Source organism: Hyperolius riggenbachi, chromosome 7, assembly GCF_040937935.1.
Source record: "Hyperolius riggenbachi isolate aHypRig1 chromosome 7, aHypRig1.pri, whole genome shotgun sequence".
In the NCBI taxonomy this organism is placed as follows: Eukaryota; Metazoa; Chordata; class Amphibia; order Anura; family Hyperoliidae; genus Hyperolius; species Hyperolius riggenbachi.
Genome location: NC_090652.1, coordinates 27,040,242 through 27,112,330, shown reverse-complemented (window position 1 = coordinate 27,112,330; position 72,089 = coordinate 27,040,242). Strand labels below are relative to the sequence as shown.

Below are 72,089 nucleotides of genomic sequence, written 5' to 3'. Positions count from 1 at the left end.
CACACTGCCCATAGATATTCAATAGGTTTCAGCAAATCTATCGAGAAAATCGATCGAATCACAGCATTGCATGGCTCGATGCATTGCGACCCTACGGGCTCGTCTGATCTATCGCCGCTCCTGCCCCGCCCCCATTCCATCCGGCCAGTGAAAAGCTACGAAATTCCGATTGATCTCACATCTTGGCGCATACATTTTTGGCAGAGCCAATTACAGCGATCGAATCTGCTGGGAATCGACAGGGGAAATCTGTAGGTGTATTGGCACCTTTACTGATGCAAGAATGTTGCAGGATTGATCAGGGCCTCATTTAAACCTTATTTTTTTTTCCGAATCACACTTGAGGTGGCCATACAGCATACAATTTTTGTTACTTTTACGTTTAGATCTTTTAAATTCAATCAGGTTTTTTTTTTTCTTGATCATAAAAAAAAAAAATATCAAACCAATCCACCATACCAGATCAGATCAGATTTTTCTCCCACAATTTATAGATCAAAAGATAGGGAACTATTGATTTTTTTTTTCTTGATCAATAAAAAAATTAGTTTTTTTATTGGAAAACTGACTGTTATGGTTGAATCGTATATGGCCACCTTTCAGCCTCTTTGGTATGGACCGCTGAACTGCCGCACGCCACATAGTTTCGCCTCCTGTCGGCTGGCCAACGAGCTCCTTCGGGCGGCAGGTGTAACGCAGGCTACATGTTTCACCGCACGTGTGTTAGCGATTTATACACTGTACCGTTACAGAGCGGGAAACCACCTGACGTCACATCGGAGCGTGGCTGCTTCTGTGGCCTGCTCCCGTGGCCTCTCCACTGCCTGTACTGAGCACTTACAAGCGTCCGCCACATCCACGGAACTGCTAATCGATTATGACTGCACTGCCCGCAGCGGGTTACCTTGCCTATGCCGCCACCTGCGACGCGTTCCAATCAGTCCACATAACACCACTACTTCCTCCTTCCGGTTTGAAGGAGGAAGTAGTGTAGTTATGTGGACCACGAGTGGAAAGCATCAGCTAGAGGTGGCGGCATAGGCAAGTCGACCCTCCCTCTGCTGCGGGCTGCGTTATCTAATTTTAATTTTTTTTTTTATTCCGAGTAGCTACGTACTCATAGCTATTCGTAGCTACCCACACTACTTATGATGTTGCATGAGACTGCAGTCGCTCAGCTACTAATTTTACCAAACTTTCTCCAGCCCACACAATGTTCTGATATGACCCAGTTATGCGTTTTATCAGGAATAGCTGGCTGGCTGTAATTAATGCTTTCCAGGGTTGACGGATCACATCTGATTATGTCGGGAGTTTTCCGGAGACACTTTAGTAAATCCAGTGAAGGGGGGGGGGATCCCTGTTCATCTCAGGAGGAGGGATGGTCAATGAGATGTAAATAATTTATCCAGCTTGGAATCGCACCAATGAAATGCTTCCATTTCTGAGCTGCGTACCTTTTCGTAACATTTGCATCTACTCACAATGATCAGCACCTCACCGGCCATCCCTGATAAAGACTTTTCCGATAATGAAAAAGTTAATGCCAGAATACTCCCACAAGTAGTGGTCCTTTGTTTGTCGACATTCAGTATCTCTGTTTTTTTTTGCCTATAGATTTCTGAGTAGCAATTTCGCCAAGATTCCCTCCAATGTCTCATCTGTTTCCTGGGCCAGACTTTGGACACTGCAAAGCATGATGGGAGCTGAATATATGGAGAGTGGTGGGTAGGTCCTCATGAGCCAGTGCTCAGCTGCTCTGCCCAGAAGCCAGCGTTGGTGGTGGATAGAGATGATCTGTGAAATGCTATGCTTTTTTTGGGAACTAGACAGTGGGCCAGTCGGAATTGTGCAGCTGTCACATTTGACTAGCCAGTGACTTTTGCAGCCAAATTAGCTTTTCATCGATCATCTGTAATGATTTATGATATGTAGGAGCTTGAAAGGCCCTGCCCCATTCCCAGCCTGAAACCGATGCAGGACCTGTCTGTTGTCTGCATACACAGTCCCTCTTACTAGATGGTGTCATTAAAATAAAACTGAAGACACCTAAAATAAAAAAATAGTAGACATGGGTAACTCTTTTTTTAAACTTGCTTCAGCTTTGCTTTAAAGAGAACCCAAGGTGGGTTTTAAGAATGCCATTAGAACACAGGGGCTTGTTATGCATACTATCATCAGCCTCTGTGTCTGTACTGTCCCCCCCCCCCCCCCCCCCCCCCCCCCCCCCGCGCTCTGCTGTCCCCTATAAGTAAAACCTCCATGCTAGCGACATGCACCTTGTCACTAGCAGGCTGTTTACCTCTGAGTGTCTGTCACCGTGGCTCCCCCACTTTCTCTATAGCGCCGCTCCCAGCCTGCGTCCCTTCCCTCCTCGCCTCCGTAAGCTGATTGGAGGAAAGGGATGCAGGCTGGGAGTGGCGGTGACTAAGACACTCAGAGGTAAACAGCCTGCTAGCGACAAGGTGCATGTCGCTAGCACTGCAGTTTTATTTATGGGGGACAGCAGAGCGCAGGTGGGGGGAACAGTACAGACAGAGGCTGGCAATAGTATGCAGAACCAGCCTCTGTGTCCTAATGGCATTCTTAAAACCCACCTCGGGTTCTCTTTAAGATCATGTGACCAGATAACTGATCAGGCTAGACCTTTTCCTGCTTTATAGCAAATGGATTGCGCTGCAATAAGTTAAAGAACAACGGTCGTGAAAAGAATATGGAGGCGGTCGTATTTATTTCCTTTTAAACAATACCAGTTGCCTGGCTGTCCTGCTAATCTATTTGGCTGCAGTAGTGTCTGAATAACACCTGAAACAAGCATGCAGCTAATCTTGTCAGGTCTGACAATGTCAGAAACACCTGATCTGCCACGTCTGTTCAGGGTCTATTACTAAAAGTATTAGAGGTAGAGGATCAGCTGGATAGCCAGGCAATTGGTATTGCTTAAAAGGAATGCAATATGGCTGCCTCCATATCCCTCACGCTTCAGTTGTCCTTTAAGCAGATGTTAGAAGAATACTGTAGGGGGGTCGGGGGAATAATGAGTTGAACTTACCCGGGGCTTCTAATGGTGCCCCGCAGACATCCTGTGCCCGCGCAGCCACTCACTGATGCTCCAGCCCCGCCTCCAGGACACTGCTGGAATTTCAGACTGGAAAACCACTGCGCCTGCGTTGCTGTGTCCTCGCTCCCGCTGATGTCACCAGGCGCATACTGTGCAGGCACAGACCATACTGGGATTGCGCAGTACCCTCCTGGTGACATCAGCGAGAGCGAGGACACGGCAACGCAGGCGCAGTGGTTTTCAGACTTTAATGTCTGAAATTCCAGAAGTGAACCGGAGGCGGGGCCGGAGCATTGGGGAGTGGCTGCTCAAATCCGGATCCAGGAGACACCCGGATAGTTGCTATCCGGCTATCTCCCAGTAAACCTGTGCGGGGGGGGGGGGGAGGGGTCAATTTTACCTGTCTGACGTCTTCGTCCGTCCCTCGGCGCCTCCCACGATGTGCTCCACGCGCGTTACGTGACTACAAACACTTCCTCCTTCAACGCGGAAGGATGAAGTGTAATCACGTGACCGCCGCTTGGACCGCATCGTGGGAGGCGCCGAGGAACGAACGAAGACGTCAGACAGGTAAGATTGACCCCCCCCCACACACACACACCCCGCACAGGTTTACTGGGAGATATCCGGATAAAGCTATCCGGGTGTCTCCCGGATTTTAGCAGCCCTATCGGTGAGTGGCTGCGCGGGCACAGGAAGTCTGCGGGGGTTAATTAGAAGCCCCGGGTAAGGTCAACTCATTTTCCCCTGACCCCCCACAGTATTCTTTTACCACAAAGATGTTTCTCTAGCTTGCCTGTTTGGACTTGGGCTGTATAACTGCACATGGCAGCGCCGCCATCTTGTGGTTCATAGTTGGTATAGCAGTTCGTGGGGAGAGGGGCACCATTTAACCCCCAGGCTGCTGGCAGAGTCTTCTCACGCTTCCAGATAGGTGGTGCTAGCCTGAGAGGATGCTGGAAGTGACTGTTTCTCTCCTTCCCTCACCTCTTCTAAACATAGAGACTTGTGTACAGAAGCGTATCGCGTGTGCGCGGGAGAATGACCTATATATCACTGTACCTGTATGGTTTGAAAACCCATTCAATAATCTACCTCTTCCATTAAGTGTTTATTTTATTATGATTGTTGGAAACTTGTAAAAAAAAATATTGTTGTGTTTTTGTTCTGTTATTTTTTTTTTTTTTTTGTTCGTTTTTTTTCATAAATGTGAAAAAACCCAAAATCCCTGAAAACTTGAATTTAGCATCTTCAGGATTTATTTGAAGCCTGTTGGACGGATCCAGCAGGTTGAATAAACTCTGTCCTGCCTTTTAAACTGTTTGTGTGTTTGTTTTATTTTTTTCATCCTTTTGAAAGGGGCTGGCCTAAAAGTCACATGACGCCCCAGGGTAGAGGTAAAGTAAAACTGGAACAAAAATACGCCCACCCCCTGGGGGATACTTGCCTCGGGAGGGGGTAACCTCAGGATCTCAATGTGGCTTCCCCATCTTCTGTAGCTTGGGGGGAATGCAGTGCTGGCTTCCCCGAAAACACCCTCGATAACACTGCGCAGGAGCAGCAATATTTACCTACCGCGATCCAGCGCAGATTCAGTAGCGGGCCAACACTCGGGCTCAGGCAGTATAGTGGACCTGATCGGGCTAGGCTATTTCCACCTGAGCCCAAACGGTAATCCACTACTGCGTCTGCGGTGGATCGCGGTTGGTAAATATTTACCACCCCGGTGTTCGAGGACTTTAAAGAGAAACTCTGACCAAGAATTTAACTTTATCCCAATCAGTAGCTGATACCCCTTTTTACATGAGAAATCTATTCCTTTTCACAAACAGACCATCAGAGGGTGCTGTATGACTGATATTGTGGTGAAACCCCTCCTACAAGAAACTAAGGACCATGGTACTCCTGGTAGTTTCCTGTCTGTGAACCCTGTTGCATTGTGGGAAATGGCTGTTTACAACTGCCAAAAAAACAAGCAGCAGCTACATCACCTCTCAGCAGTAAAAATGTCACCATGTAATGTCAGAATGTAAATCAGGGATTTAAAAGATTTTACAATGGGCAAACACTGACTAAATCATTTATACATAATTACTGGAAAAATGAAGCACTTTTTCTTACTACATTATTTTCACTGGAGTTCCTCTTTAAGTGCTGCAACAGAGGACGACTGGGAAAGCCTCGGTAGGAGCCACAGGCTTCCTCCTCCTGAGGTACGGCGCGGGCACAGGATGGCTGCAGGGGCTGGTAGAAGCTCCAGGTAAGTAAATCTCATTTTATGTTACCTTAAAGTGAACCTCCGGACTAAAAATCTACTCAGCAGAACTGAAAAGGCTTGGTGTTTAACAGTTTCACAGCATCAGAACTTTGTTTTTCTTACCAAAGCATCATTTTTAGCTGCATTTTTAAGAAAAAGTCAGGGCTTTGTTTTCCCTGATGCTGTGCAGAGCATGATGGGATTTCCTATGTTGTTCTCGTTGCCTAGCAACTGGGAGAGGTGCTCAGGACAGTTGGAACTGTGTCTCATACTCCGTCACCTCCTTTCAACCAAAAAGATGGCTGCCATCATGAAATCAAACATTTGCCTGTTCTTTTAAAACAGTGTGGGTAAGAGATTATATTACCTATTTTAATTAACATAACTAATGTAACTTAAAGGGACTCCGAGCAGTGCAGAAACTATGGAAAGATGCACATCATTTTAAAGCTCTCTTTCTCCTCTTTCCAATGATATATAAACCACCACCCTACGTCTTTTAGTTTTTGCTATTTTCGCGATTGAAATTGCCGCAGCCGCGATTTCGATCGCGAAAATAGAGAAAACTAAAAGGTGTAGGGCAACGATTTAGGTGTCGTCAGAAAGAGGAGAAAGAGAGCTTTAAAATGATATCCATCAAGCCATAGTTATATTGTATTACACAGGGCGACACTTTCCTCAGTGTCAGCAGCTGACATTCTGCTGAATGCAGCTGCTGACTTTGACAAAAAGTCGCCCTGTGTAATACAATATAGCTATGGAAAGATGGATATCATTTTAAAGCTCTCTTTCTCCTCTTTCTGATGACCCCTAAATCGTCGCCCTACGCCTTTTAGTTTTCTCTATTTTCGTGATCGAAATCGCGGCCGCGGCAATTTCAATCGCGAAAATAGCGAAAACTAAAAGGCGTAGGGTGGCGGTTTATATATCATTGGAAAGAGGAGAAAGAGAGCTTTAAAATGATATGCATCTTTCCATAGTTTCTGCACTGCTCGGAGTCCCTTTAATGACGGTATGTTTGTTTAGGCTGGAGTTCCTGTTTAAGATACCCTTTAAAACAATACCAGTTGCCTGGCTGTCCTTTTGATGTTCTGCCTCCAATACTTTAAGCCATTATTATTATTTTATTTATTTGGCGCTAACCTCTTCCGTAGCGCTCTACATAGTACAAGACAAGTTCAAGACATTACAGTCATGAAATTCAATAGTGCAATACAAATACATACATAGTAAGGGTCCTTTTCCATTGCAAAAGGCATGCGTTTGTGGTTTTTTGACCAATTTTGATGTGCGTTTTTTTATGCGTTCGCGTTTTTCTGATTGGCAAGTGTTGTCTTGATTTTTGAAAATAGATACTAGTGGTTAAATCAATACAAAACGCAAACACATTTCTATGCGTTCCTATACTTTACATGGGAATTTTTTAAAATCGGAACACAGCAGTGGAAAAGACCACCCAAGATTCTTATTTTAAACAGGCTGCACTTAAGAATCAGCAAACGCATGTGTTTTGTGGTTTTGGCAAAAACGCAGCTAGTGGAAAAGGGCAGCTTAGTGCTGGTTAACACTTGTTTTAAAAACCTATCCATGGTATACGTTTTTAAAGCTCTGCAGAAACGCAGGAAGTGGATGCTATGTCAAAAATAGGACGCGCTCCCACTCATGCAGAAACACGGATTGCACACGGATCCGTGTGGCACAGAAAGAAAACGTAATGGAGAGTCCAGTTTTTACACTTTTTGCGGGACTGGATGGGAAAACGTGTCCAATGCAAGCCTATGAGAACAAGCACTGTCTAGGCTAGTGGCTGCATCTGCGTCGCCAATTTCGACCGTTTCCCATTGCGACGTTGTAACCCGCCTTCCATCACCACCGCTTGGTCCATTCTGAAGAGCCTGGAGGCTGACAGAAGCGTGGGCCTCCGGGAATCCACAGCAAGAGAGAATTCTCATTGGCTCATGTTGAACCAATGAAAATTCTCCCTGTTGTTAGGTAAAATTGGCCTGTTGCAGCCTATGGAGAGCTATGCTTCTGCTGGACTCCAGGCTGTGGAAGGGAACGAGCGGTAGCGGTGAGATGCGCGTAAGCGGAATGTCCCCTACATCCAGATCAGATCCGTGTCAAACGGTTCAGTTTTTCAGGAAAACGGATCTGTTTAACACGCATCCGATCTGGAACCAGACAAGTGTGGACTGAGCCTGAATGTGTGCATTGAGATATCATTAAAACTGGCACACATTCATATGGCAAAATAACAAACAATAGGAGGAGGGCTCTTCCCTTGCAAGCTTACAATCTAGAGGGTGGTGCGGTGGGAATGGGGAAAAAGACACGGGTTAATGGATGAGGAAGTGAATCTCCAATGCTACTTATAGCAATTTGTCTGAAAAGGTGTGTTTGGAAAGTACATGCAGGAACTGGAACATACTGTGTTTGCACAATCTAGTATGTCCAGGTTAAAGGCCAGCGACTTGGCCAAGACAAGACCGCTAACAGAGCCTTTTTATGCAGAATGAAGCACACTTTTTATAAACTGCCACCCCCATGCTGCCGTACCACAGCACCATTTGGAGTACTGTTGCCATGAGTCCATCCAGATCTTCCACTTTGCTGTAGTTAGCTGCGGAGAGCTTGGTCTTTCTGTTACTCGTTTTCCACATCTTCACAAATCCACTGACAACAAAATATCGCTCTCCTATTTGTGTAATGACTTTTGTATTGCCATAGCAACACAAGGTAGTCAGCTGAAATAATGTTTATTATTAATCCTTCTAACTTGCAGCTGAACTAAAATCGCTGAGATTTTCCCAACAAAAATGGGGTTTCCTGTTCATGAAAACTTGAAGCATTTGTTCCGGGAATTGGCAACAATTTTGATTCGGGAAGTGTAACTTTAAGCAATACTGGAGTGATAAACATTCAACGATACATTTTGTTTCAGCATCAGCCAAGCCGGATGTTTGGCTGTCATTTGCCTCGCCCCTGTCTCCATGGTGACAGAGGTTTGAGGACCGGTATACAGCCACTACACCATACAGCAGTCGTGCGTCACACACTTCCTCTCACGTGGTTTCTGGGACGGCGGCGGAAGTTTTCTACATCGAACTTTGAGGTTTCATTTCAGCTTCCTCCTCCAACCCAAAACTTCAGCAGAGTCCTATCGAGGGGAGCCGTATAAGAGGTAGGATGATTATCTGGTGGTGTGGCGTGGGCTGGGGTCACTGCATGGATAACCCCCTCATTGTGATTTGTGTATACGTCTGGGCTATCTGGTGTGTCCACAAATCTGAGACCACTGCAAGTACCACAACACTGAGGCCACACAGCACTGCACAGGCTCTGCAGAGCTTCTATACGCAGGCCGTGGGGACTACAGGGAGGGCTGGAGCCCACTAGAGCGATTTGAGCATTTAGGGAGGTTTTAAAAATGTTAGCGATTTTCCTAAACGCTCAGCTAATGTTAATGGATCGGCCAAATTCCACTGGAGCGATTGCGATTATCAAAATCGCAAACACAGGACATGCAGCATTTTTGAACGTTAAGTGTTTTGCATTAGCGTTTCTGCAGTGTAAAGTATATAAACGCTGGTGTAATCGCTCGTCAAAACCTACACAGCGAATTGCTAGCATTTTTAAATTACTGCACACTGTAAAAAAAAAAAAAAATGAAAATTGAAAGGACCAATCAGAATTAAAATCTCTAATCGCTACACAATCACTGGCAAAAAGCTTACACTTTTTAAAATCGCTCCCAAATTTTCCAAAAACCACTCATGAAATTGCTTACAAAACGCTCATTGTAGTGGGTTCCAGGCCGGAGACTGATTTACTAAGACCCATCCTGGTGGTGACAAGTGATTAATACACCCAGATTTGGTTTGCTCTGAAATCAGCCCTTATTCAATTGATGTTTTCTCCTAGAACTTTTTTTTTACCTTTTCTTTAAGGAGGAGCTGTCACGAAAATCGTAAAATGTAAAACACATACAAATAAGAAGTACATTTCTTCCAGAGTAAAATGAGCCATAAATTACTTTTCTCCTATGTTACTGTGACTTACAGTAAGTATTAGAAATCTGACATTACCAACAGATTTTGGACTAGCCCATCTTCTCATGTGGGGTTCTCAGGGTTTTCTTTATTTTTAAAAGCACTTAGTGAATGGCAGTTGTACACAGTGTACAGTGAGCAGGGAGGTTAGCCAGCATCTTTGTATGAATCATTTTCAGGGAATGTCTTTATAAAGACTAAAGGCCATATTGAGAATCCCCTATGGAGAGATGGACTAGCCCAAAACCTGTCGCTTCTGTCAGATTTCTACTACTTACTGTAAGTGACAGCAACATAGGAGAAAAGTCATTCATGGCTCATTTTACTCTGGGAGAACTGTACTTCTTATTTGTATGTGTTTCAAGTTTTAAGATTTTTGCAACAGTTCCTCCTTAAAATAGTCTTTCTGCCCTTTGCAACTGAAAAAATACTATCAGAAATGTTTTGAGTATTTGTTTTCCTCTCTGGTGGCTTAAACCTGTCACTTTCTTGGGAGAGAAATGCAGATTCTTACCCAAGCCTGTGGCCCTTATTCAATTCGCTCTTTCTCCTAGGAGATAGTTTGTTTTTTTTAATCTTCTGTTAAAAAAAACTTCTGCAATTGAAAAAGTACAAAAAAGTAGAAACAAGGGCCCTGCCAAAATTATTCTGAGTATGTTTTGCTTGCTGGTGGCTTAGGGGGCGAAACTTTTATGACGCCGCCTGAACTACGTGCGTCAGGCGGCGCCTTCCAAGGGGCGGCATCCCTCTCCCTCCCTGGCCACCGAGCCAGGCGGCCCCCTTCTCCACCACAATATTGGATCCCCCTCTCTAGACCTCAGATCAGTGGTGACTGGCAGGCTGATGTGAAGAGACAGAAGAGCTGGTTCCCATAGCACCACTCTTCACTGCAGCCTGCCAGTCACCACTGATCTGAGGTCTAGAGAGGGGGATCCAATATTGTGGTGGAGAAGGGGGCCGCCTGGCTCGGTGGCCAGGGAGGGAGGGGGATCCAATACTGTGGTGGAGGAGGGGGCTGGCCGGCTCCAGAAGGTAAAGAGTGGCAGCCAGCGAGCGCAGGAGATTTGGGCACAGCAGGCGCCACCATAGACCGTAATTGGAATTACGGCTATAGCGGCGCACAGGGAGTAACTTCAGCCCCGTTAGAAGACAGAGCTGAAGTTACTTTTAAAACACTGTAATTCAGCCGCCAGCAATAGCTGGAAGCAGAATTACATCATTCGCCACCATCCACGTGGACCTGGAGGAGGAATGGTAATTACCGCCGCCAGGACTTGTGCAGCAGCAGGGTAAGCAGGGTATATCGGCTGTATCCTGTGCCCAAGTCTCCCGGCGACGATTTTATACGTATGTACAGCCGGGGGGTAGGCTGGCTACCTACTGGTGGCAACTACTTGACTGCCTATACTGGGGCAACTATACCTGGCTACCTATACTGGGGGCACCTACCTGGCTACCTATACTGGGAGCTAATAAACCTGACTGCCTATACTGGGGGCAACTATACCTGTCTACCTATACTGAGAGCAACTATACCTGGCTATCTATACTGGGGCAACTATACCTGGCTACCTACTTTGGGGGTACCTATAACTGGCTACCTATACTGGGGGCACCTACCTGGCTGCCTATACTGGGGGCAACTATACCTGGCTACCTATACTGGGAGCAACTATACCTGACTACCTATACTGGGAGCAACTATACCTGACTGCCTATACTGGGGGCAACTATACCTGGCTGCCTATACTGGGGGCAACTATAACTGGCTGCCTATACTGGGGGCAACTATACCTGGCTACCTATACTGGGGCAACTATACCTGGCTATCTATACTGGTCTGAATGCCGGCTCACCCTGCTGCCGCTCAAATCCCCAGTGGCCTTAAATACTGTTCAACCTCTTGAGCTGTAGTAGCAACTTGGAGGGAGATGTAATTTGGGGTCCGGTGGTCACCAGAACCCTGAATTACCCTTACACGCCCAGCGCACTATAACATTACTGCTACAGCGGTGCCCAGTCAGAAATGTCTGGGATTCTCTGGTGGCCAATGATGAGATGTAAAATAATTTCCAGTTGATGCAGCATTATGCAAATGTTGCATGCAAATTTATACAGCTCGAAAATAAACCAATCAAATCTTGCTGAGGTACAATTCAAATGATCAATTTTCAAACTGCGTAAATTTGCATCCAAAATTTGCATACTCCTGCATCAACTCGAAATTATTTGCATCTTACTGACCATCCCTATTGGTCAGCAGTGTTGGTGTTTGAAGTATGCCGCACAGAACACTTCAGCACCCCCGGCTAGTGGACAGAGTCGTGGGGAGGGTCGCTCACGCAGTTTAAAAAGCACTTCACGAGACTCTGGCTACCGGCTTGAAAGGAGGAAGAACCAGAAACGCGTGAATCGCGACGTGGACTGCAACCATGTGATTCTGTCCACTAGTTCAGTGTGGTGTGCGGCGTAAACTCGGGTTTCTGAATTAGGAGAACTGGATTGAACCCCAACACTATTGGTCGGTGCACATCGGTGCAATGACCATCAGGAAACCCTGGGGCAAGTTACAATGCTTTTACCGGGGATCACTGTACAGCCATAATGCTGTTGTATAAAGATTCATGACAAATATACCTAATGTTTACATGCAGGGCTGGGCCAAGGCAGAGGAGAGAGAGGCTCCAGCCTCAGTGCGCAGTGTAGGAGGGTGCGCACGTCTCGCTCAGCTATCATTCCCCTATTGTGTTTGAAGCAGAGACAGAAATAAGAAAGGGGGATACATGGCAGTGACTGCAAGCCAGATAACTAGTGATTAAGTGTTAGGGTCCCTGGGGTGCCTCTTAGTCTGATAGCAATCAGTGTGTGACGGCTGGGGTGGGAGGGATTGGGGGGTGCACTTTGGTGTCTCAGCCTTAGGTGCTGGAGGACTCTGTCCCGGTTCTGTTTACATGAAAAAAAGCAAATACAACAACAACAACAACAAAATAACGGACTTGGGGTGCTCCCTCCAAAACCTCTTTAAGCCCTTGTCACTCATGCACGCTGGTATAGTCAGAGTTCGGAGCCTGGTCGGCATGGGCCATGGTGTGGGGGCGGCAAACCCTCCCCCTCTCCTCCAGCGCCCTTGTTCATGCCATGGACTAGGGTCTCTTCCCCACGTCTGGTGCCCCGGAGGGAGAAGGGGTTTCTTTGTGGAATCTGGGGGGCCACCAGATCCCTGCTCCCCCCCCCCCCCACACACACACACACAGGTGAAATGAGCATAGGGTACCCCTTACCCGTTTTGCAGAAAGGGTTAAAAGTGAAATAAAAAGCAACCATGAAAAAAGTAATTTATGTATGATTTAAGTTTTGGTGTAACACATTGCTTTACGTGTTTCCTCTTTTAGGTAGACAGCTTATCATGGCCACCGTGCCTTCCCTTCCCAACGGTGTCCCCACCACAGCTGACCCAACCTCGCTTCCTCTCTCCTGCAACCAATGCCTGGTCATACTGTTGGCTTTGGCCCTGCTTACTGCGTTCTTCATGGTGACGTGCATCACACTGTCTTTCAAAGTGTCCCGAAAATCTAAAAAGTCCCGCCGGAGCTTAATCATGCCAACGGCACCTCCAGTGGTGGAGTTATGGGCATCTCCTGGTATTTACCACAGCCAGTCCACTCTTCTTCTGACCGAGGACCCTCAGCCGGCTGTGAACCCCGTGTGGGCCGAGGACTGGGAGGAGATCACCGCACGGCAGCCACGGGTGACAGTAGAGGACATTGGAGAATTTTGGTGGCGCAGTACTGTCACGGCTGTGTGAGACTGAAGGACTCCGAATTGCTGTGAGACTCTTAAGTTGACCATAGCATCAAAAAAAACATCCTGGAGAGGACCTTTAACGGTGACAGATCAGTTTTTAATACGTTTTGAGTCCATACTGACAAATAGTACAAAGAAACTGCTTCCCACCTTGTTGGACATTACACCCGTGCTGCAGGAAGTCCTATTATACTTTTTGGGATGGTGAGGAAAGGGTTTACCATCTGCTTTGGATTTGCAGTGGTGCCCATGTACAGCAAAGTTATCCAGAACTCAGGCAACTGGAAGTCTCAAATAACCGGCATGCCTGAGGGAATAATGGGGACTTTGTTTAGGGGGTCTTCGGGGGTGTTTGCAGCAGGATTTAAAATACTTGCCGAGCCTCCAGTGTCATCTTGTAGGCTTCCTGTAGCTCCTAGTGGCTTCCCGTGTCCCTGCACGGTTATCGGCGTGTCAGGTGGCTTCCATGCATGGTGGAAGCCAGAAAGTTGCTAGGAGCAACAGGAGGGCTACAAGATGTCTCTGGAGGTTCGTTGAGTATTTAGGGGGGGAGATTTTTTTGTCCTTTTTCGGTGGTTTCTCAAGCATCAAGCAATCCCCACTGGTGCCGGATACTAGGGACCAGTGGCGTAGCTAGAAACTATGGGGCCCCATAGCAAAATGTTGATGGGGCCCTGAGAACTAGGCACTCTTGAGAAATGCCACCTGCCCTTTCCCTATGGATATGAATTGATTGGGCAATTTACATTTCCATGCAATGTACACTGTGTATAGCCATTGAGCTAAGAGACATAGGCCTCAATTCACAGAGCTTTATCAAACACTTTATCAAACGTTTGATAATTTTCTTCATGGGTAAAATCTAATTTTGAATTCACTAAGGTGTTATAGATTTATTGATCATTTCATCGATAAAACATTCGATAAATCTATAAAACCTTAGTGGATTCAAAAATGGATTTTACCCATGAGGAAAATTATCAAACGTTTGATAAAGTGTTTGATAAAGCTCCGTGAATTAAGGCCATAGTCAGAAGGTAGTGAAAAAAAGGAAAGTTAATAGTAAACAACATCAAGTACAACCTGGGCCCCCTATGCATCAGGGACCCATAGCAGTTGCTATGGCTGCTATGGTTATTGCTATGCCCCTGCTAGGGACTTTGCTGTACTCATTTATGAGTTTTGTCCTAACTTCCTGTTCAGGTGGCCGGTACGAAACCTCCATGGCAATGATTTGAGTCGTGTGGCCAGGAAATGTTGCCCAGCAATAAAAAGTTGTGAGTAATTCTAACACGAGTGTAACTAGACATCACTGGGCCCCCCTGCAAAGCTTTGGATGGGGCCTGCTCCCCCTGCACACTGAATAGGGAATGTCTACAAATCTTTATCTACAAAACTTTTGTATGTTTCGTTATCAGTGGCTGAGCAGATGCAGTCATTAGAACTGTTGTGCATAGAGCAGAAAGCTTTTTTCTTTCCTTGCCCTTAGTTGTCAGTCTCTCAGACAGGGAAAATAAATTCTCCCCCACGGAGCCCCACCTGCGGCTGCATCCCTTGCAGGGTCTATTGTTATGTCCCTGTATTTTAAAGCTAGGTACACACAACCAATTTTGATTGGCCAATTTTTCCACTTCCATGTATGAGAGCTTACCTACACAATATGCTCATAGTATTTAAAATCTGTTGGCTCTCAAAACATGGAAGTGGGGTAACTGGCCAATTAAAATTTGATGTATGTACGCATCCCAAAGCCAGGTACAAATTTTCAGTTATGATTGGCCAATCACTGACCAATTTTACCACCTCCATGTAGTATGAAGGACAACTGATTGTGTAAGTAAATTCTCCTACTACATGGAAGCAGTAAAGTGGGTCAGTCAAGATTGGATGTCCATAGCCACCCTCTTCCCTACTTCCCTACCTAAAAAAAAAGTTTTATTTTTTGCTGTCTGTTATTGTTGAAGGGGTTTATTAACTCCTTTCCATGCAGGAAAGGAGAGGAAATTCTACAAAAAGGGCCGTAAAACTCCAAAGAGCAGGGGCGTAACAATAGACCCTGCAAGGGATGTAGCTGCAGGGGGGGCCCAGAAGCTGCAGGGTGCCCCATGGGGGGGAAAGTTTATTTTCCCTGTCCTGAGAAACTGACAACTAAGGGCACGGAGAGAAAAAGCTTTCTGCTCTTTGCACAATTGTTCTAATGTTACATCTGTTCAGCCACTGATAACAAATCATACAAAGTTTTTTTGAACGATGGTTGTTGGAAAAGATCTGGCAGAATGGATCGTTCTTTACCAACAACATATCTTGTTGGTCGTTCACTTTAATGATCGTTCGTGCACTTTTTACGAACGATCGTCGGGCAATGTTGTCGGTAACTATCGTTTCCAACGACTATAGTCTGATGTCTGTACGCACCTTAAGACTTTCTCCCCGTTCTGGGAAGAAGGGGAGGGGGACCTAGCACACCAAAGATAAAGAAGCACCTAGTAGAGTTAAAACCAAAATAAAATAAAAACCGGTAAGAGGTAGCTTACCTGTCAGATGACACAATCAATTTTGAAAGAAAAAAATCAGTTTATTTTGCACAGACACTATGCAAAACCTAAAAACTTTTTCCCCTCAGAGTGGACCTCCTGTATGTTGCTGCATTTCCTGAGAATTGTGTATTTTTTACGAGGATAGCATTATTATACATAGATGGCATTATGTCCGGAAACTGTCAAATCTATTCTACTGAACAGTGAATTAAAGGAAACCTGTAATAATAAAATTCCCCTGGGGGCATATACTTACCTTGGGAGGAGGAAGCCTCCGGATCCTTCCCCCGTCCTCTTCACCCTCTGAGTTCCAGCGCTGGCGTCCCCAGGAAACCACGTGCGGCAATATTTACAATCTGTACTCCTGCGCAGCTGCAGTATCAGCTTTCCAATCAGGCTTAGGCGGAAATAGCTGAGCCTGATTGGGTCAGCTCTACTGTGCAGGCAACTCGAGCCTGTGCAGAACAGTGTTGCTTGCAAATTTTCACCCAAGTCATTTTCGCATCGAAAATCCCATTTTCGAATTCGGTGAATTTTTGCAAATGTCGTCAAATATTCGCATTTTCGACCAGTAGCGAAAATTAAAGAAACTTCGCTGTATGCGGATGCTTATGCCCTTATGCGGAAACATTTCCGCAATAATCCGCTAAATATGTGCATGGGTGAACTAATACATGCGTACATTCCACCTTCCAATGCGGAATTGTATACGTATAGGAGGGCAATAATATTTCTGCGCATGCGCAATGATCCATGTAGACGCAGTTACCGCACGTGTAGTTGACTTCGCAATACATACGTCAACTACGCGTCGCGGGCGAAGCTTCGCATAGCGGTACTACGACTACGTGGAAATACGTACGCGAAAAACTATGTATTTAACGCGAAAATAACGGGCATTAGGCGAAAATTAACGCGAAAATATTTGATCGAAAATTCGCCTGTCGAAAAGAAATGACTGCTTTTTTTCCGTGAAAAAAGAATATTTGCATTTTCGCTCATCACTAGTACAGAAAAGCAAACCCAATCTGGATCGGCTAGTTCCACCCGAGCCGATCGGAAAGCTGATACTTCGGCTGCGCAGGAGTGCAGATTGTTAAAGGATACCCGAAGTGACATGTGACATGATGAGATAGACATGTGTATGTACAGTGCCTAGCACACACATAACTATGCTGTGCTCCTTTTTTTCTTTCTCTGCCTGAAAGAGTTAAATATCAGGTATGTAAGTGGCTGACAGTCCTGACTCAGACAGGAAGTGACTACAGTGTGATTGTCACTGAGAAGAAATTCCCCTTTTTACCTCTTTCTTGTGCTCAGAAGCCATTTTCTGCTAGGAAAGTGTTTTACAGTTGGAATTTCTTATCAGTGAGGATCACACTGTAGTCACTTCCTGTCTGAGTCAGGACTGAGTCAGCCACTTACATACCTGATATTTAACTCTTTCAGGCAGAGAAAGAAAAAAGGAACACAGCATAGTTATTTGTGTGCTAGGCGCTGTACATACACATGTCTATCTCATCATGTCACATGTCACTTCGGGTATCCTTTAATATTGCTGCGCACCACAGCTTTAGGGGGGGGGACTTTCGGGGGGCTGCCAGCGCTGGATCTCCGAGGCTCAAGGGGACGGGGGAAGCCTCATTAGGATCCCGAGGCTTCCCCCTCCCAAGGTAAGTATCCCATGGAGCACTTTTTTTTTCCTTACAGATCCACTTCAAGGGCTGGTACCCACTAGAGCAATTTTTTTGAGCGTTTAGGGAGCGAAACAAAACGCTTTCGATTTACCTAAACGCTCAGCTAATGTTAATGGAGGGGCCAAATTCCACTGGAGCGATTGCGATTAGCAAAATCGCAAATGCAGGACATGCAGCATTTGTAAGCGTTAGCGTTTTGCGTCAGCGTTTCTGCAATGTATATAAACGCTGGCGTAATCGCTCATGAATCGCTATACACATCAATTCTGCTAGAGTTTTAAATTATTGTACACTGTAAAAAAAATGTTTTAATTAATTGAAAAGGACCAATCAGAACTAAAAACGCTAAATCGCAAATCGCTGGCAAAAAGCTTACACTTTTTAAAATCGCTATCAAAATCGCCAGAAAACGCTCATGAAATCATTTACAAAACGCTCATTAAATACGCTGGCGATTGCGATTAGCGATAGCGCTTTGTAGTGGGTTCCAGGCCTAAGGCCTGCTCTCCATGAGACTGGTCAACAGGCACTTATCTTCAACATGTAACAGGTCAGCTGACTCGGAGACCCACAAAAACTCTTCTCTGGTTCCTGAAGACATGTATCTGGGTAGATGAAGCACCTGTTTCCAGAAGCAGCCATTGAACAGTTCTGAGTAATGGTATTTTATTTATCAGTCATCGGTGACTTGTTACAAAACTGTTGTAAAGTAATAATACGTGTTAATGATGAAATAAAACTGTGCATGTATATGAGATTAATAACATACATGAATCTTTTTTACAAAAAGTTACTACAGCCTTGAAACCCTCTTTGATCCAGCCAATATATGCCCCCTTCTGCCCATGGAAGCAATGAGGGCCCCCTGGTGGGAGATCATGGGGGAAGCTCACTTCAATCACACCATTGTTTTTCAACTTGGTCCTCAAAGACCCCCAATGGTGCATGTTTTGAAAAAGACCACAGAGGTACTTAATGAGCTCTGGTGAAACACCAATCACCTCACCTGTGAATGTTTTGGTTTCCTGCAAAACTTACTACAATTCAGTCCTCAAGGACCCCTCCTTGAGGACTGAATTGGAAAAAACTGATGTGAGGCCTAGTGCACACCAGAGCGGTTCTGCTGCGGTTTGCGATCCGCTTGCGGGTGCGGATCCGCTAGGGTAATGTATTTCAATGGGCTGGTGCACACCAGAGCGGGAGGCGTTTTGCTGAAACGCATACTCCCGGGGTGAGGCATTTTTTGGATTGTGGAGGCGTTTCTGCCTCCAGTGTAAAGTATAGGAAAAAACGCAAACCGCTCTGAAAAACGGCAGATCAGAGCAGTTTTCCAGGCGTTTTTGTTACAGAAGCTGTTCAGTAACAGCGTTACTGTAACAATATATGAAATCTACTACACCAAAACCGCTACACAAAACCGCAAAACGCTAGCTGAAACGCTACAGAAAAAGAAGAAAAAGCGTTTCAAAATCTGCTAGCATTTATCGGATCTGCTAGCGGGTTTTGGTTGCACCAGGCCAAACAGTGCAACTCCTCTCACGTTGAGTACCACCAACAGGGGCAATTCTGGAGAGAAAGACAAAAAGAGAAGGGCACCATTTTCATCTTCTCTTTAACCACCCTGGAGTTCAATCAATTGTGGCCATGCGGCCGCGGGTGGCTTTTAAAAAAAAAAAAAAAAAATTGTTAAAGTTGGTGTAGCTGCTTCAGGCGTTGCTATGGCAACGATAGGGCATGACGTCTGACGTCATACGCAGTTCCGATCGCCGCCATAGCGACCCCTGGAGGCTATGGAGAAGCTGTGCTGCCGCAGGCTCCAGGGGAGGGGTATGTATTCCGCGGCGATCGGGGGGTGTCAGAGCGGGCCGGTGGCAATCGGGGAGCATTTGGCTAGCTACACACCCCACAGAAAATTTTATTTAAAAAGACCCTCCAGGGGCTGAGCAATCCACCGCGGCGGTAATGGACGAGCCGAGCTCGTCATTACCGCCAAGGTGGTTAAAATAACTTTTCAGCATCTTACAATTGGAAAAGTACTTACAAGTTAGGGCCCGTTTCCACTATCGCGAATCTGCTTGCGTTTCCTGCACAGATTCGCACAGCCAATACAAGTGGATGGGCCTGTTTCCACTTGTCAGTTTTCCTGAGCGTTTTTCTGTGCAGGATTTTTCTGCACGGCAGAGCCTTCAGAATTCGCCTGCGTGTGGAATACATGCGAATCGCCGCTAATGTATTTAATAGGGAAATCGCCTGCGGCTTTGGTATGCGACTTTTCATGCGAATTCGCATGGAAATCAATGGAAAAGCACACCAGCATTGCCATGGTTAAATTCGCATACAGCGTCATCCATGCAAATTTTTACTGCGGCGATTTGCACCGCACAAGTGGAAACGGGCCCTTAGTGAAAAAATACTATCAAAATTATTCTGAGGAGGTTTAGAAGGCATTTGATGACCAGGTGTGAAAACTCACGAGAAAAACTGAAAGGCCTACAGGCCCCGGGCCCATATGCAATTCCATTTTTCTCCTTGGTGATATTTTCATAACTTGTACAAACAATTTCTGTTAAACCATCAGCAAGCAAAACAAATACTCAAAATAATTTTGACAGTACTTTTGGCATAGGGCCCTTGTGTTTAAATGTATGGGGATGCTTAACTTTAAGTAAGCAGCTAACCTTAAAGAGACTCTGCACTGGAAAAAACGGCGAGGGGTGTGTGATTAAGACGGACGCACGGACTGGCTGCGCATGAACAGTTACACGCGACTCCCGGCCAGGTCATGCAGGCAGTGGAGCCACCAGTAGGAGAAGACAGGGGACCCAGAGGGACCTCATGAGTTACGGGGAACCTGAAAAAAGGGAACCTGAGATGGGGGATTTATAAAAAAAAAATTATACATTCCTGGGGCTTCCTCCAGCTCAATCTCTCCCTCGCCATCCTCCTGCGCCACCCGTATCCTCTGCACTTGGCCCCGGAACATCTTTCGGGCTGGGCTGTGCTGCGAGTCTATGCCCCCCATCGTGCCCCTATCGCCTGGAGTATTCTGCGCTTGCACATTACTACTGCGCAGGTGCAGAACACTCCCAGCCGCAGGAGAGCAATGGGGAAGCACGTGTGGCCTGAATGTCGCCTGCGCCGACTAACCCTGATAGCCCGTTTCCACTAGGAGTCGTGCGATGCGGCTACATTGCTGCATCGCACCGCAGGTGTGCTGAAACACATGCATGGCAATGGAAGAGTTTCCACTGCGCGCATGTTATGCGGAGTGGCGCGGAGTGATCTGAGAATCTGCAGCATGCTGCAGATTCTCGCGCAGCCGCGTCCCATCTCCTCCAATACACTTCCGCATCGGGACATGCGGAAGTGATGCGGCCGGCAGGGAAGTGATGCGATGCGGCTAGGTAGCTGCATTCGCATCATGTGTAGGGGAAACCGGCCCTGACTGAAGGGCTTTCTGGGCCAAATTTCGGAGAATCCTGGCAGTGTACGAGGACAGCGTGGGAGTGATCAGCCTGGAGGGGGCTGGAGGAAGCCCCAGGTAAGTTCAGAATTGCATTTTTTTTTTAGGTCTGTTCAGTGTCCCTTTAAAACGGTTAATAAGAAGCTAATCATTTTGAGATGATACACATTGTACAATTTTATGGTAATTTTATGCAGCTTGGACTTGCACTTTACTTAGGCCTCTTTTCCACGAACTATTGAGCTGTGTGCTCAGCAAGCAGTTGCCAGGCAGCAGTGAGCAGTTACCAGGCAGCGACAAGCAGTTACCAAGCAGCAGGCAGCAGTTGTGAGAGTTTGAGAGGCATTTCACTGCCTAGCAACAGTTAGGCCTCTTTTCCACGAACTGTTTACAGGCAGTGAAATGCCTCTCAAACTCTCACAACTGCTGCCTGCTGCTTGGTAACTGCTCACTGCTGCCTGGCAACTGCTTGCTGAGCACACAGCTCAACAGTTCGCGGAAAAGAGGCCTTACCAGTATAATAAAAAGAAATGCTGCCTGTATCGCATCTTTCATCCATTTCCCTGGAGTGTAATAACCCATCAAATACCGAAAAATACTGCAGGATTCCGTAAAATACCAAATTACAGTAAATACCACTTGAGGTAAAATCTTATGCAATTTTTATGATACATTACCAAACTACTGCTACGTGTGAGATAATAATAGTAAATTCAGAAAAAAAAGACTAAAACACAGAATGTGGTAAATTACAGACTCTTTAAATTGTGCCTGAGAGGTGGGGGATTTAAAAAAAAATTATACAATCCAGCCCCCTCCAGGCTGATCACTCCCTCGTAGTCCTCCTGCGCTGCCTGGATTCTCCAGGATTTGGCCCTTAAAGAGACTCTGAAGCGAGAATAAATCTCGCTTCAGAGCTCATAGTTAGCAGGGGCATGTGTGCCCCTGCTAAACCGCCGCTATAGCGCCGCTAAACGGGGGTCCCTTCACCCCCAAACCCCCCATTGCGACACTTGGTCGCAGACTTGGTCGCTCCTGGAGGCAGGGCTAATGGCTGCAGCCCTGCCTCCAGTCGCGTCTATCAGACGTGCATCGCCGCCTCTCCCCCGCCCCTCTCAGTGAAGGAAGACTGAGAGGGGCGGGGGAGAGGCGGAGGTACGCGTCTGACAGACGCGCGTGGGGCAGGGCTGCGGCGGTTAGCCCTGCCCCAACCAGGAAGCGTTCCCCCGCTGAAACGAGGGGATTTGGGGGATCAGGGACCCCCGTTTAGCGGCGCGATAGCGGCGGTTTAGCAGGGGCACGCATGCCCCTGCTATCTATGAGGTCTGAAGCGAGATTTATTCTCGCTTCAGACTCTCTTTAAAGTCCTTCAGGGCTGGAACCCACTAGAGCGATTTTGTGAGCGTTTAGGGAGCGATTCAAACCGCTAGCGATTTCCCTAAACGCTCAGCTGATGTTAATGGATGGGCCAAATTCCGCTGCAGCGATTGCGATTACCAAATCGCAAAACGCAGGACATGCCACATTTTTTGCGTTTAACGTTAGCGATTAGTGTTAGCATTTTTGCAATGTAAAGTATATAATCGCTGGCATAATCACTCGTCAAAACCTGCACAGAGCGATTTTGCTAGCGCTTTGACGTTACTGCACACTGTAACAAAATGAAAATTAATTGAAAGGACCAATCAGAATTAAAAACGCTAATCGCTACAGAACCGCTGGCAAATTAATTACTCCCGAAAACACTCATGAAATTGCTTACAAACCGCTCATACAAAACGCTAGCGATTGCGATTAGAGATAGCGTTTTGTAGTTGGTTCTAGGCCTCAGTCAGGGTCAGTCGGCGCAGGCGACATTCAGGCCACACATGTCTTCCCCATTGAGCTCCTGCGGCCGGGAGTGTTCTGCGCCTGCGCAGTAGTAATGTGCAAGCGCAGAACACTCCGGGCAACGGGAGCACGATGGGGGCATACACCCCAGCCCGAAAGATGTTGGGGCCAATTGCGGAGGATCCGGGTGGCGCAGGAGGACGGCGAGGGAGGAGGATCAGGGTGGAGGAGGCTGGAGGAAGCCCCAGGAATGTATCTTTTTTTTTTTTTTTTAAATCCCCCCATCTCAGGTTCCCCCTTTTTTTTTTTAATAAACATGTCTTAATGAATTGAACTAATGTGTTAATGTGGGAGACTTTAGTTGACTGGTGGGTGAGTCCAACATTTCGAAACATTCCCCTTTATATCTTGTATCCAATTAACTGTAATGTTTAATTTGCACACAGCACAGGCCAGACAGGAAGTATGACGGAAGAACTTCCCCTTTCTTACTTGTCTAGCAACAGGGTGACATTATGTGATTTGCGCAGTGCGGGATTGCACGCATGTTCATGTGTGTGGTGCAATCTGAGCTCAGATAAACGATCGGCCTGACTTTTAGAGGCAGATGGCGGTGCTGAGAAATAGGAGGAACCCAGGAAGGGAGGGTTGGTGGTTTGGAGATCAACGTTTCTGAGAAAAGGAAGAGGTGAATGAGGAAGGAAGAGAACCGGTATAATAGCAAGTTTATTTTCAAAACACAACAGCGAGACACTTTCTCACAAATGCTTAAAGTTGGCCAGAACTCTTGTACAGGACAGAATGAAAATATAGAAAAATGCTCCCCGTATGTATTTAGAGAGTTTAACCTGCCCAATTCCCCTCATCTGTGACTAATCACCAGTGTAATTTGATCTCCCAGCAGTATCAGTTCAGGAATCTCCTTTGCCACGGCAAACCAGCTAATTTGTAAACAAAGGATGTTAACCCTCTGTCTGCTTCCATGAAAGCAGGAAGTAGACACACTGCAGATGTATTGCAGGATTTGTATCGGCTGCAACAAAGAAAGATTTTTCTTTAAAGGTTATTATGATGTTGCTTATCTTTTAGAGCAGAGAGGAAGTTCTGAGTTCAGGTCCACTTTAAAATGTGACTTCTAGAGCAGAAAAGTGGTCCGGAGGGTGCTAATTCTATTGGCTCCTCCCTCTCATCTCCCTACAATTTATTCGTAGCTTGCCAATTATATTCGTTTTTTTTTTGTTTGTCTTTTTAAATCCTGATATTTACAAAAGAAAATAAAGCAAGGAGACCTTCATGTGCTGCTTTTGGATCAGGCTCTGAATAGGAGTAACTTTTTTAATCTAAAAAAAAAAAAACTTGAAAAAATGTTCTTGTCCTCATTAGTTGCCAGCAGCAAAAGATTGCGATTTTACATGAGTTTTTTGCCGCGATTTCGCATGCGATTTTGCATAGGTTAGGGTATATGCGATTTTAACCATGTCACTGCCTGTGTTAATTTACATTAGTTTCTATGCGAAATCGCACACAAAATCGCAGCAAAAAACGCATGCCAAAAACGCATGCGATTTCCCTATGCGATTCGCATAGCGGTGTGCGGGATGCGAAATCTCAGATGTTCCCCGCACAGAAAAAGGCACAGCAATTCTGACCATTGGAAACAGGCCCATCCACTTGTATTGGCTATGCGAATCCGCATGCGGATTCGCGATAGTGGAAATGGGCCCTTAGTCAAGCATCATCCAGATCGTTTTTATTTGCTCTGTTGTGTGGTTTCACTTGTAAGGTCTTGTCCACATTGCATTCCGATCACGTTAGCACTCGTGTTGGGCGCTTTTTGAGCTTTTGTTTTTTTTTCCTTTCCTGACACCTGGGTGGGCGGTGCATTTTTGTTAAAAGTGCTTTTGTAAGCGCTTTTCCAGAGCAGTTTTTTAATTCCCTCCCTGATGCAAGTCAGGAAGTGAACTCTTTGATCCAGAAAATAATAAATAGAATGTATTTATTCCTAAAAACGTAAACGCAATCGATGCACAAAGTGATTTTGAGAGTGTTTTGCGCTTTTTCTATGCCTTCCATTGTAGCAAAATCCGCCCAAAAATGGTCCCTGCAGCGCTTATCTGAACTGAAAGCGAACGGAATCTGATTGGAAAGCATGGTGAAAGCGCGTTCAGGCTCCCTGCACACTGCATGCGTTTCCGATTCCGATTTTTAATCGTTACTAAATGCTGTGTTTTTTCCTCCATTTTTCTGTTGATTGCATTTAGGGAAAATTAGAATTGCAAACCGGAAACGGAATCGGAATCGCAAAACGGATTTGTAGTGTGCAGGAAGCCTTAGGGGCGATTTTGAAAAATCGCCAGCGCTTAAAAAATAAAAAAAAAATGCCTCTAGTGTGAACGAGCCCTAAAAGATTTTATATCTACATTTAAAATCACCTGTGTAGCCCTGAGGCTGTGTTCCCACTTGAGGAGGAGGAACAGACCTCTTTTGTCCATATTCCGCTCCACAGTGAATGGCTCAGTATGTTATAAATAGGAGCCGTTCCCGCTTGTCACACTGCAGCGGATTTGTGAGATCTATGGCAGTAAGCGGGCCACACTTCTGTGCAGTCTGCCATAATCCCGGGCCAGCCGGATGCATTCCCACATATAGTCTATGGGGGTAACGCATCTGCCCCGCCCCCGGGCTACAGCCGCACAAAGGTGGACCATTGGCTCCCGCTGGCCGCATGTGGCAACAGAGCTTGAGGCCTGAGACACACTGCAGAGCGCTTTTTGGTCCGTCAGCACTGCATTTGCATAAAAAAAAAAGGCTTCCATTGACTTGCTAAAAATTGCAGTAAAAATCACTGCATAATCGCTGCAATTGCAATTTATTTTTTTTTAAACCTAAGCAGCAGCCATTTGAAGAGTTACAAATGTAGCGTTTCCCTGCTGATCTCTTTGGTTACAAATGTAGCGTTTCCCCGCTGATCTCTTTGGTTACAAATGTAGCACTTCCCTGCTGATCTCTTTGGTTACAAATGTAGCATTTCCCTGCTGATCTCTTTGGTTACAAATGTAGCGCTTCCCTCCTGATCTCTTTGGTTACAAATGTAGCGTTTCCCCGCTGATCTCTTTGGTTACAAATGTAGCGCTTCCCTGCTGATCTCTTTGGTTACAAATGTAGCGTTTCCATGCTGATCTCTTTGGTTGCAAATGTAGCGCTTCCCTGCTGATCTCTTTGGTTACAAATGTAGCGTTTCCCTGCTGATCTCTTTGGTTACAAATGTAGCGCTTCCCTGCTGATCTCTTTGGTTACAAATGTAGCGTTTCCCTGCTGATCTCTTTGATTACAAATGTAGCGCTTTCCTGCTAATCTCTTTGGTTGCAGTAGTGTCTGAAGAACACCAGAAACAAGCATATGTGGAATTCATACAATAATGAGCTGCAGACTTTGCATTGGCTCGGCAGCGACTCAGAAGCTTCAAGGGCAATGTGACACCGTAAACGTAAAAGGCCCCATTGACTTGCATTGCTGTTGTGTCACCCTCCCGTAAAACAGGGTAACGCAATGCACAGTTGCAATGCAAGTGTAAAAGGGGCTTAAAGTGTAGATAGAAAGGTTCATACACACGCCCAATGGTTGTTGATCACAGAGGTAGAATCGATTTCTGATCGATCCATTGATTACATAGAATCGATCGATCGATGGCTAAAATCGACCAGTGAATGGGACCCTTAAAGAAACTCTGTAACAAAATTTTCAGCCTTATTTCATCTATCCTATAAGTTCCTATACCTGTTCTAATGTGGCCTGTCTTCCTGCAGCCTTTCCTAGTTGCACAGTGGCTGCATTATCTCTGTTATATAATCTATTCTTCTTTCCTCTGACGGCTTTGTCGGGCTCAGGCACTCAGGCAGGAATGTGCTGTTCTGCTTGTGATAGGATAGAAGCTATACACACCCTCTCCACGTCCCCTGCAGGCTCTGTATGAGTCACAGACTGAGCTCATCTCAGCCTATCACAAGCTGGTTAGCAGCCATGTCTTTTGTTTGTAAACACTGCATAAAACTGGCAATTACAAGCCAGGATTGCAGCAGGGAGTGGCAGAAACAGCACAGAGGGGCCCAGGAGAACATGATGAATAGAATGGTATGCTTTTTATTGTAAGAATTTTAGAGTACAGATTCTCTTTAATTGAAAGGTTACTCACCCAGCTCTCGGCATTCCACTGACGAGATCTCTCTTCAGCTGGGGACACCTCTTGCTACTTAATACTGAGGTTCCTCTAGTTACCTAATACTAAGGGGTACCTGTAGCTATCTATGACTGGCAAGAGAAGTAAGGGAGGAGTAACAGCTGGGCCAGTCAGCACACTTGTGGTGCAGTTCGGAGGGGTGTTTGTAGGTTCATGGAAGGTGAAATCTAGAGTGCCAGGACATCTGTGCCTATAGGCTCTTGTGATGTAAATCCGGGTCTGCTTTCTAGTAACCGTCACATTCCTTCAGTCAAAAGGACACTGTCCAAATAAAAGCTGTAAAATGAAGGTTTTAGGGGCTTTTTTACCAAAGGGGTACAGGTGGTACAGACCAAACACAAGACATCTAGCACTTGATAGTAGAGTTAGCTTGCCACGTAAACTGCCACAAGCATCAGGTGAGCAAAGTAAGCTGTAAACATGCCTTTGAATGGGACTAGCCTGCAGGGCGCAGGGAGGTGCAATAGCTCCCCCCCCTCCCCCCAAATGAAAAGGAGTCCAAATCTTCATGTTGACTAACGGGTTATGGGGACCCTTTTCTCCTCCCCCTCCGCCACAAAGTAGAGCAGGGAGCTGCGTAATATTTACCTGCTCCAGCACTGGGTCAGATCTCCTCAGCACTTCCTGGCAGCCGCACGCTCTATGGTGCCATCCTTTGGCTCCCGATGCATCTCACATGCTCAGGAGCTGATGGTATACAGCACAGAGCGGGTGGCTGCCGGGAAGAAAGGAGGAGACCCACTCACTGCAGTATTGGAACAGGTATTCACTACTCTGCAATGTCCATGACTCCCAACTGTCCAGGTTACACCAGGATTGTCCCGGGTTGAAGAGATAGATTAAGATGTAATATGGCCCTAGGCAAGGTAGTAGATTTGGGGCCTTCTTGGGGTCTTTTTGGTAAGCTGAAATGGAGAGAGGACAGAGAAAGTGGCTAGTTGGCCCCTTGACACCAACTAGGCCACAGGCACCTGCCTAAGTTGTCTGGTGGACAACTGCTCTGTCAGGTTGGGAGTCATGGTCCTGAGTCCCAATGGCAGCATAATAATGCAGATTGAGGGGCAGCAGCGTGATCACACTCATGCCAAGCAAGCAGTAATGGTAGCCCAGATGATGAAGCTCAAGTTCATCACCATCATTTCAGCCGTCTCAGTGTGCGACTGATAGAGCAGCGCTGGGTTCGTTCGAGGAGAGGCGAGTTACTTACCAAGCATTGCTTCCTGTGCTGATCTCTGCATTCATTGGGGGAGGAAGAACCAATAGACATCATTGTACGGGCGGGGAGTCAGGGCTGGTGCTTCCATAGGGGGAAACTGGGCAATTGCCCAAGGCTCCCGAGCTGGCTGCCAAACTTCCAGTGAGGTCTTTTACCAAGTTATTGTGGTCCAGACAGAGGAGCATCTCGCATGTCCTGGCCGGCACACTCCTCTGTAAGTCCGTCCTTATTACTGGCCACCTTTTGTACTTGGCTGGGTCACCGAGAAGAGAAAGCAACAGTGACAACATGAAGGAGCTGACAATAGAAGGGTTAGCTAGAAGTGATGACCTTTTACCCGCAAACTAAACAAGCACTTCTCATTTCTTTGTCCCAGACACCTAATGTCAAGTACTATTGAGTGTTTGTTTCTTTCCATTCCTAGAACAGTCTGTCTTTGGGAGGTATTTTCATGGTTCATTTATATGTGTGGTATTGACTTCTGCATTTCATATGTGAGGTCATTTTTCCTGCATTTCATATGTAGGGTAATGTTTCCTGCATTTCATATGTGCATTTATGCATATATGACATAATGCCCAAAGGACTCCACCACCCTTACCTTTTCTGTAGCACTATAAGGATGTTAATTTGGAGCAAAGGGAGGTTCCCTTTGCTGATCGGCTATTTGCAATTGGCACTGTTATTGGCCTGAGTAAGTGGTCTTAGACCTGTGAAACGTGTTGCCTGTGCTAAATAAATATTTCTTTGTCTAGCAAAAGATCTCGTCATTGAGGTAAGCCACCTCATTATTTTATCTTGTTTTTAATTCAGTTTTATTCACACTAGGGCGCCTCTTTACACAAATTGTGCTTTATGTACCCCCTAACATACCTTGTTGGAGGGGTCTAGAGAGACCACACATGGTTTAAACCATAGTGATAATCTGTCACTTTTACCAAGGAGAGCGACCACACCCAGGTCCGGCTGGACCACCCTGAGTGGAGTCAGGTTTGTTGTCTCCACCTGCTTAAGGTGACCACTAATGGTCCAATTTCTAGCGAAAAATCATTTTGAGCGATCAGAAATTCTGATCAGAAGAAAAATCGTCCACTACACCATCAACGAACCAATATTTGCTTCCTATCTATCACAACCAATCAAGGAAAACCAAATTTTGGTTTGACAAAAATCCAGTCGGACGACTATTTTTATAATCATTCATAATGGATTGTGCCCATCAACGGAGATTATTTTCAACCAATCCGATCAGAATTTCGGATTGCTCAAACAATTTATATTTAACCCTAATAAAGTAAAGGGCCACCTACCTGATATTTAAACAAACCTAAAGTTCTTTTAATATAAAAAAGATACTTACCTATGGAGGGGAAAGCTCTGCATCCTATAGAGCCTTCCCGTTCCTCTTCGGCTCCCCTGTTCAAATCTCCCTCTGCGGGAGGCTTTGGAAGTCTTCAGGACCCCAAGTGCTCCCAAAGGCTGGCGGCTCCGTACTGCGCATGCGTGAGTGCGCAAGAGAGTGCGCTCGTGCATGCGCAGTACGGAGTTGGCCGTCTTAAGGAGCTCTTGGCTTCTAAAGGCTTCCGAAGTCTCCGGCAGTGGAAAGAGAGCAGTCTCCATCCCAACAATCGAACACTGCTAATAGGGGTGACAGTGCTGGAACGAGGGGACCAGGAGAGGAACGGGAAGACTCTGTAGGACCCAGGGCCTTCCCTTTCCTTAGGTAAGTATGTTTTTTTTTTATGTTAAACCACTTCAGGTTCACTTGAAGCTCTGTTTGTAGGTTACTTAAGGATGATGAAGATGTGGGCGCTAGGAATGTGTCAGCAGAGTGTTGTGGTCATTTTGGGTGCTGTTTCATAGGAGGAAATGAGCAAACACAGGGAGGTTCAGCAGACCGAGAGAGAGAGAATGTGTGATAACCGCCTGCTGTCTGCACAACTTCTGCAGGAAGTGATGAAGAGGAGGAAACCAGATTGTGAAATGTGCATAACAGCCTGGGAACCTGCAGGGTGGGGGCAGCAGATCTGGACCAGGCACAGAGAAGGCAGCAGGTAAGGAGCCCAAGCCCCTCTTTCTGTTTTCTACCAGCTTTATCGCCAGCATTTCTAAACAATTTCGAGAGACTTCTACCTATAGTTTCCTTCACAATTTTCTAGTGTGCTCAACTCATCTACGGCAAATACCCAACTATTACATTTCCCTCCCATTGAGGAACAGAGCTCCAGCATCCTAAATGCTGCCTTCACCCGAGAACCCAACCAGGTGTGGTCCTCTCATGAGATGGATCTAGAGATGGACCTTTGTCAAGATGACAAAAATTGGCCATCAATATTTTTTATTGTCTACCTGCAGATGGAAGTTTCTGAGTGTCGCTCAGGGCTCGTGGCATTCTCATCAGACACGTTGGCTTCCTTCACATGCTTGGTAGATCTCCATCAGGCTTCGCATTAAGACTGTGTCAGCCAGCCAACAATAAACCTCTGTCATATTTTGACCAAAAATTACCTTTATGAAACCCACATGGCGTTTTTATTTTGCATTACTACCATGCTGACGTCACGTGTACCACCGATTATGAAATCAGAGCAGGTGCAGAGACGAGCAACAAAATTGATACGAGGGATGGAAGGTCTCACTTACCAAGAAAGGTTAGATAAACTGGGTTTATTTAGTCCAGAGAAAAGACGCCTTAGAGGGGATCTAATTAACATGTATAAATACATCAGAGGGCAATATAAAAGCTTGGAGGATGAGTTTTTTTACCCTAAGCTTTCACAAAGGACTAGAGGACATGATCTGCGCATGGAGGAAAAAACATTTTAGACATTTATTTAGGAAAGGGTTCTTTACAGTAAGAGTGATTAAGATGTGGAATGCATTGCCACATGAAGTAGTTATGGCAAATTCTATACCTGCATTTAAAGAGGAACTCCAGTGAAAATAATGTAGTAAAAAAAGTGCTTCATTTTTTTTACCATAATTATGTATAAATGATTTAGTCAGTGTTTGCTCATTGTAAAATCTTTCCTCTCCCCGATTTACATTCTGACATTTATTACATGGTGACATTTTTACTGTGGGCAGGTTATGTAGCTTCTCCTAGCTGTTCTGGCTGTTAGAGACAGCTGTAAACAGCTATTTCCTGTCTGTGAACCTTGTTACATTGTAACAAACTGCCAAAAGTACCGCGGTCCCAGAGCTTCTTGTGGGAGGGGTTTCAGCACAAAATCAGCCATACAGCGCCCCCTGATGGTCTGTTTGTGAAAAGCATTATATTTCTCATGTAAAAGGGGTATTAGCTACTGATTGGGATAAAGTTCAATTCTAGGTTGGAGTTTCTCTTTAAAGGGGGCTTAGATGCTTTCCTTGCGTTGAAAGACATCCATGGCTACAATTACTAGGTAATGCCCGGTGGTGTTGATCCAGGGATTTTATCTGATTGCCATCTGGAGTCAGGAAGGAAGGAATTTTTTCCCTTTTGGGGCTAATTGGACCATGCCTTGTAAGGGGTTTTCACCTTCCTCTGGATCAACAGGGATAAGTGAGGGAGCAGGCTGGTGTTGTACTTTGTTCTCTGGTTGAACTCGATGCCCATATGTCTTCTTTCAACCAATAACCATGTAACTATGTAACCTCTCAGCGCTCGCACGGTGGGGCTGATTCGCAAAATAAATATGTCTTATCTGAATTGAGTAGTAAAAAGTTAGATACCTCAGTAGCGGGATGGATGATTCAGAGGTTCTCTGGATCCTCCTAGAGCCCCCACCATTCCAGCGCTGGGTCCCTCTATACCTGTTCACAGTGGTGCTCAGCAGAGCTCGAATATTCGAGTAGCTCGAATATTCGAGCTCTTTTTCAGCTATTCGAGCTCGGTATTCGAGCTCCGAATAGCTGGAGCTATTCGAATGGGCTATCCGAGTACACTCGAATAGCCCATTCACTATTCGAGCTATTCGAGCAACTCGGCGCTATTCGAGCTCGGTACCGAGCTCGAATAGCGTCATAGCCCAGATTGATGTCCTTAGAGCCAATCAGAGGGCTCCCAGGCCCTCTGACGGCAGCCAATCACAGAGGGGGACCCTGGCCAGCCCCTACCCTATAAATAGCGGCCGCCATGTTACGTTTCTCCATGCTTGCCTGAGACTTGTACAGAGAGAGAGTTGCTCCTTTGTGCTTTGGCTTAGCAAGTGCTCTATTGTGATCATTTACCTAGCGTTTTTGCTCACCTACACCTGCCATATACACCTATATTGTTGTTAGTTAGATAGACATTGTATTTTAGTTAGTAGCTTGTGTGTTACATTAGAGACAGGCAGCTGCTGCAAGCTTACAGGTTTAGGCCTCAGGGGGGCCTTGCCTCTGTGGGCAGCTGTCCTCTGTTTATTTCTCTCATCTATACCAGTATTTCTGCTGTCCTTTACTAATAGTATTGTAGTTATACTGTACTAGGAGTAGGACACTCACTGACTGTCACTGTTTATAGGCTACTAGCTAGCTCCTGCGTGTGTGCACTCACTCACTGTCTGTGTGTACACACACTCTATTTCCTTCTGATTACTGATAGATTATTGTTAGTTAGTTGTACTTACTGTTACTACTTACTCTTACTGTACTAGGAGTCTAGGACACTCAGTCAGACAGTCACTGTGTTCATAGGCTACTAGCTCCTGCGTGCGGTCACTCACTGTCTGAGTGTACACACACCACCCACACTCCATTTCCTTCTGATCGCTGATTGATTATTGTAATTAGTTAGTTCTACTTACTGTTACTACTTACTCTTACTGTACTAGGAGTCTAGGACACTCAGTCACTGTGTTCATAGGCTACTAGCTCCTGCGTGCGGTCACTCACTGTCTGAGTGTACACACACCACCCACACTCCATTTCCTTCTGATCGCTGATTGATTATTGTAATTAGTTAGTTCTACTTACTGTTACTACTTACTCTTACTGTACTAGGAGTCTAGGACACTCAGTCACTGTGTTCATAGGCTACTAGCTCCTGCGTGCGGTCACTCACTGTCTGAGTGTACACACACCACCCACACTCCATTTCCTTCTGATCGCTGATTGATTATTGTAATTAGTTAGTTCTACTTACTGTTACTACTTACTCTTACTGTACTAGGAGTCTAGGACACTCAGTCACTGTGTTCATAGGCTACTAGCTCCTGCGTGCGGTCACTCACTGTCTGAGTGTACACACACCACCCACACTCCATTTCCTTCTGATCGCTGATTGATTATTGTAATTAGTTAGTTCTACTTACTGTTACTACTTACTCTTACTGTACTAGGAGTCTAGGACACTCAGTCACTGTGTTCATAGGCTACTAGCTCCTGCGTGCGGTCACTCACTGTCTGAGTGTACACACACCACCCACACTCCATTTCCTTCTGATCGCTGATTGATTATTGTAATTAGTTAGTTCTACTTACTGTTACTACTTACTCTTACTGTACTAGGAGTCTAGGACACTCAGTCACTGTGTTCATAGGCTACTAGCTCCTGCGTGCGGTCACTCACTGTCTGAGTGTACACACACCACCCACACTCCATTTCCTTCTGATCGCTGATTGATTATTGTAATTAGTTAGTTCTACTTACTGTTACTACTTACTCTTACTGTACTAGGAGTCTAGGACACTCAGTCACTGTGTTCATAGGCTACTAGCTCCTGCGTGCGGTCACTCACTGTCTGAGTGTACACACACCACCCACACTCCATTTCCTTCTGATCGCTGATTGATTATTGTAATTAGTTAGTTCTACTTACTGTTACTACTTACTCTTACTGTACTAGGAGTCTAGGACACTCAGTCACTGTGTTCATAGGCTACTAGCTCCTGCGTGCGGTCACTCACTGTCTGAGTGTACACACACCACCCACACTCCATTTCCTTCTGATCGCTGATTGATTATTGTAATTAGTTAGTTCTACTTACTGTTACTACTTACTCTTACTGTACTAGGAGTCTAGGACACTCAGTCACTGTGTTCATAGGCTACTAGCTCCTGCGTGCGGTCACTCACTGTCTGAGTGTACACACACCACCCACACTCCATTTCCTTCTGATCGCTGATTGATTATTGTAATTAGTTAGTTCTACTTACTGTTACTACTTACTCTTACTGTACTAGGAGTCTAGGACACTCAGTCACTGTGTTCATAGGCTACTAGCTCCTGCGTGCGGTCACTCACTGTCTGAGTGTACACACACCACCCACACTCCATTTCCTTCTGATCGCTGATTGATTATTGTAATTAGTTAGTTCTACTTACTGTTACTACTTACTCTTACTGTACTAGGAGTCTAGGACACTCAGTCACTGTGTTCATAGGCTACTAGCTCCTGCGTGCGGTCACTCACTGTCTGAGTGTACACACACCACCCACACTCCATTTCCTTCTGATCGCTGATTGATTATTGTAATTAGTTAGTTGTACTTACTGTTACTACTTACTCTTACTGTACTAGGAGTCTAGGACACTCAGTCACTGTGTTCATAGGCTACTAGCTCCTGCGTGCGGTCACTCACTGTCTGAGTGTACACACACCACCCACACTCCATTTCCTTCTGATCGCTGATTGATTATTGTAATTAGTTAGTTCTACTTACTGTTACTACTTACTCTTACTGTACTAGGAGTCTAGGACACTCAGTCACTGTGTTCATAGGCTACTAGCTCCTGCGTGCGTGCACTCACTGTCTGAGTGTACACACACTAAATTTACTTGTGATTACTACTGATTATTGTAACTGCTAGTTGTACTTCCTGACTGTTACTACTTACTTACTGTACTAGGGGACACTCACTCAGTCACCTCACCAACCAACCCACTCCATTAAAGTACCCCACTTTTCACCCGCCCTTTTACAAAACTTTTGTCTATACGCCCAAAACATTTAAGATGTCTGGAAGTGGCAGCCAGCGCGGTTTGGGCAAGGGGAAGGGCAGCAAGGGAATCAGGAGGAGAGGGAGCAGCATTGTGGCAAGCCGCGGCCGCGGGCGCGCCACCATGCACAGTTCCGCAGCAGCAGCAGCAGCGTCAGTGGCTAACATTCCTCCCATAGCCACTGGCCGTGGACGCCTTGGGCGCCGCCCAGCAGGAGCATCTGCAACTCACGCTGCAGAGACACAGCAGCAGCAGCGTGTAGCACCTGCTCCGATTTTCCTCCAGCCGGGTCGGAAACGTCCCATTGAGGAAAAGGATGCAGACACTGTGGTGCAACTCATGACGGAGGATGAGCAGCCCGCCATCAGCTCTGCATCCGAGGCCTCCACCCTCACCACCACCACCACCACCACCCCTGTTCGCAGCAGCCGCCCAGCAGGGTCTGGGGAGGAGGCCAGTTCACCGTCAGTCGCCGACCTCTCATTCAGCACTCTTTTGACCCCAGGCATGATGAGTCAATTGTCTGCTGTTGTTGGCGATTTTGAGGAGGAGATGCTGATGGGCACTTTGGGGGATGAGGGATTGGACAGCAAGACTGTGGCGACAGTCAAGCAGCCCATCCATGCATCAGGAGAGGAGTTTGGGGGGTCATCATCCCAGCAGGACATGTTTGAGGAGGGGGAGGATGATGTTGATGACCCGGTGACAGACAGAGACTGGGTGCCACCACCTCCAGGGGATGTCGTCCTCAGCAGCTCGGAGGAGGAGGAGGATGCGCTTGTGGGCCTTGCAAGGAGGCGCATCATTGCAAGCATTGGCAGCGACCCACAGCCTGCTGGTGTCTCAGGCTCAGCAGCAGCAGCAGCAGCATCAGCCAGTACCACCACCAGCCGCACCCAAGCCCCCCCCCCAACCACCACAGGGAGACAGGCAGCAGCGCTTCCATGCCGTAGGGGGATGTTTCTGTCACCAATCTGGCGCTTTTTCACCATGCCCACTGTGTACAGCAAGTACGCCACTTGCAACCACTGTCAGCGGAAGTTGAGCAGAGGTGCAGACCCCTTAAAGTTCAGCACCAGCTCGCTGATCAACCACCTTGCGGCTAAACATTTCCACCAGCATGAGGAGTTCCAGAGGCTGAAGGCATCTGGTGCTGGCAGTGGCACCACACCCATCACTGCACAGCCTTCAGCAGCAGCAACAGCAGCCACCCGCCCTCCTGCTCCTCCAGCAGCACCAGCAGGAGTGCGGAAACGCACTGCTCCTCCCCCCTCTGCAACTCCTGCCGCCGACACTGAGGCCTGTTCTGGCAGCCAGTCCTCAGTGGCCTCCTCCGCTGTGTCTGGTGATTCCCGTGTCAGCAAAAGGCCACGCCAGAGCCTTTTGAGCGAGTCCTTCCAGGGGGTGGTTAGGGCTCTGCCTCCCAGCAGCCGTCGCGTGCGGCAGCTGAACGGCTTGCTGGCACGGGCCATGTGCTCCCAACTCCTGCCGTACACGCTCGTGCAGGAGGGGAGCGACATGCGGGCGCTGCTTGCTTGTGCAGCCCCAGACTGGCAGCTCCCCAGCAGACACTTTTTCTCCCGCAAGGCCATTCCAGCACTGCACCGCTTTGTGATGGCCAATGTGGAGCGAGGGCTGGAGCACGCGGTTGGTGAAAGGGTCCACGTCACCATGGACTCCTGGAGCAGCCGCTTCGGGACAGGCCGCTACCTGTCCTTCACTGTCCACTGGGTCAGCTTGGTGGAAGGGGGTGAGGATGGGAGAGCAGCAGCGGGCACAGCAGCAGCAGCAGCAGCAACACAGTGGGTGGTGCCACCCCGCAGGGTCAGGGGAACTGCAGCGGGTTCCTCCGATCCTCTGCCATCCTCCGCCACACCTGGCCAAACCCCCCGCCTCAGCAGCAGCGTGAAGGCCCGCCACTGCCAAGCGCTGCTGCACTTGGTCAGCCTTGGCAAGACCAAGCTGACGGCAGCCCACGTGTTGGCCAAACTCCAGGAGCAGGAGAGGATTTGGCTGACCCCCAGAGGCCTCAGAGTCGGAGAGGTGGTGTCCGACAATGGGGCCAATCTGGTTGCTGCCATAGACAGGGGAAACCTGACCCACATCCCCTGTCTTGCCCACGTGCTGAACCTGGTGGTGCAGAAGTTCCTGCGCACCTACCAGGGGATGGGCGAACTGCTGGAAACGGCAAGGAATGTTGTGCGTCACTTCCGGCGCTCGGCTGCAGCCTGTGCGAGCCTGGAAGACGTGCAAAAGGAGCTGGATCTGCCACGCCATCGGCTGATCATTGACGTTCCGACTCGCTGGAACTCCACCCTGGCGATGTTGGAGCGTATGGTTGAACAGAGGCACGCTGTCAACCAGTACCTTGCCCTGGCCACTGTTTCCGCAGCTCGGAGAAGGGACAAGACCAGCAACATCCCGTCCATCGTCCCCGATGATGACTGGAGGCACATGCAGCAGGTGTGCTTTGTGCTGGCTCCCTTCCTGCAGGCCACAAACATGGTGAGCAGGGACCATGCTATGGTCTGCGAGTGGGTGCCCCTGGTTTCTCTGCTGAACAGGGCCCTCGATGGTTTGCTGGAACAGGGAGCGGCAGCCTTGGACCAGCAGGAGCGGCAACCAGCTGCGCAGTCCACCTCTGAGGGGGAGGAGGAGGAGGACTTGGTGGAGGTCCCTGACCTGGCTGCTGATGAGGGGGATCAGCACAGCGCAGCTGAGTTGGTGCGGGGGTGGAGAGAGGATGAGGCGGCAGAGGAGGAGGATGAGGACAGCACTGACGTCGATGTGCCAGCAGACGTGGCCCGCCTCTTCCCAATGGCAGCGCACATGCTGGCGTGCCTGCGCAGGGACCCCAGGGTGATCCAGATGAAGCAGAGGGAGGACATCTGGATCAGCATGATGTTGGACCCACGCCTCAAGGGGAAGTTGAGCCAGTTCCTGCCGCCTGCAGGAGGAGACCCAGCGCAACAAATAAGGAGCTTGCAGCAGGCCCTTGTTGAGCGCTTGGAGGAAGCCTTCCCCCAGCCTTCCACCCCCACTGTCCAGCAGCCAGCACAGAGGCAGCAGCAGGTGCCTGCATCCAGCAGCAGCAAGCGCCCCACAGACCTGCTGTCTCTCAGCCACGAGCTCTACAGGACTGTAGAGGCTCCGGCAGCAGTGACTAGAGAGGAGATGCATGCAGCAGCATCCTCCTCCGGTCACAGCCAGCGCCTGACCCGCATGGTGGCTGACTACATGGGGTCGTACAGCGGGCTTGACAGCGATGCCCCTGTTGATCCCATGGAGTATTGGGTCAAGCGCATGGAGATCTGGAGCGAGCTAGCGCAGTACGCCCTGGAAGTGCTGTCCTGCCCCCCTTCCAGCGTGCTGTCCGAGCGCTGCTTCAGTGCAGCTGGTGGCGTGGTCACCGAGAAACGCTCACGTCTGTCTCACAAGTCTGTGGACAGACTGACGTTTCTCAAGATGAACCAGGCGTGGGTGGAAGGCGAGTTCCTGGCCCCTGTTGTCGGCGAGAGGGGGACATGAACTGGCTGCCGGAACCATCGTTAATGTGCCTTACCACCCTTTACCACCTCCTGGCTCCTGCTCACTAAGCCAGCCTGGTTCACTTTGACTATTACGTCGCCTGCAGCCACACATTTTACACCTACAGTGGGCTGCTGTGTACTGCCCTTCTGCTGTCTGTCTGTGTTTCCCACTGCCAGGGTACACAGAATGACCTTCTTCTGCTGCCACTCTGCCACCAGCTATTACGTCAAACAATAGCTATATTGGTTGCAAAACCGAAACCAAACAAACCATTAAAAAAAAAAAAGGTTTAATTTTTCTGAGGTGCCCGGGTTGAAAACTGTGTTGTTCCAGTTGTGTATTGGACACAATGTGGGCTGCACGACCGCTGTCTGGGACCTCCTGTTGTGTTTATTTACGGCCCTGGTATCACCGCTAGGTACCAGGGCTATTATGTCACGCTGCCTACCTGCTGCCACACTCACACTGCTCCTCCATACCTCCTCCTGCTGCTGCTGCTGCTGTCTGTCTGTGTTTCCCACTGCCAGGGTACACAGATGATTTACCTTCTGCTGCCACTCTGCCACCAGCTATTACGTCAAACAATAGCTGCTCGCCTACTCCTCCATTCCTCCTCCTGCTGCTGCTGTCTGTCTGTGTTTCCCACTGCCAGGGTACACAGAATTACCTTCTTCTGCTGCCACTCTGCCACCAGCTATTACGTCCAAAAATAGCTAAATTGGTTGTAAAACCAAAAACCAAAAAACCATTAAAAAAAAAAAAAATGTTTAATTTTTCTGAGGTGCCCGGGTTGAAAACTGTGTTGTCCCAGTTGTGTATTGGACACAATGTGGGCTGCACGACCGCTGTCTGGGACCTCCTGTTGTGTTTATTTACGGCCCTGGTATCACCGCTAGGTACCAGGGCTATTATGTCACGCTGCCTACCTGCTGCCACACTCACACTACTCCTCCATTCCTCCTGCTGCTGCTGCTGCTGCTGTCTGTCTGTGTTTCCCACTGCCAGGGTACACAGATGATTTACCTTCTGCTGCCACTCTGCCACCAGCTATTACGTCAAACAATAGCTGCTCGCCTACTCCTCCATTCCTCCTCCTGCTGCTGCTGTCTGTCTGTGTTTCCCACTGCCAGGGTACACAAAATTACCTTCTTCTGCTGCCACTCTGCCACCAGCTATTACGTCCAAAAATAGCTAAATTGGTTGTAAAACCAAAAACCAAAAAACCATTAAAAAAAAAAAAAGGTTTAATTTTTCTGAGGTGCCCGGGTTGAAAACTGTGTTGTCCCAGTTGTGTATTGGACACAATGTGGGCTGCACGACCGCTGTCTGGGACCTCCTGTTGTGTTTATTTACGGCCCTGGTATCACCGCTAGGTACCAGGGCTATTATGTCACGCTGCCTACCTGCTGCCACACTCACACTACTCCTCCATTCCTCCTGCTGCTGCTGTCTGTCTGTGTTTCCCACTGCCAGGGTACACAGAATTACCTTCTGCTGCCACACTGCCACCAGCTATTACGTCAAACAATAGCTGCTCACATAATTACTCTCCTCCATTCCTCCTCCTGCTGCTGCTGCTGTCTGTCTGTGTTTCCCACCGCCAGGGTACACAGATTTACCTTCTGCTGCCACTCTGCCACCAGCTATTACGTCAAAAAATAGCTATATATCTGTGTAATTGGTTGTAAAACCAAAACTACAAAACCATTACAAAAAAAGGTTTAATTTTTCTGAGGTGCCCGGGTTGAAAACTGTGTTGTCCCAGTTGTGTATTGGACACAATGTGGGCTGCACGACCGCTGTCTGGGACCTCCTGTTGTGTTTATTTACAGCCATGGTATCACCGCTAGGTACCAGGGCTATTATGTCACGCTGCCTGCCTCATTGACTGCATGCTGCCACACACTCATCCTCCTCCTCCTGCTGCTAAATTTACCTCCTGCTGTCTGTGTGTTTCCACTGCCAGGGAGCACATACAATGGCGCTTCCAACATGCGTGCGCCACCAGCTATTTGTTGTTACGCTCAAAAATAGCTGCATTTCTTTAAAAAAAAAAAAATGAAAAGAGAAATAAGTGACGAAGAAGACGATATAGAAGAAGATGAAGAAGAAGAAGAAGATGAAGAAGATGAAGAAGAAGATGAAGAAGATGAAGAAGAAGATGAAGAAGATGAAGAAGAAGATGAAGAAGAAGATGAAGAAGATGAAGAAGAAGATGAAGAAGAAGAAGAAGAAGAAGAAGAAGATGAAGATGAAGAAGAAGATGAAGAAGATGAAGATGAAGAAGATGAAGAAGATGAAGAAGAAGATGAAGAAGATGAAGATGAAGATGAAGAAGATGAAGAAGAAGATGAAGAAGATGAAGAAGAAGATGAAGAAGAAGAAGAAGAAGAAGAAGAAGAAGAAGATGAAGAAGAAGATGAAGAAGATGAAGATGAAGATGAAGAAGATGAAGATGAAGAAGATGAAGAAGAAGATGAAGAAGATGAAGAAGAAGATGAAGAAGAAGAAGAAGAAGATGAAGAAGATGAAGATGAAGAAGATGAAGAAGAAGATGAAGAAGATGAATATGAAGAAGATGAAGAAGATGAAGAAGAAGATGAAGAAGATGAAGATGAAGAAGATGAAGAAGATGAAGATGAAGAAGATGAAGAAGAAGATGAAGAAGATGAAGAAGAAGATGAAGAAGAAGAAGAAGAAGAAGAAGAAGAAGATGAAGAAGATGAAGATGAAGAAGATGAAGAAGAAGATGAAGAAGATGAAGATGAAGAAGATGAAGAAGATGAAGAAGAAGATGAAGAAGATGAAGATGAAGAAGATGAAGAAGAAGATGAAGAAGATGAAGAAGAAGATGAAGAAGAAGAAGAAGAAGAAGATGAAGAAGATGAAGATGAAGAAGATGAAGAAGAAGATGAAGAAGATGAAGATGAAGAAGATGAAGAAGATGAAGAAGAAGATGAAGAAGATGAAGATGAAGAAGATGAAGAAGATGAAGATGAAGAAGATGAAGATGAAGAAGATGAAGAAGAAGAAGAAGAAGATGAAGAAGAAGAAGAAGATATAGAAGAAGAAGAAGAAGATATAGAAGATAAAGAAGAAGAAGAAGAAGAAGTATATACAGTACTGAACAAAATTCTGGACACAACTTCTCTTTTCACCTTTTTTTTTTTTTAAAGGAACATCCCCACATAATCACTTGCTGTTGTCACTTGGAAAAAAATATGTTTCTTGCATCATTAACCCTCAAAACAAGTGTTGGGAAGCTATTTAAGGCCAATTCGAATAGTCAGCTCGAATAGTTAGCTCGAATACCGACTCAAATAGTGAGCTCGAAGTCCGAGGTCGAATCGAATAGTAAAAATTATTCGACTCGAATATTCGACTGACCTCGAATAATTTACTATTCGAATTCGACCAAACTCGAATTTTAAAAAGGGGTATTTGAGCATCACTACCTGTTCAACCCAAGCAAGCCAAAAAGGTTTCTTCTGGCTGGGAGTGAACCATGAAAGAACCCATTAGCACTGGGCATGCCTGAGTAATATCCATGCTTGTCCGGTAGAACAGAACACTCATGCATAGAAGAAAAAAAGCCACGGACAAGCAGCTTAGTTCTACTGGGCATGCTCGGACTTTACTCACACATGCCCAGTCAAGATCCACTCATTCACAACCGGGAGCATGGCGAAAAGATTACAAGGGACCCTGGGCTGAAATGGTGGTTCTACAAGAATCCAAGAATACTCTGGACCACCCAGAGCTTCCAATGACTGAGGTAAGTATTAAATTGCGGGGGCCGCCTGGTGAGTTGGGTGGGAGGTGAGGCCGAAAATATCAGTAATACCTTCTTATCAGTATTTTCCTTTTGTCTTCCCCGGTGCCCATTCTCAGATCAACCCACCCTAATAATTCCTAACATTAACCCACACCTCCTAGTGCTTAACGGTAGCCCTCCCTCCTAGAATGTAACACTAACCCTCCAGCGCCAAACTACCGGCTGTTCAGCTATTAATAGATGACCAACTAGTATTTACTGTGATCACTTCTTAAAGGAATACTATCGATGTATGCATTTATTTTGAAATGCTGTATGTTGTAGCACACATTAGGACAAGTACTAGGAGCAATGTGATTCCTCACACAGCTGTTCCTCTCAGCTGTAAAATCCTCTGTCAGTTTTGGCATCAGTGTTGGATACAAAATGTATCTAATACTGAGCTCCCAGAGGGCTAGACCATGTCTCTGCAAAGGGGAGATGCTATCAACTCCTCAGTTTATAGTTTAATTATCACCTTGCTGAAAGAATCTTGTTGATATGGTGGTAATGGGTTAAAGATTCTAGCAATGTGTGTTTATTATCTTTGCTTCTCTTTACTGATAAAGATACTAATAATGCTAATTGTAGACAGTGGTCTGCCCCTCTCAGCAGCTTGTAAAGTGGATGCAGCCTGGAGTGAATCTCCTCAAGCAGACAGCGAGTCTGAGTGTAAACACAGACTATTTCTTTAGCTAGTTATATTCCAGCAATATTACAGCTCATTTAGTTACCCGTTACCACCTCAGATCAGCCTATTTCTCCTCATGTCTCCTGCATGCTGTGAGTGACACAGTGACATATATTTGTGAGCTGTGTGACAGAGTAACCAAGTAGCTCAGGGTGACCCAAACTACTATGAGCTGTGTGAGAAATGAATTTTTAAGCAGGGATAGTGAGAGAGAGACCTGGGTGAATAAATAAAGTGCCCCTAGCACTAGTGGTAATGTGTACACTAATATAGAGTATTAAAAAAAAAAGTCATTTCAATCGATAGTACTCCTTTAAGGTTTTGTAGCCTATTGGCTTCTATCAGGCACCGTAATTTTTATATTACTCGGCTGCAGGGGCCAAAATGAACTGCTCCAACTTTCCCCGCTACAGGTTTGCTTCAACTCATGATTTATCTCTCATCGGCCCAAATTCAATTAACATTTCTTCAGGATTTCTCACGGGACAGTTTTTTTTTCATCTAATTAAGGCCTCTTTTCCACGGACTGTTGAACTGTGTGCTCAGCAAGCAGTTACCAGGCAACAGTGAGCAGATACCAGGCAGCAGCAAGCAGTTACCAGGCAGCAACAAGCAGTTACCAGGCAGCAACAAGCAGTTACCAGGCAGCAACAAGCAGTTACCAGGCAGCAGAGCTGGGACAAGGTCCTCCGGCACCCAAGGCTGAGACACCAAAGTGCCCCCCCCCCCCCCAAGCAGTTACCAGGCAGCAGTGAGCAGATACCAGGCAGCAGTGAGCAGATACCAGGCAGCAACAAGCAGATACCAGGCAGCAGTGAGCAGATACCAGGCAGCAGTGAGCAGATACCAGGCAGCAGTGAGCAGTTACCAGGCAGCAGTGAGCAGATACCAGGCAGCAACAAGCAGATACCAGGCAGCAGTGAGCAGATACCAGGCAGCAGTGAGCAGATACCAGGCAGCAGTGAGCAGTTACCAGGCAGCAGTGAGCAGATACCAGGCAGCAACAAGCAGATACCAGGCAGCAGTGAGCAGATACCAGGCAGCAGTGAGCAGATACCAGGCAGCAGTGAGCAGATACCAGGCAGCAGTGAGCAGATACCAGGCAGCAGTGAGCAGATACCAGGCAGCAGTGAGCAGATACCAGGCAGCAGTGAGCAGTTACCAGGCAGCAGTGAGCAGATACCAGGCAGCAACAAGCAGATACCAGGCAGCAGTGAGCAGATACCAGGCAGCAGTGAGCAGATACCAGGCAGCAACAAGCAGTTACCAGGCAGCAGTGAGCAGTTACCAGGCAGCAGTGAGCAGATACCAGGCAGCAACAAGCAGTTACCAGGCAGCAGTGAGCAGTTACCAGGCAGCAGTGAGCAGATACCAGGCAGCAGTGAGCAGTTACCAGGCAGCAGTGAGCAGATACCAGGCAGCAGTGAGCAGTTACCAGGCAGCAGTGAGCAGATACCAGGCAGCAGTGAGCAGTTACCAGGCAGCAGTGAGCAGATACCAGGCAGCAGTGAGCAGATACCAGGCAGCAGTGAGCAGATACCAGGCAGCAGTGAGCAGATACCAGGCAGCAGTGAGCAGTTACCAGGCAGCAGTGAGCAGATACCAGGCAGCAGTGAGCAGATACCAGGCAGCAGTGAGCAGATACCAGGCAGCAACAAGCAGTTACCAGGCAGCAGTGAGCAGATACCAGGCAGCAGTGAGCAGATACCAGGCAGCAGTGAGCAGATACCAGGCAGCAGTGAGCAGATACCAGGCAGCAGTGAGCAGATACCAGGCAGCAGTGAGCAGATACCAGGCAGCAATAAGCAGTTACCAGGCAGCAGTGAGCAGATACCAGGCAGCAACAAGCAGTTACCAGGCAGTTGTGACAGTTTGAGAGGCATTTCATTGCCTATAATTTAGGCATCTTTTCCACGGGCAGTTGATAGGCAGTTGATGCCTCTCAAACTCTCACAACTGCTCACTGCTGCCTGGTAACTGCTCACTGCTGCCTGGTAACTGCTCACTGCTGCCTGGTAACTGCTCACTGCTGCCTGGTAACTGCTCACTGCTGCCTGGTAACTGCTTGTTGCTGCCTGGTAACTGCTTACTGCTGCCTGGTAACTGCTTGCTGCTGCCTGGTAACTGCTTGCTGCTGCCTGGTAACTGCTTGCTGCTGCCTGGTAACTGCTTGCTGGGCACACAGTTCAACTCTTTGTGGAAAAAATCCCTTCCAAAAGTACTTTGCTGCTCGCAGGAGCTGAGAAGTTTTTTTTTGTAGGTAAGGTGTGAGAAAACTTAGGGGAAGGGGTGATTAATTCAGGACTGTTTTGGGGTATAGGCAAACTAGGCAGATGCCTAGGGTGACAGCTAGCAGGAGGGGGCTCCACAATTTTTCTTTTCCTTCTTATCTAATTCCTTTTTTCTCCTAACTTTTCTTCTAGATGATAATTTTTTTTATCTCCTGTTTAAAATAAGTTTTCAGCACTCTGCAACTGAAGTACCAAAAATTAGGTTAAAAAGTACCGGAAAAAATATTCAGAGTATTTTCTTGCTTGCTGGTGGCTTAAAGGGTATTTTTATTCATCAGGTGTGAAAATATCACCTAGGAGGAGAAAACTTGGCTGAAAAAGGGAACTGAATAAAGTCCGATATATTTTATGGAAGTCTTAACCACCACTGTTAGTTCCATTAGGCTTCTTGCACACAGGGACGTTACAGGCGCACGTTAGTGCAGCCTGTAACGCTCCCCCAACGCACAGCAATGTAACACAAGTGGGCTGTTCACACTGCCCACGTTGCGTTACATTGTAATGCAGCAAAGTTCCGCATGCTGTGCGTTCTCCGCGGCTAAGCCGCGTTAGACTGCTTACACATGCTCAGTCATGTTGGGGAGGAGGGGAGAGCCGCCGAACACATGGCTAATTAATATTCACTGCACTCAGTGACGTGCAGTGTTTACTTCCTGGAGCGGCCGCTCTGTGCGGCAAATTGGCCGGGCAGAACCACGTGATGCCGCATGCGTCCAAGAGTACGCATCACGGACGCCAGAGTGAGCTGCACAACGTGGCTCACTCCGACGTCCACACCAGAGAGCACCAGGCGTTGCGTTAGGGGCACGTTATGTGCCCTATAACGTCCCCTAAACGCAACGTCCTGGTGTGTAACTAGCCTTAAGGAAAGAATGGATTGTCATTTTTAGTACTCAAACAAGCACTCCTGAGTAGCATAAAAAAGACCAGTACCAGTTGCCTGGCAGTTCTGTTGATCTAACTGGCATAAGTCGTGTCTGAATCACACACCTGAAACAAGCATGCAGATTAGATGTTTCTTACTCAAGTCCGACTAGATTAGCCACATGCTTGTTTCTGGTGCGATTCAGACACTACTGATGCCAGTTAGATCAAAAGAACTGCCAGGCAACTGGTATTGTTTAAAAGGAAATCAATATGTTAGCCTCCATATCTCTCTCACCTTGGGCAAGAAAGTGGCCTTTAACCGCCCTGAGTTGATAGAATCAGGTCCCTTATCCATGTATCCATTTTTATAACTAAAACGAGTTATAATCAATCCATGTAAGCTATAGTACCGCTATAATAGCCCTTTTAAAGGGCGTGTCCACTGAGTGATGATAGAATTTTTAATTTGTTGAAAGATGTTGATGACTTATTTTAAAATCATAGAATAAAGATGAAAAACAAAAACAAACCTATTTTTACATTTTCGTAAAAATGGAATTCCAGCTACATTTTTTTAAATATAGTTTTGGGCAAAGTGGAAAATAATGGCTATGACTGATGTCTGTTCTCTTGTTCAGGTGAGATTTATGTTCACTTCCTGTCACCTGTGACGCCACAGGAAGTAAGGAAATCTCTCAGACTTGTCTAATCTGCAAATTTGGATTTTTAAACATGAAAGGACACCTGACGTGAATGGGGTATGGAGGTTGCCATATTTATTTCCTTTTAAACAATGCACATTGCCTGGCTCTTCTGCTGATCCTCTGCCTCCAACGCTCTTAATAGCCATAGACCCTGAATAAGCAGATTGGGTGCACTGACTGAAATATGACTGGATTTACTGGATGCTTGTTTCAGGTGTATGATTCAGACACTACTGCGGCCAAAGAGATCAGCAGGACTGCCAGACAAAAGGTATTGTGTAAAAGGAAAAAAATATGTCAGCCTCCATATTTCACTCACCTCAAGAGTACTTTAAAATCAAGCGTTGCGCCAGTGGAGTCACTCCTGGGACAAGCATGCAGCCAGTGGAGTCCTTCCTGGGACAAGCGTGCAGCCAGTGGAGTCCCTTCTGGGACAAGCGTGCAGCCAGTGGAGTCCCTCCTGGGACAAGCATGCAGCCAGTGGAGTCACTCCTGGGACAAGCGTGCGCCCAGTGGAGTCACTCCTGGGACAAGCATGCAGCCAGTGGAGTCACTCCTGGGACAAGCATGCATGCAGCCAGTGGAGTCACTCCTGGGACAAGCATGCAGCCAGTGGAGTCACTCCTGAGACAAGCGTGCGGCCAGTGGAGTCACTCCTGGGACAAGTGTGCAGTCAGTGCCCAGAAACGCCTTAAAGGACTCTTGATGCCGACCAGCCTCCCTACTTGCTTGCACGCTATTTTGGCAGTTAGACTGAGCAGCTGACATTCATTAAATCTTTTGAAAACTAAAGAAAACCCAGAGGATCCCCCGTGAGGAGATGGACTAGTCCAAAACCTAGTCAGATCTGTCTAAATTTCACTGCCTAATGTAAGTGACAGCGACATAGGAAAAAAGTAACTTATAGTGCATCTTACTCCGGGGAAAATGTACATTCTATACATATGCATAAAACTATATATATATCTATATCTATCTATCTATCTATCTATCTATATATATATATATATATATATATATATTTAAAATTTTACAATTTTTTGCAACAGTGGTCCTTAACCCATTAGCAGCCTCAAAACAGTTATTTGGTTTGAGATAAGTGCATTGCTTTTGGCCTCAGTCAGCGGAACTTGTGCTGTAAATTCTTGGAATGCTTTGATGTCTCTCTATCAGGAAATACAGAAACTGAAAGCAGAAGTCCTCTGTTAATGTCACACACTGCCCCCTAGTGACAAGTGGCCATACATACACATTACAGCAGTACTAATTAGAAGCAGGGAAATGTAACAAGTAAGAAATAAAAAACACTGCTAAAATAAATTGGCCTAGAGCATAAATAAATTGGTTGCTAAAGGTTTAAAACATTATAACTTTTTTTTTTTTTTAAAGATGCGGGTATCACATTGCTACACGCAGTGATGTCCCCCCTACAAAGTGGCGCCAGTTCTGGAGTTCCCCCTCCCTTCAGCATGACGCAGAACCTATCACCCCACACTGGAGATTGGTCTGAGACACTGCAGTGTCTATTGCCTGATCACCTTCCTTTCCGGAACAGTATGAAACTACGCTGGCAGGATGTTATGGGCACCGCCCACCGCCAACCATCAGACGCTGGCAGTGTGCCACACACGTCATATTGCGCCAGTAAACTGCATGAGCGTCTGCTGCTAAGAATACAAGAAAGGGGTGGGGGGGGGGGGGGAGGGTCGGCCAATCCCGTAACTGACACCTAATGTGAAAATCTTCTGCCAATGCAGAGGATGCCAAGAGCTAACACTAGTTTTAATTGGGATATTATTGCTTTTCATGTGGCCTGGTGGATTAGGTCTATGGATGCCGTGATCGGCAAGTGTCTAATAGACACCTGTGTTAATCCGTAATCTGGTGCCCAGACTGTTATTTGGGCACACAATGCGACTAGTAGTCGATCGGCTACTTACGGTTGGGAATTAGGTGAGTGTGTGTATATGTGTGTGTGGGGGGGTTCTTTTTAGGCTCCTACGGTGAGGAGATAAGGGTTGGGGGTGATCAAATACACTTGGGGTACCTCTGGTGGGTGGGAAATCTAACGCCGTTACTAGCAGTGGTGCTCATCCAATATTCAGGTATCCGAACTACCCAGAAAATCCAAACTTTTTCCACTATCCGAACTCTAATTTGGATTCCGGATATCTGTGTAAATCCGAATAGCACTATCCGAGCAAACTCGGATATCTGTCTGAAATCCGGAATCCGGTTGGATAGCTAGTTCGGATACCCGAATAGAGGCTTTCAATGGCAAAAATCTGTTTGAAGGCATTCAGTCCTAGAGAGAGAAAGAGAGAGAAGAGAGAGAAGAGAGAGAGAAGAGAGAGAAGAGAGAGAGAGAGAGAGAAAGAGAGCGAGAGAAAGAGAGAGAAGAGAGAAGAGAAGAGAGAGAGAAGAGAGCGAGAGAAAAAGAGAGAAAGAGAGAAAGAGAGCGAGAGAAAGAGAGAGAAGAGAGAGAGAGAGTTTGCAGTAGGTAGTGTCCCATATACACTGGGCAGTGTATATATAGAAGACTCCTGTATATACAGGGGAGCGTCCTGTAGTGGTGTTGTACAGTGTGTAGGCTGAAGATGAAAATGGTGGTGGTGCCGCTCTCTGGAAGCCACTGGATAGTGGTGCAAGTATCTGTATAGACAAGGGGTGGGGGGAATGGGAGGAGAGAGAGGAGAGCGCACTCAGAAGGGTAGCAGTTGTCCCTGGCAAGCCTGCCGGGGAATGATCTCACCTTTAGGACTGACTGACTAGCCCATATGGGTCTGTCAGCAGTCTAGCGTTGTCCCTCTCTATGCCGGGAACGCAGGCAGCAGTGGTGCTTTCAAACAGGATCGGTCACATCAGCTGATCTCCATAGATGGCCGCTCACTGGGTCTTGCTGGATGAAAAGCCTGGAGGCTATGTGTGCAAGTTTGTTAGCTGCACTCTGAACTCCCACTATGTGTGGGGATAGAGTGTGCTGCTGAAGGTTCCTGGAAGGTGCAGTGCGTGCAGAAATGATCAACCTTCCAGGAACCTTCCAGGAATTTGCCTCCTCTGTAGTTATTTTCACACACAGTTAATAAACAGTCTGGCCTCGATTCACTAAGATTATCTCCTGTCTTTAATAACTCTTCTAGAGTTATCACCATGGTGATAAGGCATGTAGTATTCTGGAAACATTTTACCTCAGGCAAACCTAAAGTTTACTCTTCTGTCTTTAAGTTAACTCTTCAATCCTTAAAATAACTCCAGAGTTAAAGACAGGCTGTTAATTAACTGCGTATGAAAATAACTACAGAGGAGGTAAATTAACTACAGAGGAGGTAACTTAAGGAATGAAGAGATAAGATAACTCTCTCACTGTGTGGAGGTAAGTTTTCTCTTGCCTTATTATCTCCAGCATGATCTTAGTGAATTGAGGCCTCTGTCTTTAACTCTGGAGTTATTTTAAGGATTGAAGAGTTAACTTAAAGACAGAAGAGGTAACTTTAGGTTTGCCTGGGGTAAAATGTTTCCTGAATAGGACATGCCTCATCACCATGGTGATAACTCTAGAAACGTTATTAAAGACAGGAGATAAGCTTAGTGAATTGAGGCCATTATAGTGTACACAGGCCCGCCATCAGGGGGGGACATCCGTGACTCCCGTCACGGGCCCGGGCCTGCAGGGGGGCCCCATCCCCGCCGCGGCCCTAGCGGGTGCCGCCCGACCGCCGCTCAACCTCCCCTGGCCGCTGCTCCCTCCCTCCATCCATCCCTCTAGCCGCCGCCTCCGCCGCCGCGTCAGACCTCGATCAGGCGGCGACAATAGTGCGGGCGCTAGGACCCAGCGCCCGCACTGATATGCGGAAGTGACGTCACTTCCGCATATAGAGCGGGTGCGTCCAGCGCCCGCTCTTACTGGTCGGGTCGCCGCTGATCTTGAGGTCTGACGCTGCTGGCAGCCTGGCAAGGTAGGGGAAGTGGCGGCTGGGGGGGGCCTCCCTGTCACTCACTCACTCACTAGCTAAAGGGCCTCCCTGTCACTCACTCACTAGCTAAAGGGCCTACCTGTCACTCACTCCCTAGCTAAAGGGCCTACCTGTCACTCACTCACTGCCTAATGGGGCTCCCTGTCACTCACTCACTAGCTAAAGGGCCTCCCTGTCACTCACTCCCTAGCTAAAGGGCCTCCCTGTCACTCACTCACTGCCTAATGGGGCTCCCTGTCACTCACTCACTAGCTAAAGGGGCTCCCTGTCACTCACTCACTTGCTAAAGGGCCTCCCTGTCACTCACTCACTAGCTAAAGGGCCTCCCTGTCACTCACTCACTTGCTAAAGGGGCTCCCTGTCACTCACTCACTAGCTAAAGGGCCTCCCTGTCACTCACTCACTAGCTAAAGGGGCTCCCTGTCACTCACTCACTAGCTAAAGGGTCTCCCTGTCACTCACTCACTTGCTAAAGGGGCTCCCTGTCACTCACTCACTAGCTAAAGGGCCTCCCTGTCACTCACTCACTAGCTAAAGGGGCTCCCTGTCACTCACTCACTAGCTAAAGGGGCTCCCTGGCACTCACTCCCTAAAGGGGCTCCCTGTCACTCACTAGCTAAAGGGGCTCCCTTTCACTCACTCACTAGCTAAAGGGGCTCCCTGTCACTCACTAGCTAAAGGGGCTCCCTTTCACTCACTCACTAGCTAAAGGGGCTCCCTGTCACTCACTCACTAGCTAAAGGGGCTCCCTGTCACTCACTCACTAGCTAAAGGGGCTCCCTGTCACTCACTCACTAGCTAAAGGGCCTCCCTGTCACTCACTCACTAGCTAAAGGGGCTCCCTGTCACTCACTCACTAGCTAAAGGGGCTCCCTGTCACTCACTCACTAGCTAAAGGGGCTCCCTGTCACTCACTCACTAGCTGAAGGGGCTCCCTGTCACTCACTCACTCCCTAAAGGGGCTCCCTGTCACTCACTCACTCACTCCCTAAAGGGCCTCCCTGTCACTCACTCACTAGCTAAAGGGGCTCCCTGTCACTCACTCACTCGCTAAAGGGGCTCCCTGTCACTCACTCACTCACTCACTCCCTAAAGGGCCTCCCTGTCACTCACTCACTAGCTAAAGGGGCTCCCTGTCTCTCACTCACTAGCTAAAGGGGCTCCCTGTCACTCACTCACTCCCTAAAGGGGCTCCCTGTCACTCACTCCCTAAAGGGGCTCCCTGTCACTCGCTCACTAGCTAAAGGGGCTCCCTGTCACTCACTCCCTCCCTAAAGGGGCTCCCTGTCACTCACTCACTACCTAAAAGGGCTCCATGTCACTCACTACCTAACCTGGGGGTCCCTGTCAGAATCCAGGTGAGAGGTGTCTACCATAATAAGGGGGCATTCTGCCTATTTATGTGAAATGCTGTCTATTTATGTGCCTCATGTCTGCTGAATTTGTCTTGTTGGGGGCCTAATGATTAAATTTTTACTTGTTGGGGGCCTCATGATTTGTTGGGAGCCTCATTGCCTCAAGATTGCTGAATTTGTCTTGTTGGGGGCCTCATGATTTGTTGGGGACCTCATGATTTGTTGGGGCCTCATGATTGCTGAATTTGTCTTGTTGGGGGTCTCACGATTGCTGAATTTATCTTGTTGGGGGCCTCATGATTGCTGAATTTGTCTTGTTGGGGGACTCATGATTGCTGAATTTGTCTTGTTGGGGGTCACATGATTGCTAACTGCGAGACTATGGGAAAAGCTGAATCATTACCATATGAGACAATAGCATTAAACCTACTTTTTTAGTTTTTTTAAACAGAAAATAAAACTGGGAGGTTCTAAAAAAATGATGGAGCACTTCCTCCTTCCGGCTTGAAGGAGGAAGTGCTCGATATCGAGGCTTGCAACGCGTCCATTCGGAAACTTGCACCTCGTTGAAACGCTGGGCGGAGAGCGGCGGTCTGGGTAATTAACCCCGCCGCATCTAGCCGCTCAGCTGTGGCAATTAGAGCTAACTTGAATCACGAGTATCCACCGTGGTTATTCGTGATTAATTTGTGGACAGCAAGCCTCCAACTAGCTCTGCCAACATGTAATGGCTACGCACATTTCTCAGTTTGGGGGGGGGGGCCCGGACTGATGATTTGTGAGGGGCCCCAAAATTTCTGATGGCGGCCCTGAGTGTACATAACACATGTTGCGCATGTTGCGCTGTGTTGTGCGCAATGCACGGCACATTGCGCCTCTAGGTACACATATTATATATTACCTCACGTCTTGTTTCCTCCCTATTCCTTTAGATTGTATGCTTGCAAGTAGTGATGAGCGCAGATTTCGCATAAACATAGTTTCACATCATAATTTGCAGTTACAATACGAAATCGTTATGCAAAATTTGGGGTAAAATCTTAATTAATTTAGTTTGTAAATTTAATCAGGAAACGCAATTTTGCGTAATGTTCACATCATTTTATGCCGAATTTAGCGGTTAATAGTCATTTTTCAAAACAGACCTTGTAGTTTTTGAGAAAATCGATTTTAAAAATGCAAATGAAAATTATTTTTAAACTGTCATTTTTTTAAAAAAACTTTGCATTTTTCCAAATCGATTTTCTCAAAAACTTCTAAGTGTTTTTGAATAATTATTGTTCCTACTCTTCTCCTTAACATACATAGCAATTTTGTTGACAATAGAATGTACGGGGGTTTTGCCATGAACCACTAAAATGGGCATAAAATGACGCGGAATTACAAATGAATTACATGAAATCAGTTGAATGTCCAAATTGTAATTATGTATGGCCGTAATTGCGAAAATGTATGCGAAATTTTGCATAATCATAATTAGCAGTTTATAATCATTTACTTTCAAGGGCACTGCTCTTTCACCCTTTTGTGTCTTGTAGGTTGCTTTACGTGCTGTTAGTCATGCTACATTTATCACTGTAATTACTATGGTTTCTACCAATTCTGTATTATTTACAGACGTCTATATTTTGTGCATACTATTGTCTCTGTGGTTTTATGTACCCCGTTTGCTGTGTTTGCTTTATCCCATTAATTATCTCTCCGGAGGTGAAAAATAAGTAAAGTGAGATAAATTCTGAAATATATTGTTGGAATCAACCCCTTTATCACCACAGGGAAGTAAAAGGCTTCTCAGTGAATCTTTGCTGCTCTAGGCAGCTGCCTACATTGCCTTTCCTTTCCACCAATCCAGCAATGGTGAATAGGAATGCCAGAATTAGATGTTTTGTGTCCATGTTCTCCGGATAACGCTCTCTGTTCTCTTCTTTGTGCAGGGTGCCTGCTAACTAGGATCACCTTCATTCTTCATCCCAGGAGTCCTAAATACCGGTAAGAGGAATACATCTGTATGATGCGGACTGCTCAAATTGTAGAGTACATCGATCTGATGATGAGATGACTGAATAGAGATCGATGCCAGGTGTGCTGGATTAGTTACAATCTCCAGTGAAAAAAGTAGGCAGTTAAAATTTGACAGAACCGACAGGTTTTGGGCCAGTCCATCTCCTCATGGGGGATTCTCTGGGTTTTCTTTGTTTTCAACAGCATTTCCTGAACAGCAGTTGCAAAGTTTAACTGACAAAATAGTGTGCAAGTGATTAGGTAGGTTGGCTGGTATTTTACTGGAAATGCTGTTGAAAACAAAGAAAACCTTGAGAATCCCCCATGACTGGCCCAAAACCTGTCGGTTCTGTCAGATTTTAACTGCCTACTCTTTTCATGATAGTGGTCCTTTAAAGTGAACCTCCAGACTAAAAATCGACTCAGCAGCACTGAAAAGGCCTGGTGTTTCTTTAACAGTTTCACAGCATCAGAACTTTGTTTCTCTTATACAAGCCTCATTTTTAGCTGCACAGAAGAAAACTGCCCGGGCATTTTTCCCCTGATGCTGTGCAAAGCATGATGGGATTTCTGATGTTGTTGCTCTCGTTCTGCTGTTTTGGTGCAAAATGTTTTTTCTTACATTTTGAATTTGACATTTGAAGCCTAGCGCATGCAGCTGGGAGGGGTGATCAGGACACAGGACAGTTGGAACTGTGTCTCCTGCTCCCTGTCACCTCCTTTCAACCAAAAAGATGGCTGCCCCCATGACAAAGATGGCTGCCCCCATGAATCACAAACATTTGCCTGTTCTTTTAAAACAGGGTGGGTAAAGACGCAGATGCGGCCGCGATGTTCCTTATCAATCGAGCCGCTGATGCGGCTCGATTGATAAGATCTGACAGGACGGATCTCCCCACCGCCGATTCACTGCTCGCTCCCCGCAAGGGGACAATGGCAGGGAATCGAGCGGAAGATAAGCGGCGCCGGCGGGGACGAGCGGGAATCGAATCCGGCGCACGTGCGGCGAGCGGGGACGCGCGGGGACATGGAAGATGCGATCCGGCGGATCACCGCCTCATCTACAGGTGTAGACCTATCTATTCTAATTAACATAACTAATGTAACTTAATGACAGCATGTTTGTTTAGGCTGAAGTTCCCCTTTAAAGAGAACCGGAACTGAAAATAAAAAGTCAAAATAACCATACACAGGTCATACTTACCTCCTATGTAGTCTACTCCTCAATCTCTTTCTCCTCTCCTGCATTTGTCCACTGTGATCAATGGAATTGTCCGTCCTCCATTTTAAAAATGGCCATTCCTCCTAACAGCTTCCTGGTCAGCACACTGTTAAACTGTAATATCATCCACTTGAGCCATAGGGAAACATGGACATTACCTTGCACATTCAGTTGTAACTGACAGCTGCTGATATATAACTGACAGCAACTGGTATATTTCAGTTCTGACAAAATATTATCAGAACTGAAAGGGATCACTGTAAGAAGAAAGGTTCCCTTTAAAGTATTAGCCACCCCTAGGATATAGCATTAAATAGAAAACAAAAAAGGGGTAGGGTTTATTGGCTCAGTCCAGATCTCAATAGATCAGTGGTATAAAAAATAACATTTATTTAGCATCTATAAAAGTCAGGTACATCAACATTAATAAAGCACAAGTTTTGACATCATGTTGATATGTAGACAGTACAATATGCAGCCTATGTGATCTGCTATGCGTGGCCGGGCCGAGGCAGAGAGGCTCCAGCCTCAGGGCGCAGTGCAGGAGGGGGCGCCCAACTCACTCAGCTATCATTCCCCTATTGTGTTTGAAGCAGAGAGAAATAAGAAAAGGGGATACATGGCAGTGACTGCAAGCCAGATAACTAGAGATTAAGGTGTTGTGGGGGTTGGGAGCCCTGGGGCGCCTCTTAGTCTAATCAGTGTGTGACGGCTGGGGTGGGAGTAATGGAGGGGCGCACTTTGGTTTCTCAGGTGCTGGAGGACCTTGTCCCGGCTCTGCTGCTATGTGATCTACAATGTGCAGGTCCTGTGATCTACAATAAGCTGAAAAAAACACAAGAAAAGCTCTCCACAGGCAGAAACCTGGGTTTCAAAATGTACTCGAGCAATTGACAACACCCGGCCTGAGGGAAAGCATAACCTCTGACACGATGGGCCTGATGTACAACCTCTAGGTACATTTTCTGCGCAGGCACCATGTGGCAATTTTACTGGTAGTAGCGCCAGGGGTGTGCGAGCATTTTTCAGTTAGCAACCCTCGCTTTACTGGCATAACACACACGTTGCTACGGTAAAGCGTGGTACGCTACTTATGCAAGTAGGATTCCACGTTACTATAGCAGTGTGTGCGTTACCATGGCAAATATACAGACTATTCATGCATCTGACCCATAGGGCTTGATTCACGAAGACAATTAGCATGCCTTATTCGAGTTAACATGCCTTATCAGAGATAACACGCCTTATCAAAGTTAAAGAGACCCTGTAACAAAAAAAAGTTCCCCTGGGGGGTACTCACCTCGGGAGGGGGAAGCCTCAGGGTCCCAATGAGGCTTCCCCCTCCCCTGTAGCTGCAGGCAGTCCAGCGCTGGCTCCCCCGAAGTGTCCGGCAATCCTCCCTCGACAAGCCTGATAAGCGCTTATTTGTTTACTTTCCCTGCGGGTGCGCTGTTGCGGCTCTCCGCACAGAGATAGGCGAAAATTGCCGATCTCTGTCGGGTCCACTCTACTGCGCAGGGGCAGGAGACTTGCGCCTGCGCAGTAGAGCGGCCCAACAGCGATCGGCTATTTCCGCCTATCTCCTAGCAGAGAGCCGATACTGCGCCTGTGCTGGAGCCGGGAAGGTAAATATTTACATCCCCGCTGTTCGGGGAGCTTTATCACCGCCGCCGTGGGACTGAGGAGGACGGGGGAAGCCTCAATAGGATCCAGAGGCTTTTTTCGTTACAGGTTTTCTTTAACAATCCTTATCAGAGTAGCATAGTGAGCGCTACGAACCCGCAGGGGCTCAGGGCAGGATGAGTGGAGCTCTCGTCATTGCCAATTTGCAGGCATAAGTTCGTAGCACTCGCTATGCTACTCTGATAAGGCTGGTTAACTTTGATAAGGCGTGTTATATCTGATAAGACATGTTTACTCGGATAAGGCAGGCTATTTGTCTTAGTGAATCAAGCCCATAGTGTGTTGTGATTGCTCAATTGCATTTTAAAACGTTTTTGACCGCGGCGCGCCTCTTTCTTGTGCTGCAGTCCAGTTTGGGTGAACTTGTGCCCCCTCCGGCCACAGCTTTGTGCTGACAGGAGTGGCACCTGATGTGGTGCGATGTGTGGTGTGTTTTGAGATGCTGCTGTAAAGAGGTATGCATGAGTTATCGTAGCCTTTCTGTCAGCTTCAATCAATTTGGCCATTCTACAGTGATATCTTCTATTTATGCATTTCTCCCTGCAGAACTGCTTCTCACCGGAGGTAGTTCATTTTTCTCATCATTCTGTACAATCTACAGAGACGGTTTTGTTACACATTTACTTAAGTCAGCCCGTGTTGCAATCTTAACCATGCCTTAGTCAAAATCTCATTCCCCCATTGTGGCGTTTGAAAGAAAGGTAACTGAGGCTCCTGAACTGCACAGTTTTTATCAGAACGCAGCTGACACATGATTGGATGATTAGATACATGTATAAATAAGCAGGTTTGAACAATAACAACAATGAAACATTTGCAAAGCATTTTTCTCCCTGAGGAACTACAGCTCATAGGCTTGTCTCAGATCAGTACATAGTGATCTGTACAGGGGAAAATGTTATGTGATCATAAATGCCAGACTAAACAGGTGGCCTTTCAGGTTTGATTTAAATGTGCCCAGGGTTGGAGCTGTATTGATTAAGTTTGGCAAGGCATTCCACAGGGTAGGGGCAGCATGACAGAAAGCTCTGGCTCCAAAGGTTTTTAGTTGGACTGATGCAGTTGTAACAAATTTTTCAGGTATCCAGGGCTTAGGTCGTGTAGGGATTTGGATGTTAGCGTGCCAATTTTTAAAAGGATTCTCCATTTTATGGGTAACCAGTGTAGTGAGCAAAGGATTGGTATTATGTGCATGGGCGTCCGCAGAAAATTTTCCAGGGGGGGGCAAAAAGTGGGGAGCGAAAAGCCGCAAATCTGGGTTGGTGTAAAATGGAGCTACGGCCGAAAAATGGGTGTGGTCATGAACCAGAATGTGGGTGTGGTCGTGGGTGGAGACAAGTTTACATGAACTAAGCAATGGTGGGACATTAGATTAGGACAGTGGTGGCGAACCTTTTGGAGGTCGAGTGTCCAAACTGCAAAGTCACTTTACTATCACAAAGTGCCAACAGCAATTTAAACTAAATACAAACGTTTTAACTCATACATGAACATTATGGAAAATTAAGTTGAAAATAAACTGTGAAGATAAACAATTTCATCCATCGTACTCCTGAAAAAATTATTCATTTTTTTTAGAACCTCCCAGTTTCATTTTATGTTTTAAAAAGCGGAAAAAGTAGGTTTAATGCTATTGTCTCATATGATGATGATTCAGCTTTTTCTATAGTCTCGCAGTTAGCAATCATGTGACCCCCAACAAGACAAATTCAGCAATCATGAGGCCCCCCCCCCCATCAAGACAAATTCAGCAATTATGAGGCCCCCAACATGACCAACTCAGCAATCATGAGGCCCCCAACAAGACAAATTCAGCAATCTTGTGGCCCCCAACAAATCATGAGGCCCCCAACAAGACAAAGTCAGTAACCATGAAGCCCGCAACAAGACAAATTCAGCAGTCATGAGGCACATAAATAGACAGCTTTTCACATAAATAGGCAGAATGTCCCCTTAATATGTAGACACCTCTCACCTGGCAGCAGTTCCCCAAAATACACTCAATCTGACAGCAGTGGCTCCCCAAAAATAGGTAGCCCCAGGTCTATAGGTGTCCCCAGAATAGGTGGCCAGCGGTATAGATGTCCCCAGAACTGGTAGCCAGGGGTAGAGATGTCCCCAGAACAAGTAGCCAGGGGTATATGTGCCCAGTATATGTAGGCAGGGGTATATGTGCCCAGTATATGTAGGCAGGGGTATATGTGCCCAGTATATGTAGGCAGGGGTATATGTCCCCAGTATATGTAGGCAGGGGTATATGTCCCCAGTATATGTAGGCAGGGGTATATGTCCCAGTATATGTAGCCAGGGGGATATGTCCCAGTATATGTAGGCAGGGGGTATATGTCCCAGTATATGTAGGCAGGGGGTATATGTCCCAGTATATGTAGCCAGGGGGATATGTCCCAGTATATGTAGGCAGGGGTATATGTCCCCAGAAAAAGTAGCCAGGGGGATATGTCCCAGTATATGTAGGCAGGGGGTATATGTCCCAGTATATGTAGGTAGGGGGTATATGTCCCAGTATATGTAGCCAGGGGGATATGTCCCAGTATATGTAGGCAGGGGTATATGTCCCAGTATATGTAGGCAGGGGGTATATGGCCCAGTATATGTAGCCAGGGGGTATATGTCCCAGTATATGTAGCCAGGGGGATATGTCCCAGTATATGTAGGCAGGGGTATATGTCCCCAGAAAAAGTAGCCAGGGGGATATGTCCCAGTATATGTAGGCAGGGGTATATGTCCCAGTATATGTAGGCAGGGGTATATGTCCCATTATATGTAGCCAGGGGGATATGTCCCAGTATATGTAGCCAGGGGGATATGTCCCAGTATATGTAGCCAGGGGGATATGTCCCCAGAAAAGGTGGCCATGTGTGCCCCAGCAGGAGGGGAGCAGCGCAGAGAAGAGGGAGAGCTATGGGCACTCACCTTAGGGGGCTCTCCCTCCCTCTCTCGCTCTCCCCTCCGGAGTCCGGAATGAAGTGTGCAGCGGCTGGGCAGTGGGCGGAACTTACCTCCTCTCGTCGCACGCGCCGGATGGATTAGCCGCTACTCTGGTCTGATCCAGACCAGAGTGCGGCACCAGAACTTCCGGCGCAGGAGCGAGAGGAGGTAAGTTCCGCCCGCTGCCCAGCCGCTGCACACTTCATTCCGGAGAGGCAGCGAGGGAGAGAGAGCCCCCTAAGGTGAGGGAAGGGGGGGGGAGACGTCCGCCCTTCCCCACTGTGCCCATAGATCTCTCTCTTCTCTGCGCTGTTCCTCTCCTTCTGGCTGCACGGGCAAGCGGCCAGGGGGGGGGGGGGGGCAGCGGGCGGCCAGGCTCGAGCAGATGCCCGGTTTTGCCATATGTGCGGACGCCCATGCTTATGTGGCAATGGCGGGGTTGGCTTGCCAAAGTGGACCCTGTATGTATTTAGAGAGATAGCCTGTCTTATTCCCTCTCATCTGTAACTAATCACAGCTGTAATTTGATCTCTCAGCTGCGTCAGCTGGCTGCCTCGGCAGAGCAACTAGTTTGTAAACACAGATGTTAACCCTATGTCTGCTTCCATGAAAGCAGGAGGTAGACACACTGCAGCTTTATTGCAGGATTTGTGTCACATGTAACAAAGAAATGTTTTTATCTTTAAAGGTTACTATGCTGTTGCTTATATTTTAGAGCATAGAGAAAGTTTTGAGTTCAGGTCCGCTTTTTCCTGATAAAGTGCTTAGTGAGTGTGTCTTACATACACCGGTTTAAGATGTAGGTCTTAGATCGCTATCTCGTTCTGTAACATCTGCCCCTCCCGATTTCTTGCTAACTGACTTTTATGCATCAGGAAGTTGCTAAAGTCTGTGGTACCGGCCAGCTGCGGTGACAGAGGCTTGTTGGGAAAGCACATAGCAAGGAAATACAGTCAAAAGAATACTTTGAAAATGTTCAGTGTAAACAAACAGGTGAAATTTATCTCCCCCTCTGTCATACACGTCTTTAGTAATGTAAATTGTCTCGCTCTGACCCAATAGTGTGATCCGATACTCAAAGTACTGCGTGTTACATTGTGGTGTGTTTTTTATCTATGCACTATGAAAAAGGGGGGAAAGAGTAAGAGAGGGTGTGACTGGAGATTGGTTGGGGTATGACCGGGGTGTGGTGAAGGTGTGGCTGGAGGTGTGGTGGGTGTGACTGGAGCTGTGAGGAGGTTTGAGGGTGTGACTGGAGATTGGTTGGGGTATGACAGGTGGTGTGGTGAAGGTGTGGCTGGAGGTGTGGTGGGTGTGACGGGAGCTGTGCTGAGGTTAGAGAGTGTGACTGGACATTGGTTGGGGTGTGACAGGTGGTGTGGTGAAGGTGTGGCTGGATGTGTAGTGGGTGTGACTGGAGCTGTGGTGAAGTGAGAGGGTGTGACTGGACATTGGTTGGGGTATGACAGGTGGTGTGGTGAAGGTGTGGCTGGAGGTGTGGTGGGTGTGACTGGAGCTGTGCTGAGGTTAGAGGGTGTGACTGGAGATTGGTTGAGGTGTGACTGGTGGTGTGGTGAAGGTGTGGCTGGATGTGTAGTGGGTGTGACTGGAGCTGTGGTGAAGTGAGAGGGTGTGACTGGACATTGGTTGGGGTATGACAGGTGGTGTGGTGAAGGTGTGAGTGGAGTTGTGGTCGGTGTGACTGGAGCTGTGCTGAGGTTAGAGGGTGTGACTGGACATTGGTTGGGGTACGACAGGTGGTGTGGTTAAGGTGTAGCTGGAGGTTTGGCGGGTGTGACTGGAGTTTGAGGTGACTGGAGCTGTGGTTAGGCTTGAGGGTTTGACTGAAGATTGGTTGGGGTGTGACTGGTGGTGTGGTGAAGGTGTGGTGGGTGTGACTGGAGATTGGTTGGGCAGGGAGTGTGGTGAAGGTGTGGCTGGAGGTGTGGTGGGTGAGATTGGTTGGGTATGACAAGTGGTGTGGTGAAGGTGTGACAGGAGCTGTAGTGAGGTTTGAGAGTTGACTGGACAGCACTCAGGGGCCCTGGGGAAAATGCCCAGGCTGGCCCTATGGTAGCGCCGGTCCTGAATATGACGGTTTGGTAAGGGTGTCACCGAAGACATGACAGGTTAGATGCTGATGGTGAGGCAGGTGCGTAATTATAACAGCAAAAAAGTATGCGCTCAGGATACAAGGTTTACACTTGATGGTTCGCGTAATGAAAGTAGTGTGATACAATACAATGAATTAAAAGATAATATACGCGCCCTCTGTCTCAAAAACATAGGAGTATACAGTCCCAACCTAGTAACCGAAAAGTCCTCAGACAGGTTCCTCAGATTCAACTGTAGTCCAGAATAACCGGCTCCTTAGTTCAGGACAATCATCTCAACATGTAAAGAATAAAGAAAGGCTCATAGCATAATACTGCTTTACATCCGGTCACTCCCTCACCAAGATGTTACCACCGTGTGTTGTTATAAGGGTCACCTTTCAATCACCTGTGCCAAGACACAACCCCCTATGTGCCCGCACTCACCCCAGCTTTCCTCCCAAATCTCCGGAGGCGGGATTGATCACACATGGGGGTACACACCAGAAAACTCCTTATTCCAGTCAAATGGCGAGATTTCCACTGTTACTGCAACTCAAAGCACACCAGTATAGTGTAAAACTGTATATTTATTTTAAAAGATAAAAAGTTGTGCACTCACAAGCGTAAGAGTAAATCAGGCATGTAACATTGACAGCGCTAGTCCCCGGGAGCCCCTGATGAGTCACTTGTGACGAAATGCATAGGGCGGAGCAGTAGTACAGGAGACCGGAAGTGGACGCTGGAGACACGAGTGTAGCTCTGAACGGGCGAGGAGGAATCTGATGCGGTATCCGCAGAGCGGTCACCCGGGGACTAGCGCTGTCAATGTTACATGCCTGATTTACTCTTACGCTTGTGAGTGCACAACTTTTTATCTTTTAAAATAAATATACAGTTTTACACTATACTGGTGTGCTTTGAGTTGCAGTAACAGTGGAAATCTCGCCATTTGACTGGAATAAGGAGTTTTCTGGTGTGTACCCCCATGTGTGATCAATCCCGCCTCCGGAGATTTGGGAGGAAAGCTGGGGTGAGTGCGGGCACATAGGGGGTTGTGTCTTGGCACAGGTGATTGAAAGGTGACCCTTATAACAACACACGGTGGTAACATCTTGGTGAGGGAGTGACCGGATGTAAAGCAGTATTATGCTATGAGCCTTTCTTTATTCTTTACATGTTGAGATGATTGTCCTGAACTAAGGAGCCGGTTATTCTGGACTACAGTTGAATCTGAGGAACCTGTCTGAGGACTTTTCGGTTACTAGGTTGGGACTGTATATTCCTATGTTTTTGAGACAGAGGGCGCGTATATTATCTTTTAATACAGGTGCGTAATTATGTAGGTAGGTGGTAGGTTATTAAGATGTGCCCATGATGTGTGCCTAGAAGTTTAGACGGGGTGCGGATGAGTGTGAGTCGGAGTTGGTGTCCCAAATATTTTTGCAGAAAGGATTTGGGGTGTGCTATCCAGGGACGGTTCTAGACTTTTTGCTGCCCAAGGCAAACTTGTGAGGATTCCCCCACCCCCCACCCCATTTTGGAATAATCACACAGCACTCGACAATTGAATCAGCTTAATTTAATGTTCTCATATGACATGCTGCAGCTCAACACAATAACACACTGGCTGGCTGGCTGCGAGTCTATGACAAACTAACTGCTCACCCTCAGCCAGTCAGCCGTCCTCCATTCCTCCTCAGTCAGGATAGAAGTGCCACCCCCTCCCTTCTGCTGAGTAAATCAAATAAAACCCTGTAGCTCTCCTGCCGTCAGTGACAGGTGACTACACCACACGCTCCAGAGTCCAGGCTCTGTCCTCCATGTCTTGATAGATGGGGCAATCCTGATGCTAGGAAGCTAAGTCCATGTACTACTGCTCTGTCTGGGGTGGGGGTGAAGCAGAGAGAGGCCACCTATTATTGCTGTGGGGGAGGGGGGGAGCAGAGAGAGGGCATCCATTGCTGCGGAGGGGGGGGGAGGGGGCAGGGAGAGCCTACCTATTGCTGATGGGGTCCCTTTTTAAATTTGAGCACCGCCCCATTAAGGATCCCCTGTATGGCCCTGTATGGAACATGTATTTCCCTAGTGTATGGCTAAGCAGCCTGGTATATACTTGTGCATATTGTAAAAATATAAATAAATGGCTAAAACTACCAGTACTGTATGTTCCCATCAAGAAACAACAAATATTTCACTTCTGTTCATGTCTTCTCCCAATCCAGGTCCTTCTGTGTGATCAGGTCTCTTCGTGGTGGAAAAAACCCCCGAAAAGGCAAGATCTGAGAGAAGACTCAAAAGACATCATGATGGGAAAGTTTGTTCTGATCGGAACGATGCTCCTCTTGTCTGTGGTATTATCAAGATCCATGGACATTACCTCTCCATCACCCCAAATTCAGGAGCTTACAACTTTAGTTATAGAGGAAACTGCAACTCTACCATCAGTTGGAAAATTAGAATCTGAAGTTTCAGATCGGGTTGAACTTTCATCTGTTGGTCCTTCATCAATCAAACAAATAGATTTGTCTAGTATGGATAAGTTGGAACCATCATCCAGTGTTTCTCTAGCTTTGGAATCCGAAACCTCTGCCCCGATTACTGGAGACGTTATGACCTCTAAGGCAACAGATGAACTGCTGACCTCTCATAATGTAGGACATCCTTCAGATATTTTGGCCTCAGTTAGTTCTGATCAGGAAAATTCTACTGTTATGGATAGCTCAATGACCGTACTACCTCGTGCACGGATAGTCGAGCCATCTACAGCTTCAGCCAACTCCACTTTATTATCCACAACCACAAAGGATGACCCAGGACTGCCCGCAGATGACTTCATTGCTACCACACTTTCAAGTACCCAAGCTGGGACTGACCATGGACCTCATGGAGGTGGTGAAATGGATGATACCGATCACCGGAAAGTTACGTCCAAACCACGTGATCTCACAACTTCACGCTACACTGCATCCCCAAATAAACCCGATAAGGGTGCTACACCAAAAGATAAAAATACAGGCAAAATTATACTGATAGCGGTCATCACTGTCATTTTAATCTTGCTTTTGGTAACCATAGTCTTCCTAATGATAAGGAAGAAGAAGAGAAGTGGCTCATTTCGCACAAATAGTAGAAAAGGCGCCAGGGACGATGTGTGGGCAGGACAGGTACCCGAGCTGGGAGATGGAAAAGCAACGCAAGACTCCACTATGGTTGAAAACGGCACAGCTGGGACCAAATCAGAACCTCCACAGGAGCAAGAAATGGTGACGTTCGTCAGTGGGGAGAAGACAATGGATTCGGTGGAGGAGGCAAATGAGTTAGAAGCTGGACGTAAGGTTGAAGCCAACGGAGGAGAAACACCAGACAAAGAAACCACCCCACTGCTGGCAGAAGAGTCACAAACTCCACAACAACCGGATGGTGAAGAAGACCAGTTGCCTCCTCCTATCTAAAAAGAACATTTAGGAAGGAAGGTTTAGGAATAGTGTAGCCTCACAGGTTTGTCGTTTTTATACCTAGGTAACACTCAGGGGTCCATAAGTAATTCACTTTTTCTCCTGAGTTTTCTCCTAGCAGACAATTTTTCATCTTCAATTTAAAATATTTTTTCCGCACTTTGCAAAAAGTTCCAAAAAGTATTTGAAATAGTACTGTCAAAATTATTTTTAGTATTTTCTTGCTTGCTGCGGGTTTAAAAGGCATTTTATAGACAAGTTTAAAAATATCACCTGGAGAAAACTTAGGAGAAAAAGGTTCATTGCATATGGCCCAGGATGTGAGGCAGATACAATACAATACAATAACACACAGGTCTTTATTCAATACACTTTTTCTCCTGAGTTTTCTCCAAGGAGATCATTTTTTATCTTGTGTCTACAATAACTTTTTAGCACTGTAATGCAACTGAAAAAGCACCAAACAGTATGTGAAAAGGTACTGTTAAAATTATTATACAATATGTTTTTGCTTGTTTGCAGCTTTAAAGGCATTTTATTAAAAATTTTGGAGAAAAATACTCAAAAAAAATTTGACAGTACCTTTTCACCTACAGTACTTTTTTTGGTACCTTTTCAATTGCAAAGCACCGGAAAGTTATTTTAGAAAGAAGTTTAACAGTTATCTCCTAGGAGAGAATTCAGGAGAGAAATGTGATTGCATATTGGGCCACAGTGTACTATTCTGATGCAAGGTGTATTCTATTTATGTATTAGGCAAAAATAATATTTAGTATAGACATACAGCATCGTGAGTTATTGCTCTTTGTTTCAAGTGCTCTGACTATTCAGGAAAAAAACACACTTACATACCTGGAAATAAATGGATTAACGTTCTTTCATTGTTGTAGCTAGTTACCATTGGTTGTTGGATTGTGTTGTTGTTGCTGCTTACACAATAGGAAGTGAAACCCTGTATCTGTAGTAATCTCCTGGAGACATCTATAGCCCTCATCAAAGAGACCCTGTAACAAAAAAAAACAACCTCTGGGGGATACTTACCTCAGGAGGGAGAAGCCCCAGGGTCCCCATGAGGCTTCCCTGTCCTCTGAATCTGGGGGAATCTAGTGCTGGTCCCTCCGCAACTGCCTTGACAAGACTTGACAAGCTGTGATATATTTACCTACCGCAATCCAGCGCTCTTCCTCCGGCCTAAGGCAGAAATAGCTGAGCCCGATCGTATCCGCTCTATTGCGCAGGCGCGAGTCCTTTGCGCCTGCGCAGTAGAGCGGATCTGATCGGGTTCGGCTATTTTTGCCTTAGCTCGAAGGAAGAGCTGCTACTGCGCCTGCGCTGGATCGTAGTAGGTAAATATTTACCTTGCCGCTGTTCGGGAAGGAATTGCTCGCTGGATTGCCGGTACAGAGGAGGACGGGGGAAGCCTTGTTAGGATCCAGAGGCTTCTCCCTCCAGAGGTGAGTTATCCCCCAGAGGGAGTTTTTTTCATTACAGATTCTCTTTAAAGCGGAATATAACCCTGCATTTCAACTTTGCTCTAAAACATTATTTACAGTATATTATATGCAACCAGCATTTTTTTTTTACTAGACCAGCATTGGAAGGGTTACACAGGGCTTTAAAGTTCCTGGAGATTTCTGCAGACGCATCCGAAGCTGAAATAGATACATTTTGTTTACATAAATGTATCTAAGTGTTGAATGTGACTCATCTCTCTCACTGAGAAGGAGTTGGAGGACAGCCAAAGAGTGTGTAACATTTCTCAATATATACATATAACTAAATAGAATGTAACTATCTGAACGTCTGCACGGAACTTAAAACCTCTGTGTTTAACCCTTCCAATGCTGGTCTAGTAAAAAAAAAATGCTTTTTGCATATAATATGCTGTAAATAATGTTTTAGAGCAAAGTTGAAATGCAGGGTTATATTCCGCTTTAAGTTTTTTCCTAGAAGATAATTCTTCATCCTCTCTTTAAAATGCCTTTTCAGCGCTTTGCTATTGAAAAAGTACTAAAAAGTAGGCGAAAAAGAAATATCAAAATTATTTTGAGTATCTAATTGCTTGCTGGTGGCTTAAAAGCAATTTTAGGGCTCATTTCCACTAGTGCGGCATGCGTCTGCGAGACGCACGCCGGCACTGAGTGGGTGGGCGGGATCACAGGTGAATCCCATCAGCCGTGCCATGCAGGGCTATGGGATTCGCAGCCTTAGCTGCGAATTCTGCGGGGCGTTCCAGACGAATCGCTACAGCAAGCGATTCCGCCGGCAGCACCATTCTCCTCTATGGCAGAGTTGCCCCGTGCGATTCATGTGCGGGGAAACTCTGCGGAATCGCGGCGGTTTCCGCCCTAGTGGAAACGGGCCCTAATTGTCGAGTTGTGAAAATATCAACAAGGGGAAAACGCAGGTGAAAAGGGTAACTGCATACGGGCCTCTGTCTAGAGACCCCACAGGACTGAGATATTAGTCCACATTCCACCTCCATCACACCAGCATCTCTGGAATAATGCAAAACTCTTCAACTAATCCAAATAACTGCATCTGGCGGGGCGGGGGAGCAATTTCAGTGTTTGCCATAGGATCTATATTACCCAGGTACGCCCCTGCACAGGACAGCAGGAAAGCCTAGAGAAATGTACCCTGTCTGTATTTAGAGAGTTCAGCCTATGAGAGTTCAACCAGGGTCTATTCCCCCCTCATCTGTGACTAATCACAAGCTGTAATTTGATCTCTCAGCTGTGTCAGCTCGGGAATCTCCTCTGCCAGGGCAGTCCAGCTAATTTGTAAACACCACATGTTAACAATATGTCTGCTTCCATGAAAGCAGGAAGTAGACATGCTGCAGATTTATTGCAGGATTTGTATAAGCTGTAACAAAGAAATTATTTGTTTTCTTTAAAGGTTATTATGCTGTTGCTTTTCTTTGAGAGCAGAGAGGAAGTCTTGAGTTCTGATCCGTTCTAAAGGACCAATAGGGAAGCTCAAACGTACATAGGGGAGGAACTTCTACCTGATACTCTTGTAATGTCTTTTAATGTGCATATTATTCTCCTGGGTATAGCTTTAAACAAAAAATGTTAAGTTGTTTTTTCACTGTACTCACTGTAGTCTGTGGACACCGTAGGATACTCTGGTTTACTTTAGGGCCACTTTAAGCTAATAAATAGGCAGCTGTATACAGAGGCACAATTATCAGTATTATTTTATAGTATTTGAGGCCATGATATGTTTGTATAGTCTGCACTGCAGCAGTTGTGTAATAGAGGCTTATATATGAGGCATAGAAGAGGGATGTAAACATTCACTGTACATTATTGCATGTTCTGGATGAACGCTACTGGACTATGCTATCAGTCTCATCAGCTGCAGCATAGACACCTACCACAATGCCTGGGTGACATCATCCGCTGGTATTATTTATCAAACACATCAACATTGGATGTCGCTTCAGGCTGGGAGCGCACATCATAGCGTTTTATGTCATGCTTTATGATAAAGGATACCCGAAGTGTCATGTGACATGATGAGATAGACATGGGTATGTACAGTGCCTAGCACACAAATAACTAGGCTCAGGCTGTGGCATACCTCCCAACATTTTAAACGAAGAAACCGGGACACTGGCCACACCCCTAACCACACCCCCAACCACACCCCCAAGACACGCCTACCATCATTTTTTTAATATTTTTTTTTTATTAATATTTATGCCCTTATTCTTTTTTTTTTAAATTAAATATACCCTCATACACCCTGCCCGTGGGTGGGGAGGAGGGTAAGGGTGTCCGTGGGTGGGGAGGAGGGTGAGGATGGGTGCCAAAAAATGATCGAGGCGCCAGCCGCGCGCGGGATGCGGCCATATCATTACTACCTCCCTCCCTTGAGATCTGCCCCCGTGTCCCCGTTAGCAGAGTGCGCAGCGAGCGGAGCAGGCTGTCATCTTACCTCCGTCCATGCACGCATTACCGATGTCTTTCTCCAGCTTCCTGCTTCCTGTGACGTCACAGGAAGCAGAGTGAAGCCGGACATCGGTATGCGTGCATGGACGCAGGTAATGACAGCCCGCTCCGCTCGCTGCGCACTCTGCTAACGGGGACACAGGGGGGGCAGATCTCAAGGGAAGGAGGGAGGGAGGTAGTAATGATATGGCCGGCATCCCGCATATCACTTAGGCGCGGCTGGCGCCTCGATCATTTTTTTTTTTTACTGCTGCCCACTGCCGCCGGGACTTGGGGGGCTCATACCGTGACAGCGGGAGAGCCCCCCCAAATCGTGACAGTCCCGACGAGATCGGGACGGTTGGGCCCTCTGCTGTGTTCCTTTTTTTCTTTCTCTGCCTGAAAGAGTTAAATATCAGGTATGTAAGTGGCTGACTCAGTCCTGACTCTGGCCTGGTGCACACCAAAAACCGCTAGCAGATCCGCAAAATGCTAGCAGATTTTGAAACGCTTTTTCTTCTTTTTCTGCAGCGTTTCAGCTAGCATTTTGTGAAGCGTTTTTGGTGTAGTAGATTTCATGTATTGTTACAGTAAAGCTGTTACTGAACAGCTACTGTAACAAAAAACGCCTGGCAAACCGCTCTGAAGTGCCGTTTTTCAGAGCGGTTTGCGTTTTTCCTGCACTTAACATTGAGGCAGAAACGCATCCGCAATCCAAAATCTGCAGCAGCCCGGGAGTATGTGTTTCTGCAAAACGCCTCCCACTCTGGTGTACACCAGCCCATTGAAATACATTACCCTAGCGGATCCGCACCCGCAAGCAGATCGCAAACCGCAGCAGAAACGCTCTGGTGTGCACTAGGCCTCTGACAGGAAGCGACTACAGTGTGACCCTCACTGATAAGAAATTCCAACTATAAAACACTTTACAAGCAGAAAATGGCTTCTGAGAGTAAGAAAGAGATAAAAAGGGGAATTTCTTATCAGTGAGGGTCACACTGTAGTCACTTCCTGTCTGAGTCAGGACTGAGTCAGCCACTTACATACCTGATATTTAACTCTTTCAGGTAGAGAAAAAGGAAAAAAAGAAACACAGCCTGGTTATTTGTGTGCTAGGCACTGTACATACCCATGTCTGTCTCATCATGTCACATGTCCCGTCGGGTATCCTTTAATGTTTTGTGCGTTTTTTTAATGTGTTTTTACTGCTTTTGTGGTGCGTTTGTGATGCATTTTCAAGCGTTTTGTGTGTGTTTTAATGCGTTTGCGGTTTGCATACACAAAACGCATATGCGTTTTGTATGCGTCTCTCATGCGTTTTTATATTTCTATTTATGCAAATCACTAGGAAGAAAACAGGAAGCGGAAATACAACAAAAAAAAATCATTATGGAAAACGCATGGAAAATGCATACAATTGCGTTCCTATTGACTTTCATTTATGTGCGTTTTTGATGCGCCTATGAATATTATGCAACAAAACCAGCGTTTTTAAAAATGCAGGTATGAAAATGCATAGAAAAAGCATGTGTTTTTTTTTTCCTGCGGCCCATAGACTTTCGTTAGCGGCAATAACGCCACGTTTTACACGCTAGCATTTCTGCTATATGTGCCCCTAGCCTGAAGTAAACACTGCTTGTCAAAAATGATCAGCAGTTCCAGAGATACAGGCTGCTGAAATAAGGGGAGGGATGATAGCTTAGCTGTACAGCCTTCCGGTTGGCCGGTGAAGCCGATGAGGTCAGAGGCCTGGAAGGTGGAGGGCGGGGCTATGAATGACTTATAGCACAAAAGTGAGACTGGTCACATTAGTGAATGGTGTATTTTTACCTTTACTGAGCTAAAAAAGCACCTCTTCCCAAAGCCTATCTATCGATCCTCTAGTTCCGGCCATACTTCATACAATCTGGTTGTGTTACCTTTATCTCGTTTTACCAGAATCTTTGGACTAAAGATAGCCATACACGCACACATTTTCTCCCAATTCCTCAGAGAGGAGTTGATTTCATCCATACGCTGCAGAACGACTTTCAATATTTTCCATCAGGGAATTGCAGTAATTGAATCTGCCGAGAATGGAGCAGGAAAATCATTGTGTGTGTGTGTGGCCTGCTTAATGTGAAAACGAGGTTAGAGGCTGTGAAAACAAGGCTGCCATATTTGTTTCCTCTTAAAGGGACACTTAAGTCAAACAAAAAAAAATGAGTTTTACTCACCTGGGGCTTCCAATAGCCCCCTGCAGCTGTCCGGTGCCCTCCGATCCTCCTGGCCCCGCTGGCAGCCACTTCCTGTTTCGGTGACAGGAGCTGACAGGCTGGGGACGCGAGTGATTCTTCGCGTTCCTGGCCACAATAGCGCCATCTATGCTGCTATAGCATATATCATATACCATATAGCAGCATAGAGGGTGCTAATGTGTCTGGAAACGCGAAGAATCACTCGCGTCCCCAGCCTGTCAGCT

At 46.7% G+C, this 72,089-nt stretch overlaps 1 protein-coding gene across 1 annotated transcript; it reads left to right on the top strand.

The window, feature by feature from the left end:
- The first annotated feature begins 30,138 nt into the window (after positions 1 to 30,138).
- LOC137524188 (leukosialin-like) lies at positions 30,139 to 66,144 on the top strand. Its single transcript, XM_068243774.1, has 3 exons — positions 30,139 to 30,205; positions 54,219 to 54,273; positions 64,458 to 66,144. The coding sequence occupies exon 3, from the start codon at positions 64,539 to 64,541 to the stop codon at positions 65,685 to 65,687; it is 1,149 nt and encodes a 382-aa protein (XP_068099875.1). The 5' UTR covers positions 30,139 to 30,205; positions 54,219 to 54,273; positions 64,458 to 64,538; the 3' UTR covers positions 65,688 to 66,144.
- The last annotated feature ends 5,945 nt before the right edge of the window (positions 66,145 to 72,089 follow it).

Excerpts from the sequence above, each read along its gene's own strand:
- LOC137524188 (XM_068243774.1), top strand. The coding sequence starts at position 64,539 with ATGATGGGAAAGTTTGTTCTGATCGGAACGATGCTCCTCTTGTCTGTG.